Source organism: Macrotis lagotis, chromosome 5, assembly GCF_037893015.1.
Source record: "Macrotis lagotis isolate mMagLag1 chromosome 5, bilby.v1.9.chrom.fasta, whole genome shotgun sequence".
NCBI classification, from domain to species: domain Eukaryota; kingdom Metazoa; phylum Chordata; class Mammalia; order Peramelemorphia; family Peramelidae; genus Macrotis; species Macrotis lagotis.
In genome coordinates, this window is record NC_133662.1 from 163,958,756 (window position 1) to 164,030,844 (window position 72,089).

General features: G+C 38.7%; 1 protein-coding gene and 1 pseudogene across 1 annotated transcript; both read right to left on the reverse strand.

Moving 5' to 3' along the window:
* Positions 1-7,166: 7,166 nt before the first annotated feature.
* ZC3H12D (zinc finger CCCH-type containing 12D) lies at positions 7,167-46,015 on the reverse strand. Its single transcript, XM_074187800.1, has 5 exons — positions 45,701-46,015; positions 20,820-20,959; positions 14,744-14,978; positions 9,993-10,099; positions 7,167-8,276 (listed from the first exon to the last, which is right to left on the reverse strand). Exons 1-5 carry the CDS (start codon positions 46,003-46,005, stop codon positions 7,261-7,263), a joined length of 1,803 nt encoding a protein of 600 aa, XP_074043901.1. The 5' UTR covers positions 46,006-46,015; the 3' UTR covers positions 7,167-7,260.
* Positions 20,966-40,128, reverse strand: LOC141487887 (large ribosomal subunit protein eL8-like; annotated as a pseudogene).
* Positions 46,016-72,089: the final 26,074 nt, after the last annotated feature.

Consider the following 72,089-nt stretch of genomic DNA (forward strand, 5'->3'; position numbering starts at 1 on the left):
GGCTCCATCCGGGGCCTCAGTTTCTTCATCCATATGATGAATGCCCTAGTCTTGAGGCCCCTTTCTTCTCTAAATCTATGACCCTATGAATTCTGTTTAAAGACCAGAGTCTGAACCAGAGCTGCTTGTCTGAATCCTGGGATAGTTCCCTTGGGCCAAAGACCAGGTAAGGCCTGTGATTTCCCCTCCCCCATGCCCTCTTCTAATATTTTGTAATTCTGCCCCCAAATCACCTCCTAGGAGGATCCCAGATGAGGAAAAGCACCAGTGGAGACAAGTACAGCATTTGGTTTTCCTGGGTTGGGTAATGGATGACTGTATGGCAGGTTTAAACAAGAAACAGGTTTTCTGGCCCTCCTCTGGATTGGAGCTAGAGAAACATTGGAGCAGTTAAGTGCTTGTCTCAGGGTGCAAGGTGACCTTGGGGCCTAGCCAAGCTTCTGCTAGCTCCCTCCCACTAGCCTGGGAGGCCTGCATTTGTGGGCATCATCTGAAGACCAATCAAACCCGAACAGGCTTGATCGGACAATTGGCCCCCAAGGCCAATTGATTGGGGAGGATGTGGGAACTCTGCATTAGTTTAGGGAGTAAATGAACTGGCAAAATTTTAATTTAAATATTGAAGAATGTGTTGTCAATGGAAAACCTTGAGGAAATGAGCACAGGTCTCCCCTGGCAAGAACAACAAACAAGACTTTCAGAGAGGGACATGTACCTCCCAAAACATTTATTGAACTCTTACTCTAAACCAAACACTGGGCTAAGAGCTAAGAATAAGAAGGGCAAAAAACAGCCCATGCCCTTCACCATAGCTTCTTCAGTCTCAAAGTTCATCAAAAAAATGGTGGTCAACAGTTTCTGTTCTATGACCCTAACCACTCACTTCAATCCCCATCATAAAGGCCAGGCTAGGGGTGTAAGGGCAGAATGATAGGAACTGGACCCAAAAATTGATTTTGAATAGATCAGAAGTGAACATAAAGTAATGAATAAATAAACAAATTAATATTACTTTTATTTATTAAACCTAATAAACATCTATACAATTAAGGACATTGCCTTTACCAGGCCCATTCCTGGAACATGTCACCATGACATACAAAGACTTTGGAAAACATTTCCAAAGGGTATTACACTTGCCATGTTCATCTGTTGTTTCTGGTGTACTTTTCTTAGATAATGATAGCCCAGGATACAGGGAAGAGCCTGGACCTGGAGTCTTCAGCTCAGCCATCTACGATTGGAGGGACCCATTGAAGCCGAGAGTTCAGTCTTCTTTTGCAAATGAGGAAACTAAAGCCCAAGTAGGTTGTGAATTGTCTAAGGTCACATCAGGGAGGATTTGAACACACATCCTGAGAGTACAGTTTCTTTCCCATTTCACCATGCTGGTTTTATCCTTGTTAACTGATGACCTTGGATAAAACACTAACTCCTGACCCTTATTTTCTCAGTTGTATAATGGAGACAGTAATACGTGTTGAAAGGCAGAGACAAGTATGTAAAATGTTTTTCAAGTCTTAAAACACTATCTCAATGTCATTTATTATTATACATAGGAAAGGGGGCGGCTAGGTGGTGCAGTGGATAGAGCACCGGCCCTGGAGTCAGGAGTACCTGAGTTCAAATATGGCCTCAGACACTTAATAATTACGTAGCTGTGTGGCCTCGGGCAAGCCACTTAACCCCGTTGCCGTACAAAAGCTTAAAAAAATTATGCATAGGGAAACAAGAGAGAGAGGAAGCTAAGTTGTTCAGTGGATAGAGTGTTGGGCTGGGAGACAGGAAAACTCATCAATCTGAGTTCAAATCTGCCTCAGACACTTAGCTGTGTGTTCTTGGGCAAATCATTTAACCCTTTTTGCCTCAGTTTCCTCATGTTGTAAAATGAACTACTCCAGTATCTTTGCCAAAAACCCAAACAGGATCATGATGAGTCAGACACAACTGCAAAACAACTGAACAACAATAGAAAAACAAAGTAATTTTTACTAACCTCCTCTTTCCCCCTCCCCTGGAAACAAAAAGACCTCCTCAAAAGAGACTTTCACTATTTCTAACCCAAACCAACTGTGCAATGATTCTATGGTAGGAAGCACACCAGGTAGCTAAAAAGTCATGGAATGAGCACTGGATTTTAAGTCAGAAGACCAAATTCAAAACCTGTCTTTGAATACTGAATTACCTATAAAATCTTGGGCAGGTCATCAAACTCCTATGGATTAGTCTCTTCCCTTTTAAAGTCAGGGGATTTGACTACATAGATGGCCTCTGAGGACTCTTCCAGTTCTGAATCTATGATGTTTGGACCAAGCTTTAAATTGTGGCCGATTTACTATCTGCATGAGCTTGTCTATAAAATGAAGAACCAGATGACCTCTAGTTCTAGATCTATAAATCTATGAAATTTGTCTTATTTAGTTCAAGAGAAAAACTAAAACTCTGAATTTCCATCTTAGTATTTATCTAGGAAGAACATATACATCATTCTTGAAGTCCATTTGCCAAAGGATTTGTGACCTCAAGATTCAGGTATTCCATCTCCCTACAATGCTGATCACAAATTCTCTAGGTCTTCCTGTCCTATGTGACTCTTGGTCTTGTCTTCCTATAAATTCACCTCAGGGGAACCATTCAACATGCTGAGGGACTTCCTGGATTTTCTTACTCTGATGGTATATCAGTAGAACACACAAGTTGGTTATCTGCCTCTCTCCCTCATCATACAGCCAACTCCTGTTCTTTTTGACTCAAAAACATCTTTGAAAGCTTCCTTTACAGTACTTCTTCATAATTTCCTTTTTGTAATGCGTTACAATCTGTTTATATTCCCCCATGCATGACTCCATTGCCCTTTGGGATGATCTTTAATTACAATTCTTTGAAAACTTCAGTATACCATGACCAGGACATAACCTGAAGGATGCTGCTATTAAAAAGATGAGCTTTTGTTTCAAGGACAATCCTGGAATCATTAAAAGAACTTCGTTATTTCCCAAAAGCAGTTCAACTTGGTATACTTCCTTAGTTTGGGGGTCCAAATCATGGCAATGTTTATCTACATTAAACATACTGGAAGATGAATATTTAGAGGTTGACCATCCAACTATATCTCATAGTCTGAAAAATAGGCAGTCTTCACTCACTTGGTCTTTCTTGTATGAATAGTAAGGCCAAACCCTATTGAGTTATCACAAACTTAATTAGGCTTCTGTAGTGTTCCAGAACCTGATACAGTCAGCATGGTTCCATTCACAAAAAAGGAGCAGCTGGAAGATCTCATCATCTATGGCAGCAGCTCTTCAGGGTTTGTTTCATGGACCTCTCTTGCAGTCTGATTAATCCCATAAAGCTCTTCCCAGAAGAGTGATTTTAAATGCATAAAATAAAGTACATGAGATTACAAAAAAGTTGTTATATTGAAATATAATTATCCCTTCCATACTGTGGAGGTTAGGGGCATAGCATCCCTGTGATCTGGAAAATTCACATAAAATTTTTTGACTCTTCCTTTATGCCAGAGAAGAACCCTAAATTATTATAGTACTAAAGGATAAAATAGGTTGCAATTTTACAATTCTATACATATATTTTATGCATTTCTGAGTTTCTAAACTTTTCTGTGTCTTCTGATGGTTTTCACATTCACCTACTGCTTCTACAACCCCCCCCCAAACTTTTAATTCCTTATGCTGACCTGTGATCTATTGACACTATGATGGGGAAAGTTACAATGTAGAAGGAATAATTTTTCCCATTCAAGTTCACAGGTCCCCTTAAATCTATCCACAAGTCCCAGGATAAGAATCCCTGCTCTATAAGAATTACTTCTTTGATGGGACTGTTAGACCTCCTCAATGACAGGAGCATCTTTCTGTTTAATATTAATAATTAGAGGGTTAGCAAATAAAGTTATCTTTGTGGTAATACCTTTTATTCAATCTTGTATAATTTTGACATGGGTATGGAAAAAAGGAGGGCCACTCTGCTGAATTGATTTTTTTTCTTTATAGTCAACATAATAAATATGGTGGCAGCTTGTATCCTCTTTCAGCCAGATCCTAAGTAACAATGCAAATTGAATGTGTCTATAGATCAGATTTTTTTTTCTATTTAATTAGAACAGAAGAATTAAGAGAATTAATTCTCACTCAAATCAGTTTTTAAATGTCAAGGGAGTTTGGTGGTGCAGTGGATAGAACACTGGCCATGGAGTCGGGGTACCTGGGTTCAAATCCGGCCTCAGACCCTTAATACTTTCTTGGTTATGTGACCTTGGAAAAGTCACTTAACCCCACTGTCTTGGAAAAACCTAAATAAATAAGTGTCAAGGGAATAGACTCAAAGCTTTACTATCAACAGGGAGATATAACATCACATTTAATTATATTCGCAATTAATTATATTCACAGGAATCATAAAAGAGTCCTGGGGAATAGTTGGGTTTTCTTTTTAGTAACCTATCATATTATTACCATGAATCCTGAACAAAGAAGTAGAACTGAACTGTTCTGCAAACCTGCATATTGTCCCAGGGCTAATCTCTTTGGGAAACCCAATCCTCTAAAACTTCATTAGTCACAAGAAATGGAATTTACCTGTTGCTGAGAACCTGTCCATCCTACCAGGCCATGGGATTGGAAACTTAACCAAGAACTTTTAGACACTGGATAGAAAGAACATCTGTTGAAAGCTGACAGTGGTACCAACTCAAACTGTGGCCTGGTGAGGCACCTTAGATGAAGTGAGTCCTTGCCTGTGTCCACGTGTAGCTTTCAGGGCAGAAATGGAAGGCACTGCTTTACCTTTATGGGTGAGATCCAAGGGAGGGCCCTTTTTAATCCTCCATATGAAAAGAAATTGTGGGGTAGCAAAAAGGTCCAAAAGGGTGGTTTAGCCTGGTGTCCCTAGGCAGTCAGTGGTCCTCTGGATCTCCACTGTAAAATGGGGATCCATCTCCTTATTGATACTGATAATGGGAAAGTAGAACATAGGGGATGGTAAGGACTTTGGATTTCAATGAAAGATACTACAAAAATAGAAATAACTGGCTCTGATCACAATGTGAAGAGAAGCCAACTTTTAATATGAGAGAATGTAGAGACGCATAGCAAGGCTCCCATTGTACCAATCAATCAACCAGGTATTTATTGGTACTGTCCTCAATTCAGGAGGGTCAAAGAATCAGTTAGAAGAAACCTTAATCCAATCACCCATTTTTAGGGCAATGAAGCCCAGAGGCATGAAATCATTAGAGAAACTAACTGAATAACTGGTAAAAATGGACAAAAGTGAAAGAATTGAGATTTCACTCAAAGAGAAGGCTTAAAAGTCAACTGTTTACAAGAAAATAGCAATTAATATAGAATCCTTGTATAATATAACACTATTTAATTTAAAAATAAGATTCCAGGGCAAGGAAAGTGTCTGAACTGTCTCTGGTATCTGCTTGAATGGAATTCTTCCTGTGTTCACCTTCAGGTGTGTGTCAAATCATTGTGGCCTACAAATCCATATCAGTCAACAGGATGATGTAGCTGACAAAAATTAATAGCTAGCATTTGTATTGCATTTTAAGGTTTGCAAAGCACTTATCACTTTTATTCCTTACAACATCCCTTGGGATGAGGAGACTGAGACTGAGAGAGATTAAATGACTTGCAGAGTTATATAATTTGAATTTAGTCTATGCTGACTCTGAGCTCTATCTATTTCATCTCTAGGTAAAGGATGGTGAGATATTATCATCGCCTAATGATATGTCAGTAAGGGTTACAGTAAAAGAGAATGGCCCAATTGAGGGAGAAGATTGAATTACTGTTCTGTGTCCTTTCAGATTTCCCATGAAGGGCTGAGTGTTCCCTGATAGGTATCATTCTTTAAGAAGGATACAGAAAAGCTGGAACACATCTGGAAAAGGATGATAGTTCAAAAAATCATGTTATAAGAAGACTAAAGGAAGAGGAATAGGGGAGGTTTAGCTTCAAGAAGAGTCTTGGGGCACATTGAGTCAGCATGGTTTAGTGGAGAGTGCTGGGTGTGAGATCAGATGCCCTGGACTAGAAACCTGGTACTATTCCCTTTGCTTGTGTGAGACCTTGGGCAAGTCATTTTAACTGCTCTGTGCCTCAGTTTCTTCATATGTAAAATAAGAAGGTTGGATTTGATAGACTCTGAGGTCCCTTCCAGCTCAAAAATCTATATTCCTATTTCTATAGCTCTCTGCATGTATTTAAGTATCTGTCATATGGAAAGGGGACTAGATCAAGGGTTCCTAATCTTTATTGTATCATGGACCCTTTTGGCAGATCAATAAAACAGAGATTACTTCTCAAAACAATATTTTTAAATGCATAAAATATAATAACTATGATTGCAAAGAAAACTAATTATATTTAAATAATCATCAAAAAAAGTTTAAGTTCACAATTCCCATGTAAAGAATTCCTGAATTAGATTTCTTTTTCTTGGCCCTATGGGGCACAAGAGCAGTGGGTAGAAGTGGTAAAGAAGAAAAAAACAACCACAAACTTCTAACAATAAAAATCTCTTCCAAATCTGGTCCTTTCCAAAGAGGAATGGACAGCCTTGAGAAGCAGTGGAATGGTTCCCTCCTCAAAGAGATCTTTAAGCAAAATCTGAATGTCTGTTTATTGAGGATATTTTAAGAAAATCCCAGGGGCAGCTAGGTAGTGCAGTGGATAGAGCACCAGCCCTTGGAGTCAAGAGGTCCCAAGTTCAAATCCAGCCTCAGACACACTAACCATGTGACCCGAGACAGGTAACCTAACCCTGATTATCCCCAACACCACCAAAAATAAATAAAAAAAAAATAAAGAAATCCCTTTTGGATTCCTGTTTAGGTGGAGGCCTAAACTCAAGGACCTCTGAGGAATCTTCCATCTTTTGGTTTCTTAACTTTCATTTGGGAAACAGGCAAATGGCAGTAGGAGTGCTGGCCTTGACCTGCTGTGTACTGGGAAAACGTCAGAGTATAAGCCCTGCCTAGAAACAAGGGGTCGCTATCAGCCCTACCACCACAGTAGGAAATTGTGCAACTTGAGTTACTTTCAGTAGGTTTGCAACTCTAGCCTCCAGAATCTCATAGACCAAAGAATTCCAGGGATTCCACATACATATATGCACTGTGCTAACTTTTCATAAGTTTTCTGATTCAGGGACAAAGCCAACGGTTTTTCTTGATGAGTAATATCAGACTGGTGATAGCCACAAGATTGGGAAATGAAGACATGACTTGGTTCACTTCATCCTGGGGGAAGATGCTGTAAAGGGCTGTCCAAATGTGGACTCGCACTCTACTGACTCCAAGGTGGGGTATTTATATTCAGAAAAATGCAGATAACTATCTGCTCTCCAAAAGGGACAGCTGCCCGAGCTAGAGTCCCCCCAAAAGGATGGGCCAGGTAGTTGCTTCAGAGCTTGCTCTCTACTCTTAGTCTCATTGGGATGGGTGGGTTGGGGAAATGGAAGCTGAGCAGGAGGGTGAGGGCAGTATACAACCTGCCGTTGGGACTGCCGCAGATCTGATCTGGATGGGTGGTTACTAGGGGCAAAAGTCTTCTGGAGGACTGGACCTGGCTCCCTGGGACCATTACAATGAGACCCTGGGACAGTGGGGTGTCTGCAAGCATAGGGACTCAGTGTGGTCCCATCCTGGAAGGGATCACTCTGGAAGCAGCCACAGTCCATGCTGTGCTGATGAGGCTTGAGGTGGCCGTGGCAGCCAGGATGATTGAGATTGCAGCCCCGATATAAGCTGTTCATCCCACTCTGAATGCCCGCAGTTCTGAGGCCAGTATGCACATCACAGCCATATAAATCATCACTAAATGCTAATTGGGAAAACTGGCCTTCCAAGAACCTGATATCTCCTGCTTGGGAGTTGTATGGAAAGGCACTCTCGGGGTCTGGCCTCTCCTGAGCACAGGGCTCCCAGTTCTCGGCCAGAGTCCCCCTAAAGCTCCCATTCATGGGAGGAACTCTCTCCTCTGTCCAGGAGCCTGGGTTGTTGTTACTATAGCTCCTGTAGCTACTAGTACTTCCTCTGGGGATCCATGGTCCTTCTGGGCTCAGGTTGGGACGAGGTAGGTAGGGAACTGGCCCAGTTTTCATGTTGCTGGACCTCGGCTGCTCCTCCTCTGACCCCGCCAAGGTCCTGGTTTTGGCTCGAAGCTCATCTGCCACCGACAGCTGAGTCTGATGCAGTCTTTCTGGGTGGTAGAACTTACACTTACTGCCGTAGGTACACTTCCGGCCTGCAAGGAGGTGAAGATGAGAGTCAGCTCACAAGAGGTTGGGTCAAGGATGGGGTTAGGTCTTTTCCCTGCTGCTTGGAGTTAGCCCCATTGCCTTTTCCTCTTGATTGGTACTTCAGGTCTTGAACCATCCTACAAGACTTTGGCAATTCCTGTGAACCATCACAGAGCAAAATTCTACTTGTTAAGTCATACCAGTCCAGCCCCATTGGGTGGGTGAATAATTGGCTCTCTTCCCAAGGCACCCTACAGGCATTGTAGCTATGGCAGGCAGACCTGGATCAGTAGAACTGGCAGTGTGGGTGTGGGAAGGCCTGAAGGAGCCATCTGTGTGGAAGCCGACTTCAGTAAGGGCCTACAGACCAGAGACAGATCCGATAATCATTCTACTCTCAGGGTCTAGGGACTCAGGGTGGGCTCAGCCTCCAGTGAATGGTATACCATGGACAGAGCTACTCCTCCTGGCTCTGTAATCCCAAAGACCAGACAGACAGGGTCAAGTTGGATCCTACCAGCTGCTAGGACCCACCCACTGAAATTACCTTCTCTCTAATTTGTATATATTTGGTACATTCTTTGGTACAAATTGTTTTCCCCCACAGAAGATAAGCTCCTTGAGAGCAAGGATTGCTTTTTATTTTTTTTTTAGTTTTTTTTTTTTTGTAAGGCAAATGGGGTTAAGTGGCTTGCCCAAGGCCACACAGCTAGGTAATTATTAAGTGTCTGAGCCCGGATTTGAACCCAGGTACTCCTGACTCCAGGGCCAGTGCTTTATCCACTATGGCACCTAGCCACCCCCAAAGATTGCTTTTTTATATTGCAAAATTTTCTGTGATCTCTGTATCCCAGCACCTGGCAGATTATCTGGTATCTGGAACATTTTTTTGGGTCCTTTTCAGTTATGTACAGGTCTTCATGGGATTCTGGGAATGCTTCTGGGATGTTCCTGGCAAAGATACTGGAGGGGTTTGCCATTTCCTTCTCTAGGTCATTTTACAAATGAGGAAACTGAGGTAAACAGGGTTAAGTAACTTGCCCAAGGTCACAAAGCTAGCAAGTATCTGAGGTCACATTTGAACCCAGGTCTTCCTGACACCAGGTGCTCAATCCCTTGTTTTACCTGGTTACCCTCTGGGACATGCCTGTTGACTATCAGTGGCCATTGCTTTGGAATGTGACCTGAAATTCAATGGAAGGTCTCCTCACCCTCCTAATATTCTGTCAGTGTGGTCCCTTCCTGGAAAGATTGCTCTGCAAACAACGACAGTCCATGCTGAGCTATGGAGGCCTGAAGATGCCATGGCAACTGGACTGATTAAGAATGCGGCCTCCCTGATTAAGACTGACTCCCCCACCAATATCTGAACTTCACTGATGCTACCCAGTCTGCTACCTGAAGCCCTCTTCACATGGACCATTTCTGAGAGGGAACCCATTATGGCTATGATACTTTCACATGCAGGACTTCACCAATATCCCTTTCCTTCATGACAAGAGACAGTGAAAAACAATTCAACTGGAGTGGGGGAGACTGCAGGAGGAAGGGACAATATCAGAGATGGAGGAAGAGCAAGGAAAGAGAACAGCAAAGGAAGAACCTGGAAGATTCACTTCGTCCAACATTCCAGTTTTGTTCATGACCTTCCTTGACCTTTTACAAACTCACTCAAGTCCCCACAAAAAACCAGCCAAAGCGGGCAAAAAGGTAAGACCTACCATAGGGGCAGTGCTGCCAGGAGGCCTGTGGAAGCTTTGGCTTTTTGCTAAGGAAATTACTAAGAGTTGGTCCATGGCGGCCCAGAGGATCATCAGGAGGCATGAATCTGGAAAACAAGAGAGTAAGAGGGTGGTCATCCCCAAAGAAACAGGGTAAGTAGTTCATTCCTCAACATCTTTCAAAGAGTCTAAAGGAATACTCTATTGCCACCAACACACTCCCATCTCACTAGCCGTGTAAAGCCAGGCTCTTCTTTCCTTACAACAAACTGTAAGGCAGGTAGCATGAGGACTTGCACTGCACAAAGCAACTTGGGAGGGATTGGTCTCAATCTCTGCTCTCAAGAAGATTCCATTGTAGCAGAAGGACCAAGATCTGTACACAATTAACTATGCTACAAGGCAGTTCTAGGGAGAGTGGGAAAGAGGAAGAGCAAGAAGGGAGGCATCACTTCTGGATGGTGGAGGGAGACAGAAGGGGTGAGAAAATCAGGGAGAGCTTCATGGAGGAGACAACAGTGACTCTGAATCCTGAAGGTAAGTGGAATTATAACAGGAAGATTGAGAGGCAGAAGGGCATGACAGGGAGAATGAACACAAGCAAAAAGACAGGAAAGGGGAAAGCAGATGGACCATTTGAGAACCACTAAGTGGTCTGATTTGATAGAAACAAAGTGGAAAAAGGAGGCTGGACCCAAAATATAGGGAATCTTGAGCTCATTTTGGTGAAAGAGTCTACTGTGGAAGGTATAGAGTCACCAGAAAACCTGGGTCCAAGTCCCAGGTCTAACACTTGATAACCATGAGATCACGGGAAAACCACCACCTTCCTGAGACACCTCATATGGAAAATGGGGAACTACTTTTTCCCTACAATAGAAATGTGATTGTTGCTGTTGTAGGACATCCCCAATCCTTCAATACAGAGAAGCAAACCTGAGGGAATTAGCTCCCTTCGGATCGCCCCTTTCATTTACTTCTCCTTCACCTCTCTCCTTAGACAAAGACATCTGTCTCACGACTCCTGGTGGCTGAGGTCCCTAGGGTAGAGGCCCCAGACTACCACAGGGATGAACGTGGGTGTGAGACTGATCTGAGGCAGACATATGCATGCATAAAAGTCCCAGAACACAAGAGACATCTCTGAAAGTAAATGAATCAGTGGCTTCAATAGGCACCATCTGTGAGTAATGGAAAAAGTAACTCAACTCCCCATTCTAAACCACATGAAAGGTCTGGTACCTTGGCATTTCAGAGCTTGGGGCCACAAAACAGGTATCTCCCAGATTGGGTTAGAGACTCATAGAATGTTAAAGATGGGAGGGACCTGAGACATCTTCTAGTTCAGATCCCTATTACAGTGAGGAACCTGATGTCTAAAAGAAGCTTAGGCACTTGACCAAGGACACAGCTAATTAGGGAGACTCCAGCTAGGACTTGGATCTTTTGATTCCTGGGTTGGAGTGAGACTCCTGGGTCACCGTGCTCCCCTCTATCCAGGTAGTCACCCCAGCATTGTCTCCAAGGGCCATGACCAGTATCACAAAGCTTGCATTCCCCATTCCAAAATCCTGTGAGTGACCAGGCCAGATATTTTTAACTTGTATTCCCTACAGTCCTGAGCATACAACAGTGCTCACATACTGACCCTGATTGGAATCTCAGTTAATGAGTTGGTGGGCTGTGCAGAAGGGCATAGCAGATGGAAGGAAGCACATGAACAGAGCCCCAGAAATGGGAAATTAGTGGTGCATTTTGGGGACCATTAAAATGATTTGGTTGAAACAAAGTGGGCAATGGGGAAGACTTACCCAGCACTCCTGAGTGTCTGGGTGTGTAGTACTCTGCCTGGAGGATGAATTTATCTCCTGAGTTTTTTCTGTGTCTGCTTTTAGCTTTTCTTGTTTACTGGTTCGATTGCCCCTGATTTGAATGTTCATGGCTCACTTGCATGGCCAAATGGGGAAGTGGACTTCTCATCTGTGCCCAGGCAATAATAGATCCTTCTGCAATCACCTCTCAAAGGCAAAATGAATTACAACACATGGGAACCTCTCCCTTCTACCTGGACAAAGGCAAATTTGTCCCCAGAGCACACTTCCTGATTAAGGAAAAGCCAAGTCAAGTGGGCCACTAATTGCAAATGAGTTAAAAAAAAATACAACATAGTTCAGATTGAAATTCCCCACTGAGGTGTCCAGTAGAAGTAGTCTCCAGATCATCCAGGCCTGGAGGCTGCTTGTCCCAGTGTTGGACTCTCGTTGCTCAGGCTACCAACTGTACACAGAGCCTCTGCATGTTGGATCCTAACCAAGAATCTGGGAAGTGGCTTGCCACGATTATTCTCAGTGACCAAAGGCCTTGCCTCCTGAACTCAGTCTCCTGAGTCCCAGGAAACAGTGCCAAGAGTCTGCTAAGGCCATGTCGAGGACTCTGGGCTGGAGCTGCTTCTCGCCCAGGCAGGCGGAGTGCAGGCGGGCACTGCATCCTGGCAGTGAAGGAGATGACAGGTCCTATTCAGGGATCAGTTGTGTCAGATGAACTTGGACCCTGACCCAGATGCTGTCACCAGGCCAGAAGTTATCATGGTTCTTTAGGCAACAGAGAGGATTTGTTGGCACTCACAGCAGTAAGACTGGCCAGATTCCTCTGGGCTGAAACTGGGCAGTGGGAGCCTCTGGCTACACATATGTGGAGAGGGGAGAGAGAGTGAATTGGACTACTCCAGAAAGCAACTAAATATCTGCACTATGGTTCAGGGGCCAGTCCTTCATTTTCAGGTTCCTAGGAGCATAGGAGCAAAATGAAGCAGGGAGTAGCAGAGCAGTAACTCCCTCCTCATTGACTTGACCTCCCAGATGATACCTGCCCTGGCTTGTGGAAAGTTGCCCTGCCCAGATAACAATGAACTCTCTCTTTTCACTCCCTAAAGAGACCAGGCATCTTGTGAGTCTTCACCTAAATCACAGACAAAAATATTACAAGGTCAAAGGCAGATAGCTTGAGGCACTCTCCTAAAGATCTCCTCTAAGGTAACACTAACCCTATTAATGACCATTCTTTAGGTGTGATCATTCAACTAGTTCTGAATCTATTTAAATATACTATTACCTAGTTTTCATGTCTCCATCTTATCCTCAAGGACAACAAGAAAGACTTTGTCAAATGATTTGCTAAAATTTAGGGTTTCTTGGAAAGTGATTTTGAGGGTAACTGGATAGAGTACCAAGCCCTGGAATCAGGAGGACCTGAGGTCAAATCCAGTCTCAGACACTTAATAATTGCCTAGCTGTGTGACCTTAGGCAAGTCACTTCACCCCACTGCCTTAAATAAATAAAATTAAGGGGAAAAAAGTGATTTTGAATTTGTTTTCTACTCCTCGTGGGGGAGTATATACCATATCTATAGCATTTCCCTGATTTCCCAGTTGGAAGCATGAAATACAAGAACAGTATGGCACAGAAGAAAGAGTTCTCTATTTGGTCTCAAAATATCTGGGTTCAAATCCTGCTTTAGTCATTTAACCATTAACCTCTCTGGGTCTCTAGTTTCATGATACAAAAAATGGCTATGAATCTCATATCAAGTTAATTTAGAGGAAAGCACTATGAATGGGTGACCAATTAATAATATAAGACAATATGCAGTGATGGATAAAGAGTCAGTCTCAGAACTAAAAAAGATATGAGTTGAAGTCTATCTGGCCTCTGAATGGCCTCTGGCTGTGTGACCCTAGACAAGTGGTTTAACCTCTCTGTGTCCTGAGCAGTATTCAAGGCTGCTAAATTGTAAAGTATAGATCCACATAGGTAGAGGGAGTTTTATCCTCAAGAATTTCCAACACCAGTGAGATGAGAGGGCCAATGGAAAAGGAGCAGCTCTCATTTGTCAAAATCTAGGCCATACCTTCAAGCACATGCTAGTGTCATGGCCCACTTTGGTGATCTACTGAAGTCTAGGGACTCCTTTTCAGAAGGACATCTTTAAATATGTAAAATATATAGACTAGGAAGGAATTATTTCTACTAAAATAAAGTTAAGAAATTTTTTACAACTATGCTCACAGACAGGTTAATAACCAGGTTAATAACCTCACAGTAGAACACAGAAGCAAGCTGTTTTCTAGTTCAATGAGGAGAAACCAAAAGAAAAAATCTCCCTTCCCTCCCCTTCTTTTTAATTCCTAGCATCAAGTTCCTCGTGTGTATTACTCAGTCCCCTTTATTTTGTTCTCTTACTCCCTTTACTCTCTTAGTTCTTGTTCTTTAGTTGTATCTGACTCTTCATGTTCCCATTTGGGTTCTTCTTGGCAAAGACAGTAGGGTGATTTATCTTTTTTTCCAGTCATTTTACAGATGAGAAAACTGAGGCAGAGTTAAGTGATTTTCTCAGGGTAACATAACAAGATTTGATCTGAGGTCAGATTTGAACTTAGTTCTTCCTGACTCCAGACCTGTCATTTTATCCACTGTACCACCTGTATCAATCTGGTAATTATAACTAGCATTTTTATAGTGTCTAATATCTAATAGGCATCGTACTACAAATATCCTCACAGCAACCCTGGGAAGTAAGTGTTATTATTATTAGATTATTATTAACAGATGAAGAAACTTAACAGATGAAGACCCCAGTAAATGTCTGAGGCTGGATTTAAAATCAGGTCTTCCCAACTACAGGAACAGTGCTCTATCTAAGCTGCCCCTCCCAAAGTGGCCTTTAGCTACTCAGGACCCTTCCCCACACATACTTATCATTGACAAAGGAGAACATGAGGAGTCTCTGCTCAATGAACCACTTCCACTCTGGGTTCTCGCTCTGGAGGTCCCGGTAGTTGTCATTGGAAACAATAACGCCATCTTTCTCATAGGCCACTTTTACAATGTAACGGTCATCGTAACAGACTACCCGTTTACCCTTGACTTTACGAGATGGGGTGTACACCAGAACCGCCTGCTTTTCCAGATCCTCAAGTATATGCTGTTCTGAAAATAGAAGAGGGAAAAATCGAACTCATAACTCTCTCCAGAAAAGAGACTCCATAGTTCTCTAAAGTTTCTCTTCTCTATAACTTACTCTCCCTTCCTCCCCTGCCAAATTGCTTTATTAACAATAATCACTAAGATAGACAAATAGATGCAGCCACACTTAAAGATTGCTTTTGGTGGTGGGGGGTGGGGGTTGCAAGGCAAATGGGGTTAAGTGGATTGCCCAAGGCCATACAGCTAGGTAATTATTAAGTGTCTGAGACCGGACTTGAACCCAGGTACTCCTGACTCCAGGGCCAGTGCTTTATCCACTGTGCCACCTAGCCGCCCCTAAAGATTGCTTTAAAATTATTCGAAACACTTTACATCCACTAATTCATTTGATTCTCCCAATAATCCTATGGAATGCATACTAAAAGAATTACTGTCCTCATTTTACAGATGAGAAAACTAAGTATCAGGAAAGTTAAGTGATTTGTACAGAATCACACTCCTTGTAAATACAGCTAGGTCCAGAATAGTTAGAATAATGAACTCTGTGAAGTGGTCCCATGTATTTGTAGTATTTCAATACAATACATAAAATATACTTATAATTATGTAAAATTTATAATTACATAATTATATGAAATGTGACCATTAGTTCCAGCCCAATGCATATGTGCAGTGCAAATTAAAACAAGACTATAGGATTCATTTTTTTCCCCTAATCAGGACCTAGCTGTAGCTATTTAATGGGAGTAAATAGAATTTGTTATGGAACTGACTCTTGGAAGAACTATTAGATTTACACTATTATGCTAGTGAAGATTAAGAAACCACGTGACATGCCATATGCTAACTCACATTTAAATAGCACCTGTTAGTTTTCAAAGTGCTCTTCAATATATTTTCTTTTTTAGGATTTTGCAAGGCAAATGGGGTTAAGTGGATTGCCCAAGGCCACACAGCTAGGTAATTATTAAGTGTCTGAGGCCGGATTTGAACCCAGGTACTCCTGACTCCAGGGTCAGTGTTCTATCCACCACACCACCTAGCCGCCCCATCAATATATTTTCTCATGTGATCATCACCTTAGACAAGGCATATAAAATATTCCTGAGATAAGTGAAAACTAAAGTTAGGGGAGGATCAGTGAGTTGTCTAGCATCACACAGCAAAGGAATAAAAATAAGAATTGCAATCCAAGTCTCTTGACTACAAGCCTAGCACTCCTTATACTACTCTACTGTCTTTTTTCCTTGCAAAGTTGTTGAAATAATTTCTATATGAGTATGTATATGCTACATTATAATATACCAGAGAGAGAGGATCTTCATAGCCAGAAAAACCTGGGTTCAAGTTCCACCTCTCACACATACTTAACAACTCTCTAAGATCATAATCAGTAAAAAAGGTGCCAGCCTACATTGATAAAGGAAATTTCTTCATATAGGGTCTCTGCAAACTAATGAGATCAGAAGATTAGTTTCTTTCTTTCTCTCCCTCCCATTCCTCCTTCTTCTCTCTTAAGATACAATATAAACAGAGCTGAGGGATCAAAACAATGGCACTTTTTTCTGTACCTTATAGCATTAAAGAGTAACCTAGAGCTCAGAATTGGTAAAGAGCTTATATAGGAATGTATCAAAAGTGAAACTTGAACTTGGGTTTTTCTTGCTATTAAGCCCATTCTCTACACACTATACTTGCTCTCTCTTTTTCTATATATATATATCTTTCACATTCTCTCTTTCTCTGTATATGTAGACATGTATGAATATATATAAGTGTATATAAAGATAAATACACACATACTCTTAATGCACATACACAGAGTTTACATTAATCTTAAACTTCATCTCCCAAAGGAGTAGCTCCCCCATAGGTCACTAAAATGGCGGTCAGAGAATTTAGCAGAAAGAAGAATGTAGAAAAGCATGAAAGAAAACTGAACCAGCTTCAAGCAATTGAGAGTCCCACCCACTCCCCCCTTCCCCCCTCACACATACACAGAGGCCCCAAAGGGTTTTTATTTCTTACTTCCTCTGAATTTACCCACAGCTCCATTTCAAGAAGGCTCTTTTCCTGCCTACATGAAGCCAAGAGTTTAAAGTACAGTATTTGATAAAGGGGAAAAACTCAGAACCTCAGAAGAGTTGGAAACTCTGCTTGAGTCTTTACTTGGACTTCACTGTCTGTATTACAAGGCCACCCTTCTCAGGGTTAAGCTACTCCAACTACCGGAGTGGAAGGAGCACTGACCTAGGAGTCAGAAGACTTGGTTCTGTCTCCATTATTTTAACTAGTTGTTGGATCCAAGATAAACCACATATAACTCTCCTCACCCTCTATTTTTTTATAGTAAAACAGAAGTAATAACACCTGCCCTGCCTCCTGTGAGCATCAAAAGAAACAATGTATATAAAAGTCCTTTGAAAACTGAAAAACATCATGCAAATGTAAGAAATTATTACTAACTTTATAATTATTAGTAGCAGTAAGGTCTTTCTTCCACTCCCTACTTCCTTGCCACTTTCCCCTGTGGGCCTTAGTTACAACTTCTGAAACATAACCCTATTTCCTCTTCCATGGAACTGACCTTTAAAACTTGAAGAAAAGAACTACATGCCCCTAATCTTCCTTTCTTCAGAGAATATCCTTTAATCATTCCTCATAAGGTCACAGAACCCTTGAGCTGTATTTATATGTAAATAGAATGGCCCAGCCCAGAGCCAGATGTTCAGCTGTCTAAACAATTAGACAGCTGACTACTGGGGAAAAAAAGGTGAACTAACCATTTAATATCTTGCTAAGTCCTCAGTGTCTTGGCAAGGTCAACATGACTATATATTAAGAGTAGGTTATACCAGATTCATCTTAATTCTTTTTTTTTGACAATTAAATAGGGAAAATTTTGTATGCTAGTGTTCAGCAAAGCATTTAGCAATGTTTCATGTAAACTTTCTATAGCTGATACTAGGTGTGAGACCCTAGGTAAGTCACTTAACCCTGTTTGCTTCAATTCCTATTCTGGAAAATGAGCTGGAGAAGGAAATGACAAACTAGTCCAGTATCTTTGCCAATAAAACCCCAAATGGGGTCTTATTCAGATGCACTGAAATGACTGAACAACAACCTGCAAATCTTAAGGATAAGATGGAGAGATAAGAGTTTGATAAGAATATTCAATATTCGCCTAATACACCGAATTGAATGAAATCAGAGCTGGTAGACTGATCAGACTCAAAGGACAATTAACTAGTTGGCTCAGTGGACAGAGTGCTGAGTCAGAAACTCAGGAGTCAGGAAGACAGCATTCAAACTTACTGGCTATATGACCCTGAGTAAGTCACCTAATTTCTACCTGACTCAGTTTCCTCATCTTTAAATTGGGGGTGATTAGGGGCAGCTAGATGGCACAGTGGATAGAGCACTGTCCCTGGAGTCAGGAGGACCTGAGTTCAAATCCGACCTCAGAAACTGAATAATTACCTAATGGTATGACCTTGGGCAAGTCATTTAATCCCAATGCCTTACAAAAAAAAGCACAAAAACAAAATTGGGGATGATTATAACACCTACCTCAATGATGGTTGTGAACATAAAATAAGAACTTTAAAGTACCATATAAATGCTAGCTAATTTTTATTTTTCTAGTGGGGTCAAGGTAAATTTCTAAGGAAATTTTTATGAGAATGTCCCGTACCTCTATTTGCCCTTGACCCTGTGTCATTTCTGTCAGTAGCTTGGAAGAAGATACAAAACAAACAACAAAGTATGTTTATTTTACATATAGATATGTATTGACATATGTTTACTTTGTATATGTTATATATATATAATGTGTTTGTCAAATTTGAAAGTTACATAAAATCAAGAGGAATAGTTTCCATGATGCTTAGAAATCTAGAAAGAACTTGGCAAACTAGAATATTGGATAAAATTTGATAGTGAAGAAAATTTCTACACTTGGCTTAAAGAAATCCACCTTACAAATATAGGATGATTGAAATGTAACAAAACAACACTTTTGTTAAAAAAAAATGGGGGGGTTAGGACCTAAAGCTCAATGATTTAAAGGATAGCAAGCTAGTCAAAAAGACCAATGAGCTCTTAGGTTTCATTAAGAGGCACAGTGCTATTGAGAGGGGTTGATAGGTCAGATCATATCTGGTATATTTTATTCAAGACTGGGCACCACATTTTAAGAAGACCTAAATAAGTTGGAACAAGGTTAGACAAAGACAGTTGTGCTGATGAGAGAACTGGAAACCATATCCAAAAAAAGGACTGGTTCACAGAACTGGGAATCTTCAGTCTAGGGAAAAAGTAGACAGTAGAACCATGATGGTTGCCATCAAACACTTGAAAGGATAGGCTTTCTCACCTTGGAACTAAGAACAAAACAACCTGAAGAATTGATAGAGACTTAATGCTTAGGGAAGATTTCACAATGATTAAATTTTTAAAAAAATGAACCAAGATGCCTTGGAACATGAGCTTCCCCTCTATCCTCTCCACACCCCCCACAAAGGCAATGACCATTTGTCAGAGATGCTACAGGGCATAGTGAGGATTAGATTGCTTCTAAAGCTCCTTCCAATTACCCTCCAGACATCTTGAACTGGATGTCTCATAGACATCGAAACTCAACATGTCCAAAATTTAATTCATTATTTTTCCCTAAACCTTCCCTTTTGCCTAACTTCCCTAATATTATGGAGGGTACTACCACAGTATCACTTGATATCACCTTGTATGACTCTCAGTATCTTATTCTCACTTGCTATATCCAATCTGTTGCCAAAACCTATAGATTTTATCTTCACCACATCTCTAGTATATGTCTGTTTGTCTCCTCTGATACTGCCACCACCCTGGGTTAGGCACTGATCACCTCATGCCTGCTGGCTGGTCTCTCCTTGCTCTAGCTCTTCCTCCTGCCAAATTAATCTTTCTAAAGTACAGGACTGATCATGTTACTTCCTTATTCAATAAAATCCAGTAGCTCCTATCACTTCCAGAATCAAATATAAAATCCTGTTTGACATTCAAAGTCCTTCATAACCTCCTTCCCCTCCTCACCTTTCCAGCATTCTTGGATCTTATACCCCTCCCTGTACTCTACAAGCCAGTAACACTGGACATTCTGGTATTTCCTGAACAAGACTCTCCATTGCCAGATTCTGAACATTTTTACTGGCTATCTCCCACGCCCAGTATGCCCTCCCTCCTTTTCTCTACCTCCTGTTGATGATCTCGTTTATCCTGCATATAGTTTGTTTGAATTTCGTTCTTTGCATGATGTCTTTCCATTAGATTAAGAGGTTCTTGAAAGCAGGGAATTTCTTTGTCTTTCTTTATATTCTCACCTTTTTTTTTAAGGTTTTTGCTAGGCAATGGGGTTAAGTGACTTGCCCAAGGCCACACAGCTAGGTAATTATTAAGTGTCTGAGGCCAGATTTGAACTCTGGTACTCCTGATTCCAGGGCCAGTTTTCTAACCACTGCACCACCTAGCTGCCCCTATATCCTCATCTTTTAATAAATACTTGTTGACTATTTTTAACTTTGAGATTCTATGATTATTTAATTATATTTCTTCATCTCTATATTTTCTCCATTTCTCCAAAAGTTAGGTTATATTAGTTGAACTCTGAGTATTCTCCCACCTTTAATATTGTGTGGTCTTATTCTATTTACCTTACAACAAAGCACAAATTATGCAGCAAAAGAGCTGGCATGCTGGCCTGATTTTTTTGGTAGGCTGGTAAATTTATCTGCAAGGCATCAGCATGAATACTTTTGAAGTCATCCTTGGCACCTGGAAGATGGAGAAGCAACTGTAGAAACATACCTGAAATAGGGGAATCGGATCTTGGTGGTTCCTTCCTCCAAGATGGGACAAAGACCTTGATGTAGTTGTGTCCTCTCTCCCTGAACCAGTCCACAGCCAACCGAATTCCCCGGCAGGAAAAGGTTTCTTTATTTCCGTGACTATAATTGGAAATTTTAAAAATATGTGCTCATAGAATGTTAGTGCTAGAAGAGACCTTAGGAATTATCCAGTCCAACTCCCTCATTTTACAGAAAAGGAAACTGAGGCAGAGAAATAAATTAAGTGATGTCTATTTGTGTGAAGATTGAAATCCACCTTTTCTGAATCCATATTCAGTGCTCTTTCTAACATACTATATATTGTAAAGATCTAATCACAAGAATTTGAAAGTTGCAGTCTGACTACCTCCAAACAAGCCTCCCAGGTTGGCCTATTCCAATCTTGGACAGCACTAATTTTTTAGAAAAAAATGTTCCTGACATTCAACTTAAATCAGTCTCTTTGTAACTTTCCCTCACTATTCCTGGTTCTGCCCTCTAGGACCATAGAGAACAAAACCTATCCTTCCTCCATATAGTGCCCTTCAAATTCTTGAAGACAGCTATGTCTCTTGATCTCTCTTCTCTGCAGACTAAACATGCCTAGCTCCTTCGATCAATCCTCATATGTCATGGATTCAAGATCCTTTACCATCCCAGCCATCCTCCTCTGAACACTGTCCAGTTCATTAGTGTACTAAACTATCGTACCCAAATATGAACATAATAATATCCTAGACAAGGACACTGTATAGTGGAACTCTCACCTCTGTGTTTCTGGAAGATATGCCTGTCTTGGGCAACTAGGTAGCATGATGGATAGCATTCCAGGACTGGAGTCAGAGGGGCTCCTTTTCCTCAGTTCAAATCTGCCTTGGACACTTACTAGCTGTGTGACTAGGATAAAATCATAACCCTGTTTACCTCAGTTTCCTCATCTGTAAAATGAGATGAAGAAGGAAATGGCAAACCATTCCAGCATCTCTGCTAAGAAAACCCCAAATGAGTGGCAGCTAGGTGGCTCAGTGGATAAAGTACCGGCCCTGGAGTCAGGAGTCCCTGAGTTCAAATCCAGTCTCAGACACTTAATAATTACCTAGCTGTGTGGCCTTGGGCAAGCCACTTAACCCCACTTGCCTTGCAAAAAAAAAAAAACTAAAAAAGAAAATTCTTTTTGGGGCGGCTAGGAGGCGCAGTGGATAAAGCACCAGCCTTGGAGTTAGGAGTACCTGGGTTCAAATCCGGTCTCAGACACTTAATAATTACCTATCCATGTGGCCTTGGGCAAGCCACTTAACCCCATTTGCCTTGCAAAAAAAAAAAAAACCAAATGAGGTCATAGTCGAACACTACTAAAATGACTGAATAATAAAATGCCTGTCTCAATGATGTCCAATGTCACATTAATTTTTTTAATCATCATATCACATTTCTGACTGTGGTCCACTAAGACCTCTAGATCCTTCCCCACCCAGAACTAGTGATCCCAAGGAAACACCTTTCTTTATATCCCCCTGACCAAGTACAGGTCTGGCACATAGTAGGTATTTAATAAATCTTTAGTAACTGGCAAATGAAACTAACTCTAGACAATGGTCTTCACTAGGATTAACCAGAAAGCCAAGTACAATAAGTAATTAAGTAAATATCTGAAATGTGTATATTACTTGTATACAATTGGCAGGTACCTGTGGCGAGATAATTCAATCTACTTTTGGTTAGTTTTCAAGCTAAGATTTAACTGCTATTGGCATTAAAGTTATTTTTCTTGTATCAGAGACTTGAATCTTCATTCTCTGAAAAAAAAGATTATTCCTTCCCTCTCCCTTTTTTTAATGCTTCTGGAAACCACTGACTTGGCCTGAAGAAAGATGATAGTAAACTTGGACAGGAAAGGTAACTTGGAAAGGAAAGGAAACGGGTCTTCCAGAGTTCTCAAGAATCAGTGCAGATAGGAGTGTGTGTAGCGCTTGTATAGTGTCAGAGAAAGGAGATAAATGGAACAAATTCACCATTCTCAATCAAAAAAGAGAAAATGCTTACTTGATCAGAAAAATTGAGTAGAAGGAGGTTCTCAACAAGAACAGAAAAGACATGCAAGTCTTTTTGTTTTGTAAAATGGTAGTGAAGGACTAAGAGTCAAAGAGCAGAAAAAATAAAGAGCCTGGACATACTGGCTCAAAGACCTCAGGATAATTAGGACCTCAGGATAATCTCTCCCACTTTAGAGTTGGCACCCTTTGTTAATAAGAAAGAACAATTGTGAAAAGATAACCAAAGAGCAGGAAACAACGAGAGAGCACTGAAGACAGAAATACTGGGAAAGACATCCACATGATGGTAGCCAAGAGTAGAGGACAGCAACCATGGCAAGATGATAGGGTGGGGTCCTGTTAGAAACAGAGATATCAGCGTGAGATTCAGAAGAAACAACCTTCACTTCTTCCATCAAAAGAAGTACACCCATGGGGGCAGCTAGGTGGCGTAGTGGATAAAGCACGGGCCTTGGAGTCAGGAGTACCTGGGTTCAAATCCGGTCTTAGACACTTAATAATTACCTAGCTGTGTGGTCTTGGGCAAGCCACTTAACCCCCATTTGCCTTGCAAAAAAAACCTAAAAAAAAAAAGTACACCCAGCATGATACTATAAGATACATGCCTCTTATGAGGACAAGAAAAGGACCTATAGGAAAGAGTCTCCTGACTCTGTCGATTTGTGGACAAGTTCTTTCTGTGTCCTTTGAAGAGAAAAATCAAACATGTCCTATGTTTGATGCTCTTTGAGGTCACATGCTTACAAGGGGTTGAAGATCACCTGTGGAGGAACTGTCCATACACTGATGCTCTCCAGTTCCACCCAGATAGAGGCAAACAGCCAGGAAAGTTGAGAGTGTACCTAGGTCCTGTGGTCAGGAAAGATCAGCTGACACAAGTAGCACTTAGTTCTTTTCTAAGATCTTATTGATCTCCTATCAGTAGCTCAGAGAAGGGTAGGATTCAGCAGCCTTTCAAAAGCAAGATGCCAATGTCCTTGTCCCTTTTTTTGTTTCTTCAAGGGAAAAAACATAATTGTACAAAAATGTATACAATGTTTACTCAGGGGAATTGTTACTGTGAAGAGCAGGCAACACAGCGAGTAGATGGACACCACAGATTGCCAGTCCCTGCCTTAGAGTTTCTGAATGGTAAGAAGGCAGGACTTAATGAATAAGGAAAAGAAAAAAAGAAAAGTCATGATGATGGACAGCGATTCAGCTCTTCTATTAATTCAGAAATACTAATTCCAATATTCAAAGACTGAATTGCCCTCAATGTGCTCCAACAAATTTTTCCTCCTTTCTCCCTCTGCTAAATATGATCTGGCTTCCATAGATATTTTTCAGTCTCTATACAGCGATTGCACACGGGAGATAGGTAATGCCTCAGATGAGTAGTTGGTCTGAACCTGTTCAACTGACTGAGTTCACTACAAATTTCTGCTATTGAACTTCAAATGGACTTGTGCCTCTGCACAGCAATTTCATTTGTTCCATCATATTTGTCAAATGGTCGATATAATTCCTTCTTTCCTTAAGACTGCAACTCCAATCTCTGCCCCTTATCCTCAGATGACTTCAATCCTTACATCCTACTAGCTTCTTTTTCTTCTCTCCCCTTTTCAATATTCTCACCTATCTTCCTTCCCTCAATTCTAAGAGAAAGACCTGCTTCAATTCCTTGCCAAAGATAACCTTCCATTTAATCTTTTGATCCTATCTCTCCCTAACTCCTCATGTCACTGTTCCTTCAGTCATTCCCTCTCTCATGTATCTTCAATAATAATGACAATCTTTCACATTTATATACATTGTTAAGCTTTTCAGTTCTATTATTCACTGGATCTTTTTTCTCAATCCATGAACATGTTCAGATTTCCCCAAACCTAAAAAAATCTTTTTCTTTCTTTAAATTTTTATATAACTTTATATAAATTTATATAACTTCATTTTCCAATTTATATCTCTCCCTAACCTTAAGAAAGAATTAAAAAAAAACTAACCTAAAGTTAGTTCATACTGACACACTAAAACCAACAGTATGTATACAGTGTTCTATACCCATAGTCTTCCATTTCTGCAAAGAAGAGAAAGATGTGGATTCTATCTCTTCTTCAAAATCTCTCTAATACTTAAAAAAAGAAAAACTTCCTTTGAACTTATAACCATCTCAAGCAATTATTCTTTCTAATTTCCCCTTCACTGCCAGACTTATGAGAAAGAGTTGTTTATACTTGCTACCACCACTTACCCTTCATTCCTTAGGTCCTTTGTAACAAGGCTTCCATTTCTACAGCTTTAGTAAACAGCTCTCTCCAGGTTCTAAATTAAGTTAGAATTAAATCCAAGGTCTTTATTGTCTGTCTTTATCTTCCTTGACCTTTCTGAGGCATCTGACCAGCAGAAAAATTCTTTCTTTTTGGATAACTTGTGCTTCTTTGACTTCCATGACTCTATCTCTCTGTTCATCCTGTTTCCTCTGTGGCTTTTTATCTTCTTTTGGTCTCTTTAAGGTGAGAGTCTCTAAAGGTTCTGTCCTTATAACTTCTCTTTCCACACTCTCTCAGAGATTTTATAGCACTAATTATCATGTCTATGTAGTTGACTCCCAAACATATCTGCCCCAAACCCCGTCCTGTATCCAGTTCCCTACTGATTATAACCATATGGGTGGACTACATCAAACTCAATATATCCAAAATGGAACTCATCATCTTCACCCCACCCCCCCAAAAAAACCTTCTGCCTTTTCAATTAACTTCTTTACTTGTGTAGATTATACTGCCATCCTTTTAATTACCAAGGTTCTAAACCACAGAGTCATCTTTCCTCTCCTCTTGCTCTCTACACTCAATCAGTTGATGTCTTATCGATTCTGTTTTGCTCACATTCATATTCTCATCCTTCAGACACTTCTCATCTAGTCCAGAAATGTCAAACAACAGTCCATGGGCCCACAATACTCCCAAGTGTAGCCAGAACAAATTAAAATGTAATTGGAAATATTTAACAAAATAAATCAAAAATACAATAAAACCCAGATAATATTACATCTTAAAACCAAGTTAACAAATAGGCAGCCCCATAGGTATCCTAAGTATGGATTAGTAGCCTCCATTTCTATTTGAGGTTGACTACATTGATCTATAATAATATTAAATATTATTATTAAAATTAGCATTATAATATTAAAATCTTCCCTAAAGAGGATTCCTAAACAGTCCCTGCCCTTGAAAAGCTCACATTCTATAAAGAAAAACAATATATGTGCACATACACATATATGTATATGTGTATTCACATATAGGAATACATATACAAAATACAAATTCTAAAAAAAAAAAGGCTAAAAAGACCTCATGCAGGATATGGCACTTGAGTTAGATTTGGATTCTAAGAGGATTCTAGGCACAAATGAGGTAGGAGTACATTATAGTTATGGGTCATAATTTGAGCAAAAGCATGGAGATGGGAGAAGCATAGGGAACAGCAAGTTGAATGGTCTAGCTGGACCATAGATTAGATGAAAGTAAATAAGGCAGACTTATTTTAAGTCTGGAAAGGGAAGTTGAAGCCTGATTATATTTGATCCTGGGAGCAACAGGAGGAGGGAAAAGACTGAAGGGGTAACTGTATGCTTTAAGAATATCACTTTAGCAGGTGTGTAGAGAATGATGCTATTATTTGTCCTTCATTCTTGAAAAGGACCATGACATCAGGAAGGTAATGTCATGACTTGCAGGTGAATTGAATTCAAGTGAGGCAGGACTGGGCAAAATCATCAGTCTCCCTCTCTCCTCCTAAACCATCTGTGTTTAGATGTAGCTAAGAATGAATGGAGACCAGTGGAAGACATTTTTAAGCTAAAATCTTTCCCAGGTTTCAATATGTCTGAGGCAAAGGGCAGGGGGGGCAGGGAGAGAGAGAGAGAGAGAGAGAGAGACAGAGAGACAGAGAGACAGAGAGATAGAGACAGAGACAGAAATAGGAAATATTAGAGATAAGATATAAACTTCTTGAGGGGATCCCCAAAGCCTAACATCTTGCCTTTCACATAGTAAGAACTCAATAAATGTCTTTTGTGATGGTTGTTTTCATATTATCTCCAAGGAATAAGTGTCAACCAACTCTGAGATTTTCCTTTAGATTTCTTACCTAGTACTATATGAATAGAATTGAAACTCTCACTGTCACCCAGAGAGTTCACTAGTTTGCAGCCTTAGGGAATTACCAAAGTCTATTTGTTATATGTAAGAAGAACAGCTGATAGTCACCTGGGAAGTACCCCACCATCACCCTGCCACTTATAAAATTCCACCAAGAGCTCTCTAAAGAGCCACTGCTTTGACATTATCAAGAGTTAGAATGCAAACCAAGCCTTTACCAATCATTTTGTTCAGTTGTGTCTGACTCTTGGTGATCTCTTTTGGAGTTTTCTTGGCAAAGATGCTAGAGTGATTTGCCATTTCACAGATGAGAAAACTGAGGTAAACAGGGTTAAGTGTCTTGCCCAGAGACACACAGCTAAAAGTGTATGAGGACACATTTGAACTCAGGAAGATGAGTCTTCCTCATTCTCTATCCAGTACTCTATCCATTAAGCCATCTGACTGACCAGATATAATATTAATCCTTTATCAAAAATTGATTATTGGGAGCAGCTAGGTGGTGCAGTGGATAACCAGCCCTGGAGTCAGGAGGACCTGAGTTCAAATCTGGTCTGACACTTAACAGTTGCTAGCTGTGTGACCTTGGCAAGTCACTTAACCCCATTGCCTTAAATAAATTAAATAAATAACAGTCAGACCCTCTGTCCAAAAGATTACTTCTTGGAGGTTGTCCTTATTCCTAGTCCAGTCAAAGTATCATAGTAGCTAAAGCTACAAGGGACCTAAGAGAACATTTAATCCAACTCCTTCATTTTGTAGATAAGAAAACTGAAGCTCAACAAGGTTAAGAGATTTCCCTAAGGTCAGAAGTAGGAATTGAACCCAGGTTTTCTGACACCCTTCATAGGTTGCCCAGATTCCATTAATAATGCTATTGAATGGGAGTACTCAACTAATTCTTTTGAGTGGCTTGATTATTCCAAATAAGTCTAATTCGGCTTGTCTTGAAGCAATTAGAGAAAATGGGGATGTGTACAGTCAAATGAAACCCTTGGGTCAGGCTGTAGGAGGATATGAAATTGTCAACTGTTTTTCCCCTAAGCTTTATACTTCAAATCCCAACTGCTGCAAATTTGCCTACTGAATGTGAAAAGTCACTACAGCCATCTGACTGAATTTGCCTGTTCTGGGACAAGGAAATATATGCAATCTTTAGCATATGCTAAAAGACATTTGGATAAGTTGCTAGCAAACACCACATATAATACTGAAAACACCTTCAAGAAAGACCTCTTTGTCCTTTCAGCGTCTGGATGACTTCCCAGGCACATGGGATATGAATGTCTCTCTTCTCATTAAGTGCCCACCCTTATCACATATGGCTAAGTAAGGGTTCTTACACAGACTGGAGGGCCCTGATTCTAGGAGGTCTCACTTCTTCCCAAGCATAGCTTGCCTTTTGAAGGAGATTAAGATATTCTCATCACCATATACAAAATTAGCCTAGAAACCATAAAAATCACCCTGTGTTCAGATGTGACAGCCAAAGAATTAAACCCTATAGAGAACAGTTTGAGCACATAAGGGAGCATGGCTCTGAATGGAAGGAGCATCATTATGCTAGGGACCAGGAGATTGCTTTGAGGATACTGAAAAGTCTGGGAGAAACCCACTAGATCCCCTTCCCTGTCTCCTCATAAAGATCAGAAAATGTGGAGATGATGCTGTGGTTTCACTATTGTTCTGGCTACAAAAACTGCAAGCCCAGGTCCATATTTTGTGATTGCATACAGAAAGCAAGTATCAAATGCTGGATCTCCATTAAAATTCTTGTGTACTTTCAAGCTTTCATAACTAGTATTGCTAGTATAATAGAAATGGTCTGCTAATAAGATTTAAAAGCAAATATTTAAAAATTTAGGATATAAAATGTGCAAAAGGTATCTTCTTTCAGGTCTTGTGACATGAAAAATAGCTGTAAATATGTCACAAGACCTGAAAGAAATACATTTTGCACATTATGTATCCTAAATGTTTATACATTTGCTTCTAAATCTTATTAACAGATCATTTCTATTATACTAGCAATACTAGTTATGAAAGCTTGAAAGTATACAAGCAAAAAAGGGAACCTGTGTCTCCCAGGGAGCAGAACTAAAATGCCATCAAGTTATGGGAAGGAGACTCATTAGCCATTCACAGATTGTTTCCATCACCCTTACAACCTAAGTTACCAATGTTGAAATGTTTAAAAATTACAAAAAGGATCCTTTGCTATTGACTTGTCCCTGAAAAGAAATAAAAACATCTTTCTTTTGTATATATTGTAATATTTGTTGAAAATGGACCCTGTGTAATTTCTGATACAAAAATATGCGTACCATCAAGGTCATTTCATATATCAAAGACCACAGAGGTCATATTCGGCAGAGCAATGTGAAAATTTTGGGTTCACCTTGTAAAATAGAATCATACAGTGTGGTAGAGTGAAAAGAACTCTGGACTGAGTCAATTCAAATTCTGCCTCTTTTATTTACTATCTAAATGACTTTGACAAGTCATATGAACTCTGTGAGCATTTCCCTATCTATAAAACAAAGAGGCTGGACCTGATGAACTCTAAGTCTCTTTCAGCTGTTAAGTCTGTGATTTAACTCCTTCCAGCTCCAAATCTTAAGAAACTTAAAAAACTGAACTACTATCTTCAAACAGGAAAATTTTTAAAGCAATAGAAAGATCTGTCATATATTTAAAGAATCACAAAAATCTACAATCCTTCTATGCAACCATTTTTCCCTGGATCTAGCCCGAATTCTTCATTCAATAGTTTCTTGTTTTTGGATATCAAAGAAGATTTTTACTCAGGAAAAAGATTTGTTACAAACCAAATAGACCAACTATTCTAGTGGTCAGTAAGTCCAAAAATCATAATTACTAGGGGCTATTTGACAAAAACTGCTGGGAAAACTAATCAGTAGTTAACAGAAATTAGGTTTAGACCAACATGTCATAACCATATGCCAAGACAATCTCCAAATGGATATATGACCTAGATACAAATGGTCACATTACAAACAAAGAAACATTGGAAAAAATTACTTTTCCAATCTATGTCTAGAAGAGGAGTCCAAGACCAAACAAATTTTGACTGTATAAAATTTTAAAATATTTATCCAAACATCTCTAAAATTAGAAGGGGGGAAAGAAATCTTTGCATAAGTTTCTCTAATAATGGTGTCATTTCCAATATATTTAAGGAATTGATCCAAATTATAAGAATAAAAGCTATTCTCCAACTGATAAGTGGTCAAAGGATATGAATAGGCAGTTTTTAAAGAGAAGAAATCCAAGATATCTACTACTATATGAAAAGAGAGCTTCAGAGAATCAGAGAAATGCAAATTAAAGCAACTATTATAATGGCAAAGTTGACAAAAATGGAAAATGACAAATATTAGAAAGAGTTGCATAAAAATAGGAACTACAATATTTGTAGAACTTTAAATTAGTACAATATTCTGGTAATTACCTTGGAACTATGCCCAAGATGTTACTAAACTCTATATGAACATGTCCTTACAATATCACTACTAGGCCTATACTCAACAGAAAAATTAAAAAATTTTATGTGTACAGAAATATAACAGCTTTTTCTGTATTAGCAAAAAAGGGAACTAAGAAGATGTCAATCAATTAGAAAATGACTAATTATACAATATTAATATAATATAATATGGCATTATTATGCTATAAGTAATGAAGAAAGTTTATTTTAGGGTAAACTGAAGAGATTTGTATGAATTGATATGAACAAAACCAGGAGAGGAATTTATACAATAATGTCAACATAGTAAAAATGACCAGTTTTGAAAGATTTAAAAACCTTGACAAGTTCAATAATCAACCATAATTCTAGAGGACCAGTGATGAGGCAGAGAGGTGATAGACCAAGAAGCAAAATGAAACAGGAATCTTTGATCACAGTTAATGTGGGAATTTGTTTTGCTTGATGATGCTTATTTGTTAAACACTTCTATATTTCTTTTCTTTCCAAAGAGAGGGAGAGGAAAAAACAAGTACTTTAAAGTTGAAAAAATTTAATAAAAGAAAAATATTTATTTTATTCTTTTTAACCTCTAGTGACTCCCTGTTTAAAAAGTAGCATTGTAAGGGTAGCTAGGTGGCACAGGGGATAAAAGTACTGGCCCTGGAGTCAGGAGGACCTGATTCAAATATGTCCTCAAATACTTAATAATTACCTAGCTGTGTGATCTTGGGCAAATCACTTTACCCCCACTGCCTTGAAAACAAAATAAAAAAGCAGCATTGTGGCTTGGAGGTGAGCTGGATGTTCACAAGAGAAAGTAGACTCCTGTAGGGGCTAATCAAACTGAAAATAATAATAATAATAAGCATTTATAAGGACTTGCAAAACACTTTACAAATATTATCTCATTCACACAACTACCTTGTAAAGTAGGTATTCTAATTATTCTCATTTTATATATTAAAAAAATCTAGACAGAGTTTTAGTAAATTGCCCATGGCCACAACTTGGAACTTTGAAGGTTTTCTCACTCCAGGTCCAGCTGGATTGTACTCTATAGATGAAAGGGAAATCTTACAAAAAATTAATGCTAAAAATTATCTTTATATGCAATAGGAAAAAAAAGAAAAGAAGGAAAAGAAAAGAAAAACAAGATGTGGATGGTGGCTTAAAAAGAGAATATGATGTCTAATTATTGTCAATTAACCCTGCCAAGAAGGTAAAAACCTGCTGAGAAAGAGACAAGTATTGTTTTGTTAAATTTTCTTAATGAGTAACTTTTCTATAGATTGGAAAGTCCCACCAGAAAAGATTCTCAGTAAATGTTGATGGTTAACTGGTTTGGGGATCATATTTTTTTGTTTAAATTTTTATTTTTATGTAGGGAAAAATCAAACGTAAATTTAACCTAATTTGGCTGCAAGTTCCTTAGCTTTTGCTTTTTCCAGCTTGGCAATATGAACCCAGAACATTGCCACCTCAGAGACAACAGATCTCATCATATCTATCATTGTAATTGGTTTTGATGGCTTCTACCAGCTTTGCCAGGGATCCCTTATCTTCAGGATTAACTTGTGTGAAGGCAATGCTTATGCAGGTCTTTCTGTGAACTGAACGACCAAGTGTGGCTTTACCTTTGATAATACAGTAGGGAACCCCCATTTTTCAACACAAAGCAGGAAGGAAGACCACTAGCTCATTGGGGTCCACGTGATGTGCAATCTCTACCAACTGTGCCTTTTTGTTTTCTACAAGAGTAGTAACATTGGTAACATCTGCTCTGAGGGCAGGTGGTCTCTTAGTGAGGACATCTCCTTTGCCAGCAGCTTTTTGTTCAGCCCGAGCCAATGGCCTTTACTTCTTCACTTGCTTTGTCTCAGGTCTGTACTTGTGAGCCAATTTAAGAAGCTGAGTAGCTGTCTGGCAATCCAAAGCTTGAGTGAACTGGTTAATTGCTGGCGGTACTTTCAAACATTTATAAAGGATGGACCGCTGACACTGCAGTCTGATGTATTGGGGCCATATTTTTACCAAAGAGAGAGCTCTTTTTCCACAAGCTATATAAACTGTGTTCTCTTCTTCTAGTCAAGTAAGCAGTACTAATATACAGTTGAGAGTCAGTGAAGAGAAAATGAACCAAGACTTATTTCAAGTCCCTTCTCTAACACATACAAGCTGAATGACCCCAGACAGGTCATTCAGCTTCCAAGTGATTTAGGTAAGCCTCTAAAACTGAGTTACAGAGAAATTAGGTATCCCCAAAAATCAAAGAACTTCCTTTATTGGAGAGATCTGTATACACATCAAATCAAAGCTCTAAACCGAAAAACAAAAACAAAACAAAGCTATGTATAGAAGGGGAAGAACAATGTATATTCATTTCCCTATTTTGGGAAGTAATAAAAGACCAAGTAAACATATAGACCAAGAGATTTTTAGGTTATAATACTTAGAATCTTTAAAATGAAACTCAACCAATACTTGGTCCAGAGAAAGGCTTGCTTCAGTTAAAATCCAATTTAACTCAGTAAGAATTTATTGAGTACGGTTTATTCTAAGTACCATTAGAAAATAGAAGCTACATAAGACACAGTCCTGCTTTGAGGAGACCAACCACAGTTCATTCATGAAACTCTAAAATGTTATTGAATTAGTGTATCAATTAAAAACTCCCACTGGTGATGTATTAAAAACACAGTTAGACAGTGGTTCCTAAGAAAAAGACCTGGGGATTTTAGGAGATTCACTATGAGTCAACAGTGTGATGTTTCTGCCAAAAAAAGCAAATGCATCTGAATGTATCTGTAATATATCTGAAAGTATATTTAAAGATTTGCGGTGACCAGAACAAGTGGTGCTATAACTGCAATCTGTCCTGAGGAGTCACATCAGTAGCACTATATTCAGTTCTGAATAGCATATTTAGTAAGGACACTGACAACCTGAAGAGCATCCAGAAGAAAGTATCTAGGATATTAAGAGTACTCAAAACTCTTAACCAAGTGAGGATTGAGTGAAGGAACTAGGGATTGTTAACTTCATTGATATGGGGAGGTGATCTGAAAGTGAGCTAAAAATGGAATGGGTTCTCTGTCACTGGAGATCTTCAAGTGGAGACTGCAATACTACTTGTCTGCCATGTTGTAGATGACTTCTGAGATCCCTCCCTACTCTAGAATTCTTTGATTTTATAAAGAGACATGATGGTAAATAAACCAGTCCTCTAAAGACACAGTACTACACCTCAAGGTACAAATTCAAAATTTAATATTAATAAAGTCAACATGTATATAAAACTTTAAGGTTTGGGAAACACTTTAAAAATATTATCCCATTTTTTTCCCTTACAAAAACCCTAGAAGGCAGGTACTATTATTAAACTCATTTTACAGATGAGTGAAGTGAGGTAGACAGACATTAAGTGACTTTTTTTTGCACTATGGTCAGAATGAGGACATTCTTTGTCATCATAATGTTGATACTTCCAAAATGGGGATGATGTTATATTGTCATATTCCCTAAAGGCTGAAAGACATCAAAGTGGCACATAAATCAATTCAGAGTTTTTGGACTTGGAATGAGAAAGACCTGAATTCAAATCTTCCTCAGATACTAATTTGCTGAGTGATCCTTGGTAAATCATTTAACCCTCTGTCTGACATAGTTTCCTCAACTGCAATAGCACCTACTGAAATGACTAGCAAACCACCTCACACCTAACAGAGAGGCTAATACAACAAAAAAAAAAAGGAAAATTTTAAATGTTGGAAGGGATGTGGGAAAATTGGGACTCTAATGCATTGTTGGTGGAGTTGTGAACTGATCCAACCTTTCTGAAGAGTAATTTGTAACCATGCCCAAAGGGGCAATAAAATGTGCATTCCTTTTGATCCAGCAATACCACTACCAGTTCTATATCCCAAAGACATCAAAAAATAGAAAAGGAGCTATTTATACAAAAATATTTATAGTAGCTATTTTGTGAAGGCTAAGAATCAGAAATCAAAGGGGTGCCCATCAGTTGGGGAATGGCTAAACAAGCTGTAGAATATGATTGTAATGCAATACTACTTTGCTGCAGGAAATGTCGAGCAGGATAAGTTCAGAAAAACCTGGAAAGACTTGCATGAACTGATGCATAGTAAAGTGAACAGAACCAGGAAAACATTATAGCCAGTAATAGCATATTGTTTTATGAAAAACTGTGAATTATATGTATTCTCAGCAATACAATGATCCAAGATAATCCCAAAGGACTAATGATGAATACTATCCACCTCTGGAAAGAGAACTGATATTGATTGAAGATACACTGAAGCATGCTATTTTTCACTTTGCTTCTTTCAGTTTTTCTTTTATTCATCTTCTTGTACAAAATTACTAATATAGAAATGTTTTACATAGTTATACATTTATAACCTCTATCTGACTGTTTATCTCTAAGGAAAGGGAGAGGAGAGGGAGGGATAGAATTTCAAATTCAAGACTTTAAATAAAAATGTTTTTTTTTAAAAAAGAAATGACTACTTGCTTGATGTCATTTTAAAAAATTTGCTAAGATCTTCAGTCACTGTTATCTGAGCTGGTCATCTCTAGGTACCTGTTTCTGAATTAACTCCTGTGTACACTACAGCTAATCACACAAATAAGTCAATCTAATGGAAAAGACATTGATGTTCTAAACCAGAAATGGTGGGTTCAAATTCCATATGAGATGAATAAAAGAGCAATAAAGTTCATATGGAGGCAAAAAAAGTCAAGAATCTCAAGGGAAAATAAATGGGAGGGGGGGCAGGGGGGAAGAGTAGGAATCAAGAGAATCTTAAACTACCAGATCTCAAACTAGGTTAAAAAGTAGTAATTCTCAAAATAATTTGGTACTGGTTAGAAGACAGTGAGATCTGGCAATGAAACAAGTTCAGCATATAGTCCTCAGAAGCAAAACAATCTAGTAGTCTAATATTTAATAAACACAAAAGCCCCAGCTACATAAGGCTCATGATTTGATAATAAATGAAATGAAATAAGCTGTTGGGAAAATTTGATAGAAAAATAGAAGAAAATATATTTAAACTAATACTTCACACTCTAATCCAGAATAAGCCCCAAATGGATACCTGATCAAAATATAAAAGAAGATCTATACAAGAACAAAGTTTATAACCAAGCAACAGATAGAGAGGGTCACAGAAACTAAAATGGATAACTTTGAATTAATATATAAAAGTTTTTGAACCAACAAATCAAATAAAGCAAATATTAAAAGAGAAGCAATTAACTGAGGGAAAAAAGTTATAGTAAGTTTTTCTAATAATGGTCTCATTTCCAAGATATATAAAGAACTGGCTTAAGTTTATACAAATAAGAACCATTCTCCAACTGTTAAATGGTCTATATAAATGGTAAAGATCTCAAAGGAGGAATACTGCAATATCAATATCATAAAATTGAACAATTTTGAAGAAGGAAGGAAGGATGGATAAAAGGAAGAATGAAGGAAAGGATAGTGGAAAGGGTGTTGGGTTTGGAGACTGAGGACCTGAGTTCAAGCTTCTATTTTAGTATTCCTTTGTATGACTGGGTCTTACCCATAAAATGAGATAATTGGACTAGATGACCTTCCAGATGGCTTCCAGTTCTAAGTCCGTCATCCCATGAACCATTGTAAATACCTTGACCTGCAAGGACTTGGGACAGTAGGCAAAAAGCACACTTAGTCCTTGCTTATTGATTTGACTGAGTCTACAACACTAATAATCATGTTATATAGAGAAACTCAGACAGGAAGTCATATAGATATACCTATAGACAGCCAACTTTAACTGCTCAGTGATACACGCAAGTATGAGAATATCTGGTGTTACCAGAAGTCGTCAGATTATTTTATCAACAAATTCTAGAGAAAGTATGGCTTAAATTAAAGATGTAAAGCAAAATTAGAGATGTAAAGGAAAAGGATAAAACTGGATTGAAAGGAAGAGAAAAGGATTTCAGAAAGCAGGTGTGTACCAGAACTTTGAGGCAGTGGCACATACCAGGTTAGTGGGTTAAACAACAGAGCACCTCACTCTTATAAAGTGAGACAAATGCAAAGAAATGAAAACTGAAGAGCTGCCCATAGAGTAGGTAATGGCTAAACATATTATAGTACATGTATATGATGAACTACTACTGTGCTTTGAGAAATGATGAAAGATATGGTTTCAGAGAAACATGGGAAAACTTGTCTGAATTTGTATAGAGTGAAGTGAGAAGAATCAGGAGAACAATTTATATAATAACAGCAATATTATAAAGACAAACAACTTTGAAAGACTTAGGAACTCTGATTAACATAATGACCAACAACAATCCCAGAGGACTCAAGGTAAAATATGCTGCCCACCTCCTGATGGAGAGCTAATGGCCTCAGTACAGATTCATCCATATTTTTTTTTTTAGGATATGGCCAATGGCAGGATTTGCTTTGCTTGACTATACATGGTTAGTAATAGGAGTTTTGTTTTGGTTTTACTTTCTCAATTTAGAAGGGAAAGAAAAGAATATGAATCTGAAAATAAAATAAAATTTAAATAATTAATTTTTCAAAAAATGTTTAAATTGAGTCAAATAGAAAAGAAAGCATAGCGGCTAATATTTTTTCTGAAGCCAAAGAATCATTCCGTTTCAGTAAAGCAGCAGCACCAATGAGCAGGATCCTTGGAATCTAAGCAACCTAATTTAGGTGAACTCATCCTAAATGGAAGATGGATTTAGAAAAAGTAACCTTAAAGTTGCATGCATATGTCAATCAGCAAACATCTAGTAAACATGTACTCTTTTTCCAGGTACTGTGCTAAGCACTATAGAATAAGGGCAAGAACTGTTACTACCCTCAAGAAGCTTATATTCTAATAGGAAAGAAAATATGTAAGTAAATAGCTATAGATGTACTAGATACAGACTGGAAGGTAAACTTGGAGAAGGCTCTAGCAGTTGGAGAGATGGTGGCCTAAACTAAGTCTTAAAGGAAGTCAGAGTGTAAGAGGCAAAGGTGAAGATCCAGAATCTTCCTGGTCCTAGAGGCAGTTCAATGCAAAAATAAAGAGACAAGAGGTGGAGCATTATGTGTAAGAGGTGGCAGGTAGATCAATGTGACTGGATCACAGAGTTTATAAAGGGGAAGGGGAAGAAGACCAAAAAAGTAAGAAAAGGCTTGGATATAAAGAACCTTAAATGCCAAAACCCAAACTGGGCTGACCAGATTACTAAATATGTCAAGCAGAATGATTAATAGGAACTATTTGGTACTCACACACACATACACACATATGTATATATGTGTTACAATACACATACAGGCATGTCAGCATATATACATACATAAACAATTTAGAAGAACAAGGAATAAAATATCACAACTATGGCTAGGGGAATTTGCAACCAAACAAGGGATATGGACCAGCAATTTAGCAAAGTCTACTGAATAGATATAACACAATGAATAAAACTATAACCAGGATCAGCCTAGGTGAAATTTTTTAAAAGCACCCTTTCATTTCTGTTTTCTTGCTCCTTTCTCCTCCTCAAGCATCCTTGGTTGCCCAATGCATTTCAATTCAACAAACATTTCTTAAGAACTAGGTCTTGGAAATATAGAGACAATAATGAAACATTTTCTGACCTCAAGAAGTTTACATCCAAAGTCCTAACCAGGGTCACTCATCTCTGACTAGAGACAAATGCGTTCTACTCTTCTTTGTCAAGCTTTTAAGAACTCCTTTGACATCTCCAACAGACTTTGGAAGCTATCACTTAGAAAAGATCAGATAAGTTAATTCATGATAAGGTGTTAATGATTGATAAAGGTTCAATATGTTGCCCCTCCCTAGACTATGTGTATTTTAACCCAGGATGTAGTCTTCACCCAAAAGGAGTGGCGTTTTATTACAGACCTTCAAGGATGTGAGGGAAAGGGGTTTTCCCAGCACACAGGTGACTGCCTACTTCTGTTTATGGCAGGCTTGGGCATAAGGGCAACCAGGGCATGCAATTCCTGGTTGATTGTGCTGGTTACAATGCGAATGACAGAGTGACTAAACCTGAAGTTGGTATTTATTGCACAGGAACTGCACTGACAAAGTTTCACTTGGTTCAGGAGTCAGAGGACCTCACAGCAACTCACAGTTAGAGTATTTTTTCTCACTGACCCTGAGGCTGGGGAGGTAAGCACAATTAATATCATTCCCATTAAACAGATGTGGAAACAGAGGCTACCAGAGATGAAACCATTTACCCATATTTATACAAGCTGTCAAAGAATTCAAATTCAGTTCTCTTGACCATTCTACTGTGTGTCATTAGCTAAATTTGAGAAGGGCCATTATCAGAACATCCTTCATGTCTGGGACACTTCCATCTTTATTTTATTTTCTGTTCCTCACCCTGATTCCACCATTTCTTTTTTCCCCTCTTTATGTGATTTTATTTTTTCCAATTACATGCAAAGATAGTTTTTGACATTCATCTTTTCCTGAGCTTTTGAGTTCCACATTTTTCTACCCTCCTTCCTTCCCCCCTTCCCAAGACAGTGAGTAATTTGATATAGGTTATATATGTACAATCATGTTCAGGTATTTCCATATTAATTATATTGTGAAAGAAGAATCAGAATTAAAGAGGAAAAAACCCTGAGAAAGGAAAAAAACACAAAACAAGCTTTAAAAAGTAAACAGAGCATGATTTACTCTGCATTCAGACTCCACAGTTTTTTCCCTCTGGAGGTGGATGGCATTTTCCATCACATGGCTTCACTGTTTCTGTCAGTCAGTGTCTCGTATTTGTAACCGGAGGTCCTATTGCCTCCATCCTCTCCCAGCTCATCAGTTACCAGATGCTTCCGAGTCCACCTCTGCAATTTGCCTTAAAACGTTGTGCTTCCCATCTACTCCCCAGGGAGTACAGGATCAAGCACAGGGGAATCCAGATTACACACACCAATGTTCCCACAGTCCCATAATGTAGAGTTGAGGAAGGGACCAGATCATACATAAGCTTATAGATTTTTAAATCACAATCAAGTTCAACCCCTCATTTTATAAATGAGAAAACTGATGTCCAAAGATTAGAGTCCCTGAAACAAATATCTTCCCTGGTGTCACACAGTTAGCTAGGAAATGTCAGGAGCAAGATTTTAAAACAGATCCTCCAATTCCAAAACCAACACACTTTCCACTATACTATATTGACAGTGTCCAGAATGAACTGACCCCAAACCATACTGTGTATATTTTTAAGGTGGGGGGGGGGAGTCTTTGATAATTATTCTCTTGGGGTGGAGCCAAGATGGTGGAGTGAAGGCAGGAAATCCTAGAAGGTCTCCCCCAGACCACTCCAAGTGCCTTTAAATTATGAATCTAACTAAATTCTAGAGTGGCAGAATCCACAGAAAGACTAAGTAAAACAATCTTCCAGTCCAAGACAACTTGGAAGATTCACAGGAAGTGTCTGTTACATCAGGGTTGGAAAGGACTGCAGTGCAACCCAGGTCGTGCCAGCCAAGCAGGAGCAAACCATCTCCAGCCACCCAAGAACAGCTGGTGAGGTACCTGGGTCCATGGGGGCATCTGGATCCCTGGGGGGCACCTGGGTCAATGGTAACAGGGGTGGTTTCTAGACCTCTCAGCCCAGAGATTGCCAAGGACAACTTGGAAGGTCAGCAGGAAAACTGCCAGTATGAGCATGGTGCCCAGGCCAGCACAGACCTCAGTAGAGCCCTGGCCTCAGGAATCAGGAGCAGGCTTGTGGAACCACCCAGCAGGGACTCACCCAGCAGCTGCTTCCAAAGCGAAGGTAAGGGAGTTGGGGGAGACTGCACAGGTCTCTTTGCTATCTCTGAGGCAGGACTCTGTTGCTTTGCCCATACTCAGACCCAGGTCACAGACTGAGTCCTCAGTCTCAGAAAAAAGAGCTTTACTGCCATAGCAGGAAACCTTCCTCACAGCTCCAGGGCAGAAGGAAGTGCTTGTGTTCAGAGCACAGGCCAGGAGAGCAGCCGGTGCTTCTCATAAGACCTTGGAAGAATTGAAATCTTTGGGTAGGGGGGTGTCCCTGAAAACTGCTACAAAAACACTCAAAAGTTTAGGAAAGTGTGTCCTCTACCCTGGATACAGAGCCTCATCTTAACAAAGAATTAAAATAAAGTCATAGGCTGGGGAAATGAGCAAACAACAGAAGAAAAGAAATCTGACCATGGACAGCTACTTTGGACTTATGGATCTATGGAGGATCAAAACATATACTCAGAAGATAACAAAGTCATAGCTTCTTTATCCAAAGCCTCCAAGAAAAATATGAATTTGTTTCAAGCTATGGAAAAGCTCAAAAAAGATTCTGAAAATCAAGTAAGGGAGTTAGAGGAAAAATTAGGAAGAGAAATGAGAGCAAATGCAGGAAAATCATGAAAACCAAGTCAGCAACTTGGTGAAGGAGATACAAAAAATAATGAAGAAAAATCCTAAAAGCAAGTTTAGGTCAAGTGGAAAAGCAACCCAAAAGGCAAATGAGGAGAAGAATGCCTTAAAAAAAGCAGAACTGGTCAAATGGAAAAGGAAATTAAAAAAACTATCTGAAGAAAATAATTCCTTTAAATGTAGAATGGATCTAAGAAGCTGATGACTTTGTGAGAAATCAAGAAACAATAAAACAAATCCAAAAGAATTAAAAACTAAAGGAAAATGTAAAATATCTCACTAGAAAAATAACTGAGCTGGAAAACAGATTCAAGAGAGATAATTAAAAAATTTTGGGGCTACCTGAAAATCATGACCATGAAAAGAACCTAGACTTCATTTTTAAAATAATTCTCTAGGAAAATTGTCTGGATATCCTAGAAGCATAGAATAAATAGAAATTAAGTGAATCCTCTGATCATCTCCTGAAAGGGATCCCAAAATAAAAACTCCAAGGAATATTATAGCCAAATTCCAGAACTCCCAAGTCTAAGAGAAAATATTACAAGCTGCCAGAAAGAAACAAATCAAATATCATGAAGCTACAGTCAGGATAACAAGATTTAATAACTTGTACATTAAGGACTCATAGAATTTTGAACATGATATTCCAGACAGCAAAAGAGCTTAGATTACAAGCAAGAATCAACCACTCAGCAAAACTGAACATATTTTTTCAGGGAAAAAGATGGACATTGGATAGAAAAGGGGACTTTCAAACTTTCCTGTTGAAATGACCAGAAAGTTTGATCTTCATGTTCAGAACTCAGGTAAAACATAGAAAGGGTGGATCAGAAGGGCAAATTATAAGGGATTTACTGATGTTGAACTGCATGTATTCTTACATGGGAAGAAGATACTGATAAATCAAATGCATTTTCACATTTATTAGTGCAGTTAGAAGGAGCATATGTAGACCAGGCACAAGAGAGAAATGAATATGAAGGTATAATGCAAAGATGGAGTTAATGTACTGGAAGAAAGGAAAAGAAGAGGTAGAATGGACTTAGTTATTTCAAATAAGTGAAGCAAAAAAAAAGCTTTTGCAAGGGAGAGAAAGGGGAAAAGGTGAGGGGGAAATGAGTGAGCCTTCATTCTCATCAGAAGTGACTCAGAGGGGGAAATAACATACACTTTCAATTGGGTATAGAAATCTATCTTACTCTAGAAGAAAAAAGGAGAAAAAAGTAGGGGGTGGGGAGAGGAGTTGTAGGTGACAGAAGAGAGGGAAAATCATAGGAGAGGGTGGTCAGATATAACACATTTTTGAAGAGAGACAGAGTGAAAGGAGAGAGAGAATAGAATAAATGGGGGTGGGGAGGAATAGGATGGAGGGGAATACAGTTAGCAATAGCAACTGTGGGGAAAAAAAATTGAAGCACTTTCTCTGATGGACTTAAGATAAAGAATGCAATCCATCCCAAAGACAGCTGATAGTATCTGAATACAGACTTTTTTTCGCTCACTTTATTTTTCTTGAGGTTTTTCTATCTTTGTGGGGAGGGGGGGGTTATGTTTACTTTTATAACAACACTACTGTAGTAATGTGAAAAAATAAACAAATAATTGTTCTGTAATTATGTGTCTGTTTCTCCTTAAAGTTGCATGCAATTGGATTTCTAGGATCTCATTCATTGAAGTACTATTCTATCTAGCAAACAGGTAGACTCAGGAAAAGGTCTATACTAGAAGAGACCTGACATTTGGTCCTGTTTGTGTGTCTGAAGCAGGGATATGTACCCCTTTTCCATTACTGTCCTCCAGAAGCATAAAGCCTCCAGTTCAGCACATGTACTTTAATTTGGATCATTTGTGGGCTATATTGATCAAAATTAAATTATACTTAAAAAAACTCCTAGATTTTTTTAACTTCATCGCACTGCCTTGGCAATGCCACACCAATACAGCCCAGTGCCTAGTGGTTCCCCACCCCTAGTCTAAGTGATAAACTGAAGAATATTTTCTTATTGCCTGAGCTTTTTATGGAAAAATAAAGTCAAAATCAGAAGGAGCATGAGAAGAAGACAAATTAGGCAATAGCCTAGAATATAATACATGGAGATATTAATGAACAGCACTTTTTTAATATTACTTTTCCCAAATTCATATTTTCACAATTCCCATTTCACTGGCAGAAAGGTGTTTGAATTGGATTCCAAGCTCTTGATTTACCATTCCCAGTGATGCCTCCATGTCCAATTCATTTATCTGTATCCCACTGTAGCCACCATTTCATTTTACTGGGATCTGATTTTCTGAAGAATTCTCTCTAAATCCATCCTGACTGACTGAGCCTTTAGGATCCTTTCAAGTTCTATCCTAGTCTTTTAAACTGAACTGGACCTCAAATATGGTGACTTAAGCTAGGGGGAGGGGAACGAGGGAAAGGGCAGAGACATCGTTGAGTGGGGGAAGATTTCAGAAGCAGACTCTTAACTTGGACAATAACAGTATTTTTTTTGACAGTATTTCTTGATGCAGGACTTTGATGTTTACAAATTGCTTGGAAGGAACTGCCCTTATTCTCTCATTTTATGGGTGAGGTTCACAAGTTAAAGGATAGGCCCAAAGAAACACAGGAACCAAGTGGCAGAACTAAGCAATGAACCAAGAAATTGGGGCCTGGAAATCTGACTTAAGACTAGGATGGGAGACAACTGGAGTAGCTGGAACGGCGTGATTGGTGACTCAGCGCTCTTGAGACAACTGGCAGATCAAATGAGAGCCTATCCATAAGATGCTCGTCACAGTGTCTGATATACAGGAGGTATTCTTTTGGGGGGGGGGGGGCAGAGAGGGATTAGGCAGCTAGTTCAATGCAGAGGATAGAATGCCCAGGACTGTAATCAGGAAAACCTGAGTTGAAATCCAGGCTCAGTCATTAATTCTATGACTCTCAGCAAGTCACTTAATTCTGCCCAGTTTTTCTTACTTGCAAAGTGAACAGGAGAAGGCAATGGCAAACCACTCTAGTATCTTTGTCAAGAAAGAGTCAGATATGACTGAAAAATGATTGAACAAAAAAAGCAACAATCTTGAGATGGCCAGCCTCTCTGGCCCTCATTTTGCCTTTCTGGAAAATGAGAAATGACATCTTAGGCTCTTTTCAGTTCTAAAACCAGGGTCTTATGATACAATTCTATGCAAAAGGGATCCTACTTACTCTTAATATTCTCCCAGTTTAGGGTAAGTTTGCTAGGTTAAAAAAAAACATGAATAAGTCAGATATGGATCTATTTTGGATCTGTCTGAGCAAGAGCTATAAGAGAAAAATGTGTAGTTGAACTGTTTTAAACTCTTGACCTCTCATTGCCAAACCATATTAGTTCAGGGCAAACAATATCACCTTGTCATATTGATAGTCTGTTAATAAATAAGAGGTTTCTAATAATGTTGGTGAATTCAATTCCACCAGTGACTCAATTTTTAAAAGTGAAACAAATAAACAGTAATGATCCAATAGGTAGGTTGTTGCTCAGGCTCTGATTCAGCAAACTGAATATTCTTTTGTTTGAACAAAGTAAAAAATGTAAAAATAATAGTATGTTCCCAGAAATCTGGAAAACTCCTATGACTTAGACCTAAGTGGTGATTGGTTAACACTTGAAATCAGGAAAGTTTTTCATTAGAAATCAGAAAATCTCATTTTATTTTTTTAAAAAGGCTAGTTTAATACATGTATAACCTTTTATAATACATGTATTACCTACATCAGATTACTCACTGTCAAGGGGAGAGGGGAGGGAAGAAAAGGAGGGACAAAAATGTGGAACTCAAAAAAATCTTACAAAAAATGAATGTTGAGGGGCGGCTAGGTGGGGCAGTGGGTAGAGCACCAGCCCTGGAGTCAGAAGTACCTGAGTTCAAATCCGGCCTCAGACACTTAATAATGACCTAGCTGTGTGGCTTTGGGCAAGCCATTTAACCCCACTGCCTTGCAAAAAAACTAAAAAAAAAAAAGAATGTTGAAAACTATATTTACATGTAATTGTAAAAGAAGGATGGAAGGAAGGAAGGAAGGAAGGAAGGAAGGAAGGAAGGAAGGAAGGAAGGAAGGAAGGAAGGAAGGAAGGAAGGAAGGAAGGAAGGAAGGAAGGAAGGGGGAGAGAGAGAGAGAGAGAGAGAGAGAGAGAGAGAGAGAGAGAGAGAGAGAGAGAGAAAGGTAAAGAAATGGCTAGTTTGGCCATATTTAAAACTGAGAAGCTAGAAGTAAATCTCCCAGAGATGACAAGTGAAAAATTCCCAGTAGAAGAGGCAATGTGGAAAAGTGAGGTGGAATTAGTCAGAAAACTTAGATTCAAATCCTAATTCTATTATGGGTCACCTGTATGCCCTATCTATAAAATGAGGGGATTGAGCTAGATGACTTCTGAAATCACGGCCAACTCTAGATCTAAATGCTCTGATCTTTCCAGCTTAAATTTGATGATTCTGAGATGCTTTAAAGAACGTGTACACCTACACACACACACACACACACACACACACACACACACATACACGTGTTATGTAACTTGTTCAAGGTCAGCTAGACAGGTAGTGGTAAAAAAGATTAGAACCCAAATCTCCTACATCCTAGTTGTGCTTTCTCTCTTATACTTTACCACATCCTATGGAATGTCAGACTATTTATATGATACAGGGCTCCATCTAAGTGATAGAATGAATGAAATGAATACCTCATAGCCACGTTGCTGCCATCAATAACAATGGGTCTCAAATAATTGTCAGGGTCTTCAAGATCTGGACCCAGAAGCCGTCTGGACAAATCCACAGTGCCACCGGAGCCCCTGGCGACAAGTTTTGGAATGGGGCTCTCCTCATAGTTTTCTTCAATGTGAGGTCGGTTGCCCATCTGGATCAGCTCCTGTAGGATGTCATTCACCAGGGCCCCCTGGCCCAGTTTGGTCAACACTCTGATAACACCCTCCCGACTGTAGCCCAGTTTTAGGAAAAATTCCACCTTCTCTGTGTCTAGCTCCATTGAAAACCCTCCAATCTTGTTGTGAGAACAGGATGGTCTCTGTCACTTTGTGGAGTCAGCCCCTTCTGGTTCAGTCTTTGTTTTGGTCGTCACTACCAATACGCAGAGATGTGAACTGAAGAAAAGGAAAAATCATCAGTCTTTTTTTTTGTCAACCTGGCAGTGAAACTGTCAGTTTACTGAGGACAAATTATTTATATACTTGCTCTCCAGCTTTATCTTTCAGGAAATCATGGTCCCTTTGGGGATTTTCAGTTGCTCAGTGTGGTTAGTGAGCCACAGATACCATCACCCTGCTTTTACTAGTGTAATCTCAAAATGTCAGCTCTGTACCCCTGGGCAAGCTTCATCAAGCTCAGAGGAAAAAGTAAAGGAGGGAAATGAGGAGAGAAGTGACTCTGGAGCACTACTGCAGATCTTAAACCCATTGCAAAAGTCCTTCTTTGGGGAAAATCTCTTCTTAAAAAAACTTGGACTGTTGGAAAGAAAAATCATTCCAAAATTTTTTGTGGAAAAAAATAACTTTTCCAAAAACTTTTTTTGAAAAAATCTATACTCTCCTTCCCCTCCCCATCCACACACACCACCAGGTGTTCTTCCAGAACAACTCGCCATACCTACCTCCTCTCATCCCAGCTCTATAATTCAATGGTCACACCTCTGTCTTACAATTCAGTTCTGGTTGACCTGAAACTCTAAAACTCTTTGCAAAACTAGCAAGACCAACTCCTAGGAGATCTTAGGGTTAGTTCTTTCTTAGGATCACATGAATATATAATATAAATTGAAAAGGAAGGGACTTTAGCAAACATCTTGTCCATCTCCCTTACAGCTTACAGATGTGTCAACTAAGTCCCTGCAATGGTATCCTAGGAAGTCTCTTCTCAGATTCCTCAATCCATCCTCCAAGCAGCTAGAAGAATGCTATTCCTAAAGGTCTGATTATAATGCTCTCCGGATCAAGACAATTAGTGATTCTTTAGTGTTTCTATGATAAAACGGTAAAAATTCCAGAAGTAGAATCCAAGGTGGTGGGTCTTAAATCCATCCTACTACATATGTGATCTTAGGAAAGTCAATTCCACAAGCATTCAGGCACTTTAATAAGTGTTAATTGACTGTCTGCCTGGTAGGTGTCAGCCATTGTGTAAAGAATTAAAAAAAAATATCCAATCATGCCTGACCTCAAGGAAATTACATTCTGTTGGAAGAAAATATACAAAGGTAATTAAATACATATACATATACATATACATACACACATATACAAAGGTAATTAAATACAAAATAAATGCAAAATATGACCTTCCCTGTTTAGTATTTAGTCCCCATCTGACTCTAACACTTTACAGACACTATATTCCTGCCATACTGGATTACTTGCTGCACCCTTTATTCAATAATCCACATCTTTTCCTCTCTCCCTATCTTTGCAAAGAATTTTTCTTGTGCCTGAAATGCTCTCTTGGAATTCCTGACCTCCTTCAAGGTTCAGCTCAAATACCACTTTCTGCAAGAAGACTCCTTATCCTGGATTACCTTTGTATATTTTCTTCCAAAAGAATGTAATTTCCTTGAGGTCAGGCATGATTGGATATTTTTTTTTAATTCTTTACACAATGGCTGACACCTACCAGGCAGACAGTCAATTAACACTTATTAAAGTGCCTGAATGCTTGTGGAATTGAAATGAATTTCCTAAGATCACATATGTAGTAGGTTGGATTTAAGACCCACCACCTTGGATTCTACTTCTGGAATTTTTACCATTTTCATACCACACTGTCTCTCCCTAGACATCTGAGTAGTTGTGGATGGAACCCATGAGGACTGCTGTGGACAATGTTTAGCCCAGCACAAAATGGGAGAAGCCCTAATGTGATATGGTGTTGTTGCTGTTCAGTCATTTTCAGTTGTTTCTAACTCTTGATGACATTTAGAATTTTCTCACAAAGATACTTGGGTAAAACACCAATGAATTATGGCAAACAGAGGTCAAGAGACTGCCCAAGATTTTTGTTGTTGTTCATCTATTTTTGTGACTCTGGGATTTTCTTGGCAAAGTTGCTGGAGTAGTTTGCCATTTCCTTCTTCAACTCATTTGACAGAGGAGGAAATTGAAGAAAATATAGTTAAGTGACTTGCCCAGGGTCACACAGCTAGTAAGTGTTTGAGAGCAGATTTGAATCCAGGAAGATGGGTCCTCCTATCTCCAGGGCAGCACTTGCTACCCTAACCATGAAAATAACTTTTTCAAAGATTTCAAAGATGACAGAGAGCAAACAATCTCCAGCAGCTTCTACCCACCATTTCTTTAGTATCATGGATTCTACAGTTCATCATCTAGCCCTGCAAGGAACCTCAGAGATCACAGAGACCAATCTCCACATTCGACAGATGAGGAAGACCCTAAAAGGTTAAATGACTTGTCCAAGGTCACACAACTCTTGGGATTATAGATCTAAAGACTTTCTCTAGACTTCAGAACCATATCCCTTTGCTTCCTGAAAGTGGAAGGAAGCTTGTGGTTTCATAGAGTCTAACCACTTCATTTTGCAATTAAGATGATTGAAGCCCAGAAAGGGTAAAAGTCATATACAAAGTCATTCAAGTTCCACTGTCTTCTATGTCACCAATGGGATCTGAACCCAGGTCATCTTCCTTTAGAACCAGTTTTCAATCCATTATTCAATCCATTATAATATATTAAATGTACATTGGATAGAGTGCTTGTCCTGGAATTAGTAATACTCATTTTCCTGAATTCAAATCCAGTCTCAGGCACTTACTATCTTTGTGACTCTGGGCAAGTCATTTCACCCTGTTTACCTCAGTTTCCTCTTCTGTAAAATGAACTAGAGAAGAAAATGGCAAATCACTCCAATATCTTTGTCAAGAAAAATCCAAGGGGCAGCTAGGTGACGCAGTGGATAAAGCACCGGCCCTGGAGTCAGGAGTACCTGGGTTCAAATCCGGGCTCAGACACTTAATAATTACCTAGGTGTGTGGCCTTGGGCAAGCCACTTAACCCCATTTGCCTTGCAAAAAAACCTAAAAGAAAAAAAAAGAAAAATCCAAATGGGATCAGAGAATCAGATACAACTGAACAGCAAAATACTACAACGCCTCTCTCCCCATTTAGAGTCTTTCCATCATTCATTTCTCCCTCTTATGCTTACTATGTTCTTTCTGTGGGTCCTGTGACTAAAATGCTATAGCTGGGATAAAAATAACAATCATAAAGGGAGATATGAAAAGGTCGGTAAAAGAGATTATTTTTCTCTCAAGGAGATCTACTAATTTTGCAGACATTCAGACAAACCCATATCTTAGTTGCAAGTTAGGATTCTTGAGAAAAATAGAGTATCACTGGATATACTGGAATAGAAATAGTGAAAACCTCTCTAATCTATTCTTCACAAGATGATTATTATTAAAAGGGAGGAAGGCATCATTTTGACAATACAAATGGAGCAGCTGAAATACATATGGCAAGGAGAGTTCTCCAAAATCACACATGCATTAATAACAAACTCAAGAAAAAAAAAACAGTATTTATTCCAAGGAGGATAAAATTTTGGAGTCACCACCCTCAAGTATAGCTTAGTTTTTCTCCTAAATCTAAAGTGGACTCCATGTTCTAGGATCAAGAAAAAGTGAACCTTTCGAAAGGAGAAACATTGAAGGTTTTTGTTTTGCTTTGTTTTGTTTTTTTAGTTTTTGCTAGGCAATGGGGTTAAGTAGCTTGCCCAAGGCCACACAGCTAGGTAATTATTAAGTGTCTGAGACCGGATCTGAACTCAGGTCCTCCTGACTCCAGGGCTGGTGCTCTATCCACTGCACTACCTACACCCCCTAAGGTTTTCTTTTTAAAGGCTAATGTTTCTTATGTTTTCTTGCCACTAGATTATATATGTAGTCATGCTGTAACATTGAAAATATTAAAGCATATCTCAAAGATGTCTATGTATATATGTATAGATACAGACACAGATCTGGGTCTATGTATGTGTGTGTACATATATACACACATATATAAAAATATAAATATATAAACATATGTATTTTTGTTGTCCAGTTGTTTTCATTCACATCTAACTCTTTGTAACCTTTGGAACATCTTTAAAATGAGGAAACTGAGGCAAATGGAATGAAGTGACTTGCCTAGGGTCACACAGTTAGCATATATCAGAGGCAGAATTAACTTATACCCAGTTCTTCCAGATGCCACTGCCAGCCCCATCTCCATCTATCAATCAAAGAAAAGAACTGTTTTAAGTGTTAAAGGAGACCAAAAGATTTCTAATAGAAGTAAACTGTACTCCATGAAAGCAAGAATTATCTCACTTCATATTTGTCTCCAGAATCTAGCACAGTGACTTGTACTTAGCAAATGTTTAATAAGTGCTTGCCGAATGACTAAAAATTGTCACTTCAGAAACTCTTTAAAAACTTTTTGTGTTTTAAAAATTTCTAAATGAAGGGAGACATTTCTGAAGACTCTGAAAAAAGTTTATTCACAAGAACCCGTAAATATCTCCCTCCAACCCGACTTCCACCAGCTCTTGGGCTACATGGTACACTCTGTTTAATATCTTCCTTAAAGGGGACAGAGGCAAGATGGCAGTGTGAAACTGTGGAATTGTGGATTGTGGAACTGAAATGACTTTCCACAATTGTGGAAGCAGGAATTCCCGGAAGCTTGTTCCCCAAAAAACTCCAAGTCATCAAATTATGACTCTATCCAAAATTTAGAGGGGCAGAACCCACAGAAAGATTGAGTGATACAATTTCCCAGTCCAAGACAACTTAGAAGTACCACAGGAAAGGTCTGTTTCACCAGGACCCAGGGTTGGAAAAAGCTGCAGCCACAGTGTAGTACAACCCAGGGATCACCGGAAAGAGCTTGAAGGGATGGTGAATAAACTCTGCTGCACCAGAGTGAGTGCAGAGCGATCACTAGTCTCAGAGTTGTGATGAAAACTGCAGCGGGAATTGGGGAAGCCTGCCTGCAACTCCAGAATGCAGCCCACAGAGGGTAAAGGGGTCAGGGGAAACTGCAGGGGTCTCTTTGCTCTCCCTGGGGCAGGACTCTGCTACTTGCCCACACTCAGATCCAGGTTGCAGTTTGGGCTCCCATAATACCATAGCCGAGCAGGGACCCCCCACACACACACACAGTTCCAGGGCAGAGGGGAGGGCCTGTGGTCATCTACATACCAGAGCACAGGCAAGAGAGCAGTCAGAGTCTCTCATAAGACCTTGGAGGAATTAAGGTCCCTGTGAGTTATCCCCCCCAAAAAAAACCCCCAAAGCCTTGGAAGTGTGGTAAATCAGGAATGAGGAAATGAGCAAACAACAGAAAAAGAAGAATCTGACCATAGAAAATTACTTTGGTCCCATGAAAGATTCAGAAGATGACAAAGTTGAAGCTTCTGTATCCAAAATCTGCAACAGGAATAGAAAATGGGCTCGGGCTATGGATGAGGTAAAAAAAAAAAGACTGAAAAAGCATTTAAGAGGGTGGCTAGGTGGTGCAGTGGATAGAGCACCAGGCTGGAGTCAGGAGTACTTGAGTTCAAATCCAGCCTCAGACACTTACTAATTACCTAGCTGTGTGGCCTTGGGCAAGCTACTTAACCCCATTTGCCTTACAAAATCCTAAAAAAAAAAAAAAAAAAAAAAAAAAAAAGCAATTAAGGGAGGTAGAGGAAAAATTGGGAGGAGAAATGAGAGTAATGCAGATTAATCATGAAAACCAAATCAGCATTTGGTGAAAGAAATACAAAAAAATACTGAAGAAAATAATGTGTTAAAAACCAGTTTAGGGGTGGCTAGGTGGCATAGTGGATAAAGCACCAGCCCTGGAGTCAGGAGTACCTGGGTTCAAATCTGATCTCAGACACTTAATAATTACCTAGTTGTGTGGCCTTGGGCAAGCCACTTAATCCCATTTCCCTTGCAAAAACCTAAAAAAAAAAAATTAGAAGAAAATGTGAAATATCTCATTGGAAAAACTGAGCTTGAAAACATTTCCAGAAGAGATAATTTTAAGATTATTGGGCTACCTGAAAGTCATGACTAGGAAAAAAGCCTAGACTTCATTTTTCAAGAAATAATACAGCAAAATTGCCCTGAGATCCTAGAAACAGAGGGTAAAAGAGAAATTGAGGGAATTCACTGATTACCTCCTGAAAGAGATCCTAAAAGAAAAATTTCCAGGAATATTACAGCCAAACTCCAAAACTCCCAAGTCAGAGAGAAAATACTAAAAGCAGTCAGAAACAAACAATTCAACTACAATGGCTCTATAGTCAGCATTACACAGGATCTGGCAGCATCTACATTAAGGGCTTGTAGGGCTTGGAATATGATATTCTGGAAGGCAAAAGATCTTAGTTTTCAACCAAGAATCAACAACACAGCAAAACTGAACATCCTCTTTCAAGGGAAAAGATGGACTTTCAATGAAACAGGGAATTTTCAAACTTTCCTATTGAAACAACCAGAACTGAAGAGAAAATTTGATCTCCAAGTACAGGACTCAGTGAACCATAGAGGGGGTGGATGATTAGTACTAACAATGAAGAACTTAATGATGGTGAACTGCTTGTATTCCTGCATGAGAAGAAGATACTGATAACTCATATGAACTTTCTCATTCATAAGAGCAGTTAGAAGGAGCATATATAGACAAGGCACAAGAAGGAGCTAAATATAATGGTATAATATAGTAAAAAGATGGAGTCAATGGGTGATAAAGGAAAGTACTGGGAGGAAGACAAAGTAGAGGATGAAGGGGCTAAGATATTTCACATAAGAGTCAAGAAAAAGCTTTTTCAATGCAGTGGAACATGGGAAGGCAAGGGGGAATGAGTGAGCTTTCATTCTTATCAGAAATGGCTCAGAGAGGAAATAACACACACACACACACACACACACTTAATAGGGTATAGAAATCTATCTTACCCTAGAGAAAAATGAGAAGAAAGGGATGGGACAAGGGAAAATGGGGGGAGGGAAGGGGGGAAGTAGGTGATAGAAGATCGTGAGAGAGGGTACTCAGACACAATACACTTTTGAACAGTGACAAGGTGAAAGGAGAGAGAGAGAATGGAATAGAAGAGAGTGGAGAGGAATAGAGTGGAGGGAAATACAGCTAGTGATAACAACTGTGGGAAAAATACTGAAGCAACTTTTTGGTGGACTTATGATAAAGAAGGCAACTCACCTCAGAGACAGAGCCATTGGAATCTGAACACAGACTGAAGTACATTTTTTTCTCTCACCATTCTTGAGGTTTCTCATCTTCTTGGGGGGAAGGAGGTTTATGTTTACTCTCATAACAAGATAACTGTAATTGTCTGATCTTGTTATCTCTTATACTTTATGTTTCTTCCTTAAGGATGTGATTTCTCTCTCATCACACTCAATTTGGATCAATGTACAACATAGAAACAAAGACTGATAGATTGCTTTCCATGGGGGGGGGGGGAGTAAGATTGGGGGGGAAAAAATTGTAAAACTCAAATAAAATCTTTAACAAAAGGAAAAAAAGATTATTTTAATAATATAAAATAAATAAACCAAAAAAATCTTCCTTAAAAAACAGACATTGGGTTCTTGGGTTTATTTTACCACGAGCAGCAAAAAATTTTGCTGGAGTTCTCTTCCTCTGTCCTGACTGGAAATGACAAACAGCACTGCTGATTAATAATGCTTTGCAAAATCTGTACAGTCTCCTTGCCAAAGCTGTGCAACACTTAGGAAATCTGTGGCATCAGGATGACCTTTCTGTAGGCTGTGAAACAAGGGGGCAATGGGAAGAGATCTAAGTTGATTACAGCGTCATTCAAGGACTAAGAAAATGAGGGGAGAGAGAAGATTTTCTACAATGAAAACTAAGTGGAATTCTCTTGAAAAATTTTCTTTCTTCTGCCACAAATAATCAGTTGATTAGTTGATATTAACTGAACATCCCCAATATAGGAGGTCAGGTCTCAGAAACTTTGTCAGCCTTGAATACCACTGGCAGACCAAAGACAAAGTCAAGGAAGAACAGAAGGGAGAAAAAATAAAAGACATAAAAGATGGACAGGAAGAAAGGGAAAAGGAAAAACAGAAATATAAAGATGAGGAGAGAAAGAAGGGATGGGTGTCTGTCAGTAGCAAGAGATTGGTCACCTCTCTGGCTTAGTGCACTGAGGGCACTCAGAAACAAAAATGGTGCCAGTACTACTGAAAGAAGTAAAATATACTAAAACTATTTCAATTATTAGCATCTGTAGAAAATCTTCTCCAACCCCTAAAAGATGAAGAGCTGCCTCAATAATAGCCTTGGTTGCTTCTAGCATAGGTTGCTACTACCCAATATTAGGTACTATAAAAAAAAGACCAAAGGTTTCCCCCAAAATGCAGTCCTCACCATCCAGAAGCAGATCTTCTGTGGCAACAGGCTAAATCACAATCCCAATTCAATTCAATAAAATTCAACTCAACAAGCATTTATCAGACAGCTGCTGTGTAGGAGGCAGTGGGCCTTGCAAGTTTCCTGGACTATGAGCTGAATCCATTTTGCATATCCTGTTGGGTCTATTCCTCAGTCTCCTAGAAAACTCTAATGAAATCCTTTTCACTAACAACTTTAAATCCCTCAAAGTAAAATCTTATTTGACCTTCTGTTTCTAAACAGAGCTCTCCTTCAAAAATAAAATAAAATAATCTGCCTTTGCTCAAAACCACAATCTAACACACAAAAGAATTCACTACAACTTACACTATGGTTTGAAGAAAATCACAGAAGTCAAAAGTTTCAAAGAAGAGCCCTTGAGGACACATTCCTGATTTGGTTTGGTTTGGTTTTTTAGACTATCCCAGACAGTTATGTCTATTGCCTTGTTTTACTCATAGCAAAAGTGGTACTCCCCAGGATGCTCATGTGTATCCATGTTCGAAATGAAGGTAGAAAGAAAAAAGAGAGAGTGAAGTTTTGAAAAGTATTCTAGTCCTTCTCCCATCCTGAATCACAGGGAACTAACTGCTCAAGTCATTCTCAGCCTATTCACATGTCCGTAGTCCCAGCTGGCCGAGGTTCTCACTGACTACAGTGAAACAGTCAGATGTTATCTTCACAGTGAGTTCCCACTTAATTAGCTCACTTCTGAAATATTGTTTTTTTCTGACTCTCCCAGAATCAGGTTGAGAAAACTTATTCCCTTTGGGCATTGTTTAAAACCCATTAGAGCCCCTGTTTAGAAGTAACTTTGAGGAAGATACTAAACATTCCTAATTTCCACTCAGCCAATGAATGCTACACACAAATCAATCACTAAAAGTATGTTTCTAAGGAAAATGAGTTTATATACAAAAACATCCTGGAAAGTGTTCCATTCTTTATTGTACACAAAGAAAATAGCTTCTGAGACCACAGCCACATTAATTCATTCTTGCAAACATTTACTGATTATCAGCATCAGATCTTCCTTTGAATGTTTCCCCAGAAACCACTACTTCAAATTAAGTGTGATTTTGTAAAACTGTGTAAGGTTTTGGCCTGAAAGATGTTTAATTTTTCCATTTAAGTACATAATGCAAAGATTAAAGCTATGAGAAATCAGATTTTTCAGAATAATTATAAGGGCAAATAAAGAAGAAAAAACTACATTCCTTTCTTCCCTGAATTCCAGTGCCTTCTCCTTGGGGCCAGTTTCCCAGAAAAGACATTGATGCTTACCAGGCAGCGGCACCTGTCTCCTGCTCTGGCTAGTCCAATGTGATCCTTGCCAGTGAACACCTGAGTCATCCAAGGACGGTGCCAGTCTTCAGTCTGAGCACAAGACTCAGGCTCTGGAGGAAGTCAGGGTTGAATTCACAGGCTTGGCTGGAGTCAACTGGTGGGGGGGGGGGAGCAAACAGACATAACAGAAGTTCATAGAGTGGTGGTTAGCTATTCCATCCCAACACCTCACTTCCGTCCCTGCTGGGCTTTTGAGTGAGGTAGTTATGCTTTGAGGAGAAGAATAACAGAGGCACACACATTCACACAAGAGGGAAAGACAGGCTTGCTTAAAGCCTCTGTATGAGTCAGAGTCTCAAAGTTCAATAACCACATGCAAAAACGACTGGCCAGAAAGTTGTTGGACCATGGGAAATTTTACCAAATAAGCACTAACAATGGGTAAGTCAGATGAGAAATCAGTTTAAAAATCTTGAGAATTTGGTTTTTGTTAGTATGGTCCAACTAATAATAGCTCGTGTTAATGAAACCTTCTAACACGTATTTTATAAACATCATCTCATGGGAGCCCCACAACCCTGTAATTAGGTAGGTGCTATAATTATTCCCATTTTACAGATAAGAAAATTGAGGTTCACAAATATTAAGTGATTTGACTAGGCTCACATGCCTAGCAAATATCTGGTTCTTCCTGACTCCAAGTTCAGTATTCTGTATCGCTCTGGTAAACAGAAAATCTTATTCAAGCACTGGAATCACAGACTTGAGCTGAAAGAGTCCCTAGATCATCTATGATGCAATTGAGGCTCAAAGATTTTATATGACTTGCCCAGTGGCACAAAATTAAAATGTATCCAAAGGAAGGTTAAAACTCAAGTCTTTCTGACTCGAAAGTCAAACTTTTAACTACAATTCCATTCTTGGGGTTCGTGTGGAGTCTTTTATTATTAAAGGATGATGGAAAATACTTGATAGTTGGGGAACTATAAGAAAGACTAAAATATATGCAGGTTGATAGACAAAGGTATGTGGTAAAGCAAAGCAGAAAAAGAAGGAAAAAGCATCAGAGAATGTGTTGGTCTCAGTGAAAAAAGATGAGGAAGAAAAAAGTCTTCTCTGCCACAGACTTTAGATATGTCAGACAAATCCAGTGCAAATTGGCATCTGACGAATCTCTATTTCTCTCTCAATGGAAAATTTTAAAGCAGAGATTCTTAATTTGTTTTTTGTTTGTTTTTGCATCATGGACCCTCTTTGCAATCTGGTGAAGTCTATGACCATGTCTTAGATGAATGTTTTAAATGTATAAAGTAAAAATACATACAATTATAAAAGAAATCAATTACATTGAAAGAAAGATGTCTTCTTTTTTCCTATCCAAGTTCACAGACCATCTGATATCTGTTAAGAATTCCAACCTTAAAGGAAGTTACTGCCATTTAATCCCAGTATCAGCATTAGAAGTGGTTCTAAAATCTTTGCATAGTCAGATCATCTAGTCTAGAAATAGACACCACAAGGGGGTGGCTAGGTGGCACAGTAGATAAAGCATCAGCCCTGGAGTCAGGAGTACCTGAGTTCAAATCCAGACTCAGACACTTAATATACCTAGCTGTGTGGCCTTGGGCAAACCACTTAACCCCATTGCCTTGCAAGAACTTTAAAAAAAAAAAGAAAAGAAATAGGCATAAGAATAGATTAAAAAGAAGGAGGATAGCAAAAAGAGAAGGAGGAGGGGCAGCTAAGTGGTATATACTTAGCTAAGTGACCTCAGGCAAGTCACAACCATACTGCCTGGCAAAAACCAAAAAAGAAAAAAAAAAAACAGAAGGAAGGAAGGAAGAGGCAAGGAGGGAAGGAAGGAAGGAAGAAAGGAAGGGAAAGATACAAACACTACAGTCTATTTCCTTGAATACCCTTCATCAGATTCAAAATAACTGCACTTACAAGTGCAACAAGTCTTAATAGGTAGAAAACCTATCCTTGTAATGCTCCAGGCCATTTTAGGATGTTAAGCAGTAAATATCTATGCTGTATCTAGAAACCCTTCCATTTGATTATTTTTTTTTTTTTTTTAGGTTTTTGCAAGGCAAATGGTGTTAAGTGGCTTCCCCAAGGCCACACAGTTAGGTAATTAAGTGTCTGAGGCTGGATTTGAACTCAGGTACTCCTGACTCCAGGGCCGGTGCTCCATCCACTGTGCCACCTAGGTGCCCCCCTTCCATTTGATTCTGAAGAGAGCGCCATCAATCAAATCATTTATCAACCATAATTCATACTTCCATACTTTTGACTCTTGAATGACTACTGAATTCTACTTTCATAAAACCTGAAAAATTTGTATTAATCAAATTCACAAGAACAAACTCATCTATTGAAGACTCCAAAGAAGCTAACCAATATCAAAAAGAAGTCTACTCAAGAAGGTCTACTCAAATGAAATAAAGATTTGTTCTAACTGCCACCTTGACTGGTTTATAAGTTTGGAATTTTATACACTGTATTTTTTTTCTTGGTAGTATATGCTCATATGTGGGCCATTTGAGGATGTGAAGCAGTAAAATCTGTCTATGCTGTATCTAGAAATCTTCCATTTAATTCTGAAGAGGGTGTCATCAATCAATACATTTAACAATCACAACTCATACTCCCGTAAGAACTCATGGGAAGAGGAATAAAGCAGTCTTAGCTTCTAAAGAGAAGAAAAGGTGTTAGCTTTTAGGAATATGGCAATCAAGTGACTCAATGTCCTTATCATAAACAACTTAGAAAAGTAGAGTATAAGAGATCTGAGGCATGGAAAACCTTGGAAGTGAAGGATAACTGAGCATGAAGAAATAAGTAGGAAAGCCCTCAAGGAAAAGAATATTAAACTTAGTTTAAAGCTTTTAGTATCTCAGAATTAACTACTTAAAAAAAATTGACAGCTTTAAAGAGGCAAAATTATAACCATATATAAATTTATAAGCCTTCTAAGCAAACATTAGCATTATAAATAATCTAATAAAACCTCATTATTTTAGAGCCAAGGAAACTAAAGTCCAGAGAAAGAAAGAATATTGGATTTGAAGAAAAATGGCCTAAGTTTGGGGAAGCTAGATGGTACAATTGATAGAATGTCAGGAAGATCTGAGTTCAAATCAAGCCTCAGACACTTATTAGCTGTATGGTCCTGATCTCAGTTACTTACTATCTGACTTTGGAGGTAAAATGTATGTATCTAAATATATGGACATACATAGGCATATAATATATTAGCCTGATATTTAACATATGAATATACTATATGAAAATTTATTAATTTATCCAACAAATATAATATTGACTATAGTAGCCCTTAAACAGAAACATTTATCAAGAGTTTGCTGTGCACAAGACTGTATTTAGACATAGGACAGAATGATTAAAAATAAAAAGAGACTAGGTCCTTAAGTAGTAAACAACATATATATATATATATGTATATGTATACACACAAATAAATATAAGATATCTGAAGTCCCAAGAGGATACTAATAGCTGGTGAAGGAGGGGGGAGTGGGTGAAAATTAAGAAAGATTTTATATAGGAAGTAACAACTGAGTAGAACCTCGGACATGGTGAGAACAGAAACTGAAGTCATATGCTGAAGTGAAAGTAGCCAAAAATAAGTAATAACCCACTGTGAAAGGAACAAATATGGACCTCTCCTCCTTTCTCCCAACTCCCTCACCTCCTGCCCCACCCCCACCCCAGCTAGAGGCACAGGAATACTAAAAGTCACAGAGACTGCATAGGTGTGTAAGGGGAAGGTTGTTCATTACTTTCAGACTCGTGCTCTGTTTATACTAAGTTGTTAACAAAACTATTCATGTTTTGAGTCTTGTAAGCCTATGTGGTTATGCAGGTGACCAGGTTACGTCTAGATAGAATCAAGCTACTGAAGTTTCCAAATAAGACAATCTGTTGAGAAGCAAACTAAAGGAGGAAGAAGTCCCTCAAAGAGAATTTTTAAACAGATTTTTTTAAATGATCAATCAACGTCTATAGATGAAATTCTGTGTAAGGCATTGAGGATATGGAGAATGGGAGAATAAAAAAGATGTCCAAGACAAGACTATTACCTTCAAAGAAGCTACAATCCAGTAAAGAGCTGAGTATATTAGCATACCTACCAGTATGTCCAACAGAAGAAGATGAATTGGAGAGATGATTAGTCTTACTAATGTTGCTGTCTGTCCTTCATTCTCAAAGAGGACCATGACATCAGAAAGGTCATGCCATGACTAGCAAGTAAATTGGATTTGAATGGGGGGGGGGGGGGGTGGCAATGCTAAGTCACCAGCCTCACTTTCTCCTCCACAGTCATCTGAGTCCAGTGGCCAAATATGGTTCAAGACCAGTGAAGACATCCCTGGTTACAGTAAGAGATTAGGCTTTTTTAAATTAACATCTTTCCCAGGTCTTAGTTTAACTGAGGCAATGCCACTCTGTTGTTTTTTTGTTTTTGTTTTTAGATTTTTATAAGGCAATGGGGTTAAGTGGCTTGCCCAAGGCCACACAGCTAGGTAATTATTAAGTGTCTGAGGCTGGATTTGAACTCAGGTACTCCTGACTCCAGGGCCTGTCCTCAATCCACTGCGCCACCTAGCCGTCCTTGCAATGCCATTCTGTAATTAAGGCTAAGTAAGAAATGAGGCAAAGAATGATTTCTTTTACCTGGTCAAAAAAAAAAATCAATCTGGGAAGACCCTCAAGAATTCTGGTCAAAACAGAAAATACTGCTATTTACACTCACTCTAAGACATGAGGGTCTAAAAAATAACCAAGTGAAGCTTGAGCTAGGACCTACTGTTAGCCAGTCAATTAGAGCCAGTGATTTGGGTTTAAGGCATCATCCTTAAGAAATAAATCCAGCAATAAACCCCAAGATATCTTGTGAGATTTCAGGGATCAGTGGATAAAGCACCAGCCCTGGAGTCAGGAGGACCTGAGTTCAAATCAGACCTCAGATACTTAATAATTACCTAGCTGTGTGACCTTGGGCAAATCACTTAACCCCAATGCCTTGCCAAAAAAAAAGTTGGAGATGCTCCCAACTTCAAATGAATGGAACTTTTTTATGCCTTTAGAAGACCAGGTGGCTACATCAAAGGAGGCAGGGGTCAATCAGGTCCAGGAAACAATTGATGCCTTTTTTGGGCGGGGGGGGGGGGGGGGGGGGGGGGGGGCGCGGGGGGATTCTTATTGTTTGGAACAAGGAGAAACCCTGATAGATGGTGATTCTCTCATATAGAGCAAGAGTTAGAAACAGGGAGAGGAATTTAAATATTAAGACAAGAGGAGCCACTGACAAATGAAGTTCAAGTAGAAATAAATATTTGAGAATTTGGGAAAATAAACATTATTTGAGCACTTATTACATAGAGACAAGGTGCAAGGTTTGAGGATGAGAAGAGCCATATCCTCAAGAAGCTTTAAACTCCGATTAGGGAAGTCAGAAAATAGAACAAAAGTCAATATTATCTTCATGTGTAATCCTAATAACAAGGTCAAAGGAGGTCAGAAGAGAGAAGATATCACAGAAGCTTAGAATGGACAAGAAAGATTTGAGGAGGAAGTGAGTCTTGACCTTACAGGAAGCATAGTTTCAACAGAGAAATACAATTTCATTGACAAAAGATGATTTTTATGATTCTTAAGGAAGATATCTATTGTGTAAAACATGCTCTACAATAGAGTTTTAGTTTCAGTTACTATAATCCTCAAAACTCCAACCAAAAAAATAGCCTTTTGAAATTGCAATAATGGTCAAAGGAATAATGACTCTGAAATATTAGTTCTCCCTTAATCTAGGAAAAATCCAAGCAGTTCTATATACTATGTATATTATGTGTGTATATATAAAGATAAGTTATATATAAAATAAAGATGTAGACAATAGTAGACTGAAATTTCATGTACAGTCCTCTTTTTTTTGTTAAATAATTGTATATATGGAAATATCCATTTTGTTTGATGTTTATAAAGTTCAAAGTAAAAATAAATTAAAAATATGGGAATATACTAGATTCACAGATGTCACTCCCCTACTCAAAGTCTTCAATGACTTCCTATAGCCTATAGCATAGAATATCAAATCCTCTGTCTGGCACTTAAGGCCTTCACAATCTGATTCCCTACTTACCTTCCCAGTATTATTTCATATTATTTCTTTTTATCTGTACTCCATTCCAGTCAAATTGAACTATTTAGCTATTTTTTCATACATGATATTCTATTCCTTGCCTTTTTATGCATGTGGTCCCCCATCAGGTATTAGGTAAACATATAATCTCCCTGAACCTCAATTTCCTCTTCTGTAAAATGGAGTAATAATATTTGCCTACCTCTTAAGGTTATTGAGTGGAAAGGGTTTTGTCAATTTAAAAAATACTATTTAAATGTTATCTTCACATAATAAAATCTTTATTCATTGTCTGTATTGTCTGGTATAGTGTTTATTTCTATGCTCATTCATAAGGCCATCATCTGAAGAAGATGGTAGGTTCCCAGAATAATAAAAGGTTCATAGCTTTAGAGCTCAGAGTCCTTAGAGAGTATCTTTGTTCATAGATCCACAATTGGAAGGGACCATCCATTCAGACGCCATCATTTTCAACTCTTTCACTATACAAGTAAAAATAACAATGTCCAAAATGACTGACAAATCTTTAATAGATTCATAATAGCACAATTATAAAAATAACAATTATATAATTTATCAAAATATATGGAGGAAGGTAAATGGCAGAGTGGACAGAATAGAGTCAAGAAGATTCATTTTTCTGAGTTCAAATCCAGCCTCAGACACTTACTAGCTGTGTGACCCTGGCCAAGTGTCTGAACCTTGTTTGCTTCAATTCCCTCATCTACTAAATGAACTGGTGAAGGAAATTGCAAACCACATCAGTGACTCTATCAAGAAAACCCAAATAAAGTGACAAGGAGTTAGACAAGACTGAAATGACTCAATAATAAAGTGTGTGATCCAAAATGGCAGAAAAACATTTATTAAAGATTTCCCAATGATCCCACTACTGTAACTTCTCATCCCCAAAACGAGGCTATTGTGGGTAATAGTTAATATTTATAGCTAGCATTTGCTTACAAATGTATTTATTTATAAATATCTCATTTGATACAATAGCTCTAGGTAATGTAAAAATAAGTGTTATTATTATCTTAATTTTACAGATTAAAAAAAACTAAGGTATTGAGCTAGTGTCTGAGGTTAGATTTAAACATAGGTCTTCATCATTCTAAATTCACTATTCTAGATAGCATTCCCAGCAGCCTATAGCTTACTGAAGTATTGCTCTTCTTAAAAGGTCATGATCTAATAGGAAAAGGGAAGCAGTCCCTATGAATAGCATTAAACATCCTTGAATCTTAAGGGGAAGTGGGTTTTCAGATGATGAAGATTTCTAGGCATTAAAGTATATTTGTTTTTGTTGTCATGTCAGGCTTTTGTGTCCTCATTTGGAGTTTTCTTGGCAGAGATACTGGAATGGTTTGACATTTCCTTCTCCAATTCATTTACAGATAAGGAAACTGAGGCAAACAGGGTTAAGTGACTTGCCCAGGGTCACATAGCTAATGAACATCTTAGCCAGATTTGAACTCCGGAAGATAAGTCTTTCTGTCTCCTGGCACAGCACTCTACCCACTGCGACATCAGTTGCTACATAAAATGAGGAAATTGTACTTAATGATCTCAAAGGTCCACATAACTCCCCTGATGCTCTGCAAGCATTTCTTTTTCCATACTTTGCAAAATGTTTTTTTTAAATTCCCAGTCTCTGGAATCTTCTCTGGATGCTACATCTCCTTCCTAGAGGAATCTCTCATTCCTTGGAAATCTTCCACCTCAGACTTATCATAACTTTCAGTGCCTTTCAAACAGCCCTTCCAATCCTCCAGCACTTCACTCCCTGAACCTCTCTCTCCTCCTATTTTGTTCTGTTCTCTAGGTCTTCACTGATCAAGACAAACAATTTTTGTGCAGCACACACCAAGAAAAAAATTATGAATAAAATCAGGATGTTTTCCCCAGTCTTTCCCATCTTCCCTTATGCTTAAGAGTCATGAGTTCATAGGTCTAGAATTGGAAGAAATTTTGGAAGACATCTGGTCCAAAGGATGATCAAAGCACTGTTCATTTACTAACTTTTATATAACTTTTTAAAGTTTAGAAAATATTTTATTTGATTTGAACAATAACACTGGGAGTATATCTATTTTATGGATGAGGAAATAGGCTAAAAGGCTGCCCAGGATCATAGAGCTAGCAAGTGTCTGAGGATGGATTTCAACCTCACTTTACAGATAAGGAAACTGAGGCCAGTGAGTGATCAGTGCCTTGATCAAGATCATAATAAGTAGTATTAGTCGCAAAATTTTCACGCACGTCTACTGTCTACAGAGCCAGTATTCTTTCCATTAGTAATACACTTTGAAACTTATTTACTAAATAGCTAGGTAGCTATTTATGGATGGTTCAGTAGATAGAATGCTGGTATGGAGTCAGGAGTTCAAATCCAACTTCAGACACTACTAGTTGTGTTACCCTGGATATGTCACTTAACCTCTGTTCACCTAATTCACGAGAAAGGGAAATGGCAAATCATTCCAGTAAGTGTCAAGAAAAATCTCATGGTCTGTATGGTCTACAGAATCACAAAGAGTAGGACACCACTGAACAACTAACGAGTATGAATGGCATGCTGAACTGGAATCAATATGACCTAAGTTGAAATCTACCCTCAGACACTTGCTAGTTCTATGACCCGGGCAACCTTTTAGCTTGTTTCCTCCTCTTTAAAATAGATATACTCCCAGTGTTATTGTTCGAATCAAATAAAATATTTTCTAAACTTTAAAAAGTTATATAAAAGCTAGTAAATGAACAGTACTTTGATCATCCTTTTTGATTGCAACAGCTCTGTCCTCTTCTTATACTGCTTAACTTCTATTGTGTAAGACAAATAGAAACAAGAGAGATACAGGAAATTAAGTTGAATCTAACTGCCTGGAACTGCCTTTCAGATAGTTCAAGGAACCACTGGCTTACAAAATTCTGTAGCTGACCCAACCAAGCTGTACCTGAAGCAGTAATCTCTAGATTCCATTCTGAATGAGATAATATGCATCATTTTACTGTAAAACTCATCATATTATTTTCCATAAGCATTAATAGAAAGAAACCTATGTTATTTTAGTTGGTTTTCAGAAGAGAATTAGCAGATGAAAGGGTTGTCAGCAATAAAATGTTATGACAAACAGAAGGGGGGGGGGAGAAAAACCCAAACTCTTTGTCATTATCCATTAAGAGTATGTAGTCTTTTGGGTATTTGGCTACAGTCATATTTTTATTATTCCTCAAAGTAATTAATAATACAGCTTCAAACCATACATGTATCACCACCATAACCAATTTAGGATAACCAGATGTAATGATTAAAAAGATTCAAGAGATCTCATTTCTGGGTAATTTAATCTTTTTCTTAATAAAGTCAGAAAGTTATTAATAAAAGGACAGTCATTTTACTATTTCTCTTTTTTTTTTACTTTTTTAGGTTTTTGCAAGGCAAATCGGGTTAAGTGGCTTGCCCAAGGCCAGACAGCTAGGTAATTATTGTGTCTGAGGCCACATTTGAACTCGGGTACTCCTGACTCCAGGGCTGGTGCTCTATCCACTGCACCACCTAGCCCCCCCTGACTGTCTCTCTTAAACTAAAGACTTCTACTGATGATGATGGGGTCACAGTTTATATACCTTTCAAAGTGGAGATATTACTGAGGCATTGACAATCAACTCAGACTGACCAACACAATGGAAAGTGTGGACTATGGTTGACACTAAAATCTTGGTTAAAGAGACATCAATTTCCATATCACCTGTCTTTGATAATAGAGAGAATAAACCTTTCTCCAGACCTGCCTGAGCAAACAGTGAGCAGGAAAACACCCAAACTTTGAATTTCCTTTATGGTCTGATTAGATCATGGCCTGATTAAATCTTTTTTTTTTTTAGATTTTTTTCAAGGCAATGGGGTTAAGTGGCTTGCCCAAGGCCACAGGGCTAGGTAATTATTAAGTGTCTGAGAATAGATGTGAACTCAGGCCGGTGCTCTATCCACTGCGCCACCTAGCCGCCCCCCTGATTAAATCTTTAAGAGACATTTCCTACACTGGTTGATTTCTAGATGAGCAAGTAGGAAAGAGGAAAAAGATCGGCCCTAATATTTAATCATTAGTATTAAATATAATAGAGAAATTTTCATTTCTCACAGATATACCAATCATAAGTCTCAATGGTAATAAAAGCAACTCACTCTTACAATGTTCTTCATAAAAACATTTTTACCAAATATTTATAACAATTATTTCATAGGGATCACTGAGATCAGCTGTTCTAGAAGAAAACAAATTATATGATAAATTAAGGGAATTCCCACATTCAAATGTTTAATAACAGGAAGGAGTAAATGTCTGTTTCTCATCAAAACAAAGTTTCATAGCAACATCACAGAACAGGTAAAGAAAGGTTTCTGCTCTGAGATTTCAACTTTAGTCATCAAGTGGACACCTTTTTTGACTCAGTCTATAAACTAAACCTGAGGTTAGAACTTTCATAAAAAAAAATTCCATTTAAATTTTCACTCTTTTAAATGTGTCTTTTAGGAACTAAGAGTAGCTGAAGTAATTAATCCAATTATGTGAAGGCATAGTTATTGATCTAGCTACTTAAAATGAGTTTATTCCTCATTTTTTCTTTTTTCTTTTTTAGTTTTTACAAGGTAATGGGGGGGTTAAGTGACTTGCCCAAGATCACTTAGCTAAGTAATTATTAAGTGTCTGAGGCCACATTTGAACTCAGGTGCTCCTGACTCCAGGGCTGGTGCTCTATCCTCTGTACCACCTAGCTGTCCCATTCCTCATCTTCTTCAAAAAAATTTTCAAATTTTTGAAGTATGAGGAAAAACTGAAGGTAAAGGTAGAATTTAGTGACTAATTCTATTTTTCAAGCAACGAAAGTCTGGGTGAGGGGTTTTTTTGTTTGTTTGTTTTTAAAGACTGAATGGAAAATATTGATCCTTACATGCTCATGAAGTATTTGTAAGGAGTTTGAGGGTGGGAATTTGTGTAGTCAGAGTCTAGATGCTATCATTTGCTTAAAAGTATGATGATGAAAACAGGTATTTAGGAAGAACACTTTCCCTTCCTGGTGGCAATATAAAACAAGAGTGGATTGTACCCCCAAAAGCCCCTTTCCAGTAGAATTCAAAATCAGTAATAGTCAATATCTATTCTCTACTATTCAATGCCTACTTTTTCTAGATATATATATATATATGTATATATATATATACACACATCTTTTTTTAACTATAATAGCTCAAAGCTAGTGCAACAGAATTTATACTTAACAATATTTTTCTTAATTTTTATCACTTACCTAATTGAGACCAACTACTCTTATAAAAAAAATAATCACCAGTCTCACGGAGGATGCAAAGATGAAAGGAATGATTCCTTATCACTAAGTGTTCCCCAGATGTTTCCATTTCCAGATAACATTATTCTGACTTCAGAATCTACCTGAGATCTATGTGGTTGCCCAAAGGAGATCAGCATACCAAGAGACAAAGGAAAAAAGTCAAGCAGATAAAAAAATGTCTATTACTCAGATTATGTCATGCAATTTGAAAGATAGCCCACTGACTCGGTCCATCAGTGCATACAACTTAGTCTGATGACAGGGGTTCTCAATCTTCCCCTCCACAGTCACATCCTAAATTGTGACAGAGTTGAGAACACAAGTATCAGGATTCCTAACTCAGTATCTTGTTCCTCTATTCCAGGCAGAATCTGGTCAGACATAAGATTCCCATCTGAAGAAAAAAGCCTAAGAACCAATGACCTAAGTCTGAAGAATAGGCAGAGGAGTTGATTGGGATCAGACAGGACAATTCCAACAACAGATGATTATCGCTGACTTCATTCTCTTTCCTTCCTCATCTTTTTCCTTGTTTAATGTAAGAAAGATGACTTTATCGGGGCAGCTAGGTGGCGTAGTGGATAAAGCACCAGCCCTGGAGTCAGGAGGACCTGGGTTCAAATCTGGTCTCAGATACTTAATAAATACCTAGCTGTGTGGCCTTGGGCAAGCCACTTAACTCCGTTTGCCTTACAAAAAAAAAAAAACCTAAAAAAAAAAAGATAGCTTTGACTACAGCAATTCACCATTTGAAACTGTGGAGGACCAGATAGATCCTAGGCACAAAATGAGAATGATTACATGCTGATGAAGTCTTCTGGTTGACAGAGAAGTCAGAGGTATCAATAGAGCAGGAGTTCCTAATATGAAGTCTGAGAACAAGAGAAAGAGAAAAAGAGAGAGAGAGGAATATAATTCAACATAAGTGGTTTCTTTTTTTTTCTTAAGGTTTTTGCAAGGCAATGGGGGATTAAGTGACTTGCCCAAGGTCACACAGCTAGGTAATTATTGAGAGTCTAGAGGTTTGATTTGAACCCAGGTCCTCCTGACTCCAGGGCTGGTGATCTATTCACTATGCCACCTAGTTATCCCATAAGGAGTTTCTTTTAAAACCCTGTCCATTTTATCTTATGCATTTAAAGACTTATTCTGAGGAGTTCAGAGTCTCATCCGACTGCACAAATCCAACTGCCGAAGAGATCCATCCATGATAACAAAAACTCTTACATAGAGGCTAAGCCAGAATCAAGTATGAATAGAAAAGGTTCAGTTTTCTTGTTCTTACTCTTGCAGCTCTGTAGTGAGGGGATAAAAATGCTATCAGACTCCAGATGAGGGGAGAAGCAGCTTCATTCCCTTACTTCCCTACCCTGCTCCTATGTAACTATAAATGATATCTGTGTCTTGTGTCTGCTATGTTTATTCTTTCTTGAACTCGAGTGAATGAATGAATATCTGGAAAGGAAATAAACCTGATTATGACTTTGTTGAGTTTAAAAGGCTGCAGATGAGCCATCAAGGACCTAAGATCTAGCACTGGTAAAAGAGTTTGATGGCAACTCTAGCAGTCAAGTCTGGTAAGGAGACAGCTCTGCAGAGCTACCTGCGCAAATGAGAGCAGCAAAAATGCATCAGCCCAACAGCCAAGATAAAATATCCTGCATCCAAGGGAGCAACTCGTCCATTGGTTGTCTTACCCCAAAGTAAACCAAATAAGGACTCCTCAAAGGGAGAAAAGGAATCCCTTGACCACAGTCTGCTTCATGTATTTCAGTATCTTTATGCTTCAAGTTGAGCCCTCTTTTCTCTACAACCAAGTGTAAAGTGTAAAGGGTAAGGTAAATCCTCAATTTGGGATTAAAAGATTAAATTCTTTGGTCATTCCTATATTTCAATGGGGCCAGTTAGGTGGCACAGTGGATAGTGCTAGCCTCGGACTCAGAACTTGATTGCGTTCAAAACTGACCTCAGACACTTAGTTGTATAACTGTTTGCCTCAGTTTCCTCATCTGTAAAATAAGTTGGAGAAGGAAATGGCAAATTGCTCCCAGTATCTTTGCCAAGAAGATCCCAAATAGGGTCAAAAAAAGCCAGACACAAATAAGATGACTGAACAAGAGCAATATGTTTTAAATTAATAAACTGGAGGAAATGGTGCTCTTAAAGAAGTTGCAACTGCCCTACCCAAACTGCTAGTACAAGTTGGGGGTTTGGAAGAATGGGTGAAGGAATGCTACATTGTAAAGAGGAGTGTCTTGGCCAGAGAAAACATCATATGACTGGATATACTGCAACCACATGAATACAAATGTAATTCATTCATCCATAAAATGGAGAGTAGAATGAATCAGAAAGCAAAATGAAATATTTAGCAACATGAAACACAACAGAGATTCATACAGAATAAAAACCAGGGGTTGAAAAAGAATCAGGGGACGGCTAGGTGGTGCAGTGGATAGAACACTGGCCTTGGAGTCAGGAGTACCTGGGTTCAAATACAGTCTCAGACACTTAATAATTACCTAGCTGTGTGGCCTTAGGCAAGTCACTTAACCCCATTTGCCTTGCAAAAACCTTAAAAAAATCAGAAAAGTTGGGGGAAGACAATCATGTTCTCAGAAATGGCAAAAGTAAAGGTATTCAATTGGATTTATGACCCATTCCGATTCTGTAATGTTCCCTGTAATGATGCATGACAACCGATTCATTGCACAGGAATTCTGTACTTGAATATGCTTGAAGATTTCATCACTTCCTCCTGATGTTTTAAGGGTACCGGTAGAGTTGTCTGACTTTCCACCTGTCATCATTCACCTTTACCATAAAATGAACCTGGTTTCTCTTCTTAAGATATAATTTCTTAGGGGTGGCTAGGTGGCACAGTGGATAAAGCACCGGTCTTGGAGTCAGGAGTACCTGGGTTCAAATTCGGCCTCAGACACTTAATAATCACCTAGTTGTGTGGTCTTGGGCAAGCCACTTAACCCCATTTGCCTTGCAAAAACCTAAAAAAAAAAAAATTCTTTTTATCTTTTATTCCTCCTATTTGGAATTTCTCATTGATTAAGTGTTATCCCTAGGCAACTAGGTATGTCAGAGTGGACAGAAAGCTGGACCCAAAATAAGGAAAACCTGAGTTTAATCCATCCTCAGACTTTAGATTAAGATTGCTGTCCTCTATTCTCAGAGGACCAAAATGACATTACCAGGTTAGAGTTAATTAGTATGTCCAACTCTGGCTGATCAGACCAGACAAGCTTGGAAGGCTCTACCACCGGTCGGGCACAAATATTTCATGTGAACATTTGAGGTGTATTCTTTAAATTTGCACATCTTGTGTGAGTTACCTTAATTTTGCTTTGTTCTTAAGAACACAGCACCATTTTTGATGAGGGCATGTCATGTTAGCTGTCCTGTGACAGTGGCTCCCATCTCACATAATCAATTATAAAGTTCTTCAGAGAGACCTTGAGAGTGGGGTTATATTGTTTCTTCTGATCATCATTTCAGCACTTGCTTGCCATGTGTAAGAGATTGGTATAATAGTCTTTTTAGGTAAGCATACATTTGGCATTCAGACAATGTGGCCAGTCTATTGGAGATGTGCTTTCTACAGAGGAGTTTGAATATTTGGAAATTTAGTTTGAGCAAAAAACCTCAGTGTCTAGTACCTTATCCTGTCAAGTGATCTTTAGAATCTTCCTAAGACAATTCAATTAGAAGAAATTCAGTTTCCTGGCATGGCAATGGCAGACTGTTCGGGTTGCACAGCCAAGTACTACTACTTGGATGACCTTGGGAAAATCTCTTAACTTACTTGCCTCAAGTTTCCTCATTTGTATATCTCCATCTGGTTCTTCCTGATCTCATTTGGGGTTTTTCTTGGCAAAGATGTTGAAGTAGTTTGCCATTTCCTTCTCCAGTTTATTTTACAAAGGAGGAAACTAAGGCAAGCAGGGCTATGATTTACCCAGGGTCACAGAGCTAATAAATGTCTGAGGTCAGATTTGAACTCAGAAAGACTGAAAAAAAAAAATGATGTTCAGGACCAGGGCTCTTTCTAGTATATTATTTCAAAGAATCTTTTTTTTTTTCAGGTTTCTGCAAGGCAAATGGGGCTAAGTGGCTTGCCCAAGGCCACACAGCTAGGTAATTATTAAGTGTCTGAGACCGGATTTGAACCCAGGTACTCCTGACTCCAAGGCCGGTGCTTTATCCACTATGCCACCTAGCCACCCCATTTCAAAGAATCTTGAATGATTTTAATATGAAGATAAGAGATACTTTGCTGAAAAAGAAGAGTGGCTAGGTGACATAGAGGATAGAGCACCCACCCTGGAGCTAGGAGGACCTGAATTCAAATCCATCCTCAGATACTTAATACTTACTTAGCTGTGTGACCTTGGGCAAGTCATTTAACCCATTACCTTGCAAAAAATTCAAATAGAAAAAAGAAAAAGAGCACATAAAATGACATTTTACTCAACTACTTTTTCATGTTCCAACATGATAGGATCTGGTATCATTCTTCAGTCAATTGTGAATTAATGAAAATTGTGAAAAATATGATACATTATCAACTACTACTTGTGAAAGTATGAAATTTTTCCCAGTTCAGTTAGTAAATGAGCAAAAAATATGAAGTTTTCAGATAAATTAAAGCTATCTAGTCATTTAAAAAATATTCTATATCACCACTGATAAGAGAAATATAAATTGAGCCAATTCTGAGGTATCTCACACCAATCAGACTAATAGGGCAGAAAAATAAAATGATGTAAGAGAAGGTGGGAAAATTGGAATACTAATGCATTGTGGGTGGAGTTA

Coding starts and splice junctions, on each gene's coding strand:
- ZC3H12D (XM_074187800.1), bottom strand. CDS start 46,005: ATGGAGCTAGACACAGAGAAGGTGGAATTTTTCCTAAAACTGGGCTAC. Junction 10,100..14,743: donor TTCTCCTTTGTCAATGATAA/GTATGTGTGGGG, acceptor CTTGTTTTCCAG/ATTCATGCCTCCTGATGATC. Junction 8,277..9,992: donor CTGGCAGCACTGCCCCTATG/GTAGGTCTTACC, acceptor ACCTCCTTGCAG/GCCGGAAGTGTACCTACGGC.